The 65,669-nt window shown below is 65.2% G+C and overlaps 5 protein-coding genes and 1 long non-coding RNA gene across 17 annotated transcripts in view; 4 read left to right on the top strand and 2 right to left on the bottom strand.

The window, feature by feature from the left end:
• The window catches only part of MIB2 (MIB E3 ubiquitin protein ligase 2), a 10,308-nt gene extending 2,209 nt beyond the window's left edge, over positions 1 to 8,099 (bottom strand). The window contains exons 1-13 of one of the 11 annotated variants that reach the window (XM_070079408.1): positions 7,918 to 8,063; positions 7,740 to 7,802; positions 7,063 to 7,227; positions 2,964 to 3,231; positions 2,722 to 2,893; positions 2,156 to 2,262; positions 1,890 to 2,084; positions 1,653 to 1,795; positions 1,439 to 1,534; positions 696 to 800; positions 463 to 625; positions 257 to 390; positions 30 to 178 (exon numbers count right to left, since the gene is read on the bottom strand). In XM_070079408.1, the coding sequence (XP_069935509.1) occupies positions 30 to 178; positions 257 to 390; positions 463 to 625; positions 696 to 800; positions 1,439 to 1,534; positions 1,653 to 1,795; positions 1,890 to 2,084; positions 2,156 to 2,262; positions 2,722 to 2,893; positions 2,964 to 3,210 (1,511 nt within the window). In that variant the 5' untranslated portion in view covers positions 3,211 to 3,231; positions 7,063 to 7,227; positions 7,740 to 7,802; positions 7,918 to 8,063. The other 10 variants (XM_070079407.1, XM_070079410.1, XM_070079406.1 and 7 more) reach the window with 10 other exon arrangements.
• An 8,917-nt stretch (positions 8,100 to 17,016) lies between these two features.
• On the top strand, positions 17,017 to 19,475 carry FNDC10 (fibronectin type III domain containing 10). Its single transcript, XM_051840468.2, has one exon. The coding sequence runs from the start codon at positions 17,290 to 17,292 to the stop codon at positions 18,310 to 18,312; it is 1,023 nt and encodes a 340-aa protein (XP_051696428.1). The 5' UTR covers positions 17,017 to 17,289; the 3' UTR covers positions 18,313 to 19,475.
• A 5,113-nt stretch (positions 19,476 to 24,588) lies between these two features.
• Positions 24,589 to 49,523, top strand: SSU72 (SSU72 homolog, RNA polymerase II CTD phosphatase). Its single transcript, XM_051840477.2, has 5 exons — positions 24,589 to 24,768; positions 30,447 to 30,590; positions 48,271 to 48,410; positions 48,594 to 48,712; positions 49,244 to 49,523. The coding sequence occupies exons 1-5, from the start codon at positions 24,689 to 24,691 to the stop codon at positions 49,343 to 49,345; spliced, it is 585 nt and encodes a 194-aa protein (XP_051696437.1). The 5' UTR covers positions 24,589 to 24,688; the 3' UTR covers positions 49,346 to 49,523.
• LOC138850747 (uncharacterized) lies at positions 30,597 to 42,561 on the top strand. The gene is made up of 2 exons (XR_011390927.1): positions 30,597 to 39,042; positions 41,644 to 42,561. It is a non-coding gene; the product is annotated as an uncharacterized lncRNA (long non-coding RNA).
• A 1,395-nt stretch (positions 49,524 to 50,918) lies between the features above and the next one.
• On the top strand, positions 50,919 to 55,281 carry TMEM240 (transmembrane protein 240). The gene is made up of 4 exons (XM_051840476.2): positions 50,919 to 51,229; positions 51,448 to 51,554; positions 54,335 to 54,543; positions 54,626 to 55,281. Exons 1-4 carry the CDS (start codon positions 51,173 to 51,175, stop codon positions 54,772 to 54,774), a joined length of 522 nt encoding a protein of 173 aa, XP_051696436.1. The 5' UTR covers positions 50,919 to 51,172; the 3' UTR covers positions 54,775 to 55,281.
• Positions 55,282 to 55,351: 70 nt separating this feature from the next.
• Positions 55,352 to 65,669, bottom strand: part of LOC103347023 (ATPase family AAA domain containing 3A) — a 16,566-nt gene continuing 6,248 nt past the window's right edge. For both annotated transcript variants that reach the window (XM_070079422.1, XM_051840474.2), the window contains 12 exons: positions 65,579 to 65,648; positions 64,861 to 65,026; positions 64,390 to 64,459; positions 62,789 to 62,944; positions 62,363 to 62,419; positions 62,117 to 62,242; positions 61,858 to 61,982; positions 61,229 to 61,280; positions 60,880 to 60,950; positions 60,204 to 60,371; positions 59,181 to 59,289; positions 55,352 to 55,831 (listed from right to left, as the gene is read on the bottom strand). In XM_070079422.1, the coding sequence (XP_069935523.1) occupies positions 55,682 to 55,831; positions 59,181 to 59,289; positions 60,204 to 60,371; positions 60,880 to 60,950; positions 61,229 to 61,280; positions 61,858 to 61,982; positions 62,117 to 62,242; positions 62,363 to 62,419; positions 62,789 to 62,944; positions 64,390 to 64,459; positions 64,861 to 65,026; positions 65,579 to 65,648 (1,320 nt within the window). In that variant the 3' untranslated portion in view covers positions 55,352 to 55,681. The remainder of the gene's footprint in view (positions 55,832 to 59,180; positions 59,290 to 60,203; positions 60,372 to 60,879; positions 60,951 to 61,228; positions 61,281 to 61,857; positions 61,983 to 62,116; positions 62,243 to 62,362; positions 62,420 to 62,788; positions 62,945 to 64,389; positions 64,460 to 64,860; positions 65,027 to 65,578; positions 65,649 to 65,669) is intronic.

Consider the following 65,669-nt stretch of genomic DNA (forward strand, 5'->3'; position numbering starts at 1 on the left):
AGCAGCCCCCGGCCCCAGCCAGGCCTCACCCCAGGGCCGCGTAGTGCAGCGCGGTGCTGCCCTCGTCGTCCGGCAGGTCCAGGCCGGCCCCTGCCTGCAGCAGCAGCTGCACCAGCTCCACCTGGCCCAGGTAGGCAGCCACCTGCAGGGCAGTCCGGCCCTGGTTCTTGGTGTCCACCTGCCAGGAGGACCAGCCGTCAGCAGGGAGCTCCTGGCCCTCGGCCCCCGGCCAGGCGGCAGGGCGGGGAGGGCGCACCTGCTCTGGGTGCCTCCGCAGCAGCTCCAGCGCCCGGGCCACGTTGCCGAGGGCCACCTCCACCACCAGCCTCCCCGGGTGCTCCGGGTCACTCTTCTGGGCCCTGAGCTTATCCAGGGCCGCGCTCAGGGAGCCTGAGGGCGGGGCTGCGGTGAGTGGTGGCCGGGGGGGCCCCGCCTCCCGCTGGCCCCGGGCGGGCTCCGCACTTCTGTTCTCCCTGGCGCGCTCGGCCACGGCCAGGTTGGCGTCCTCGGCGGGACGGTGGGCCACCAGGCAGGAGGGGCTGAATGTCCACCGCTGGCCGCCGACCGCCACACGCAGGTTCCCGTCTCCAAACACCTTCACCACTTTTCCCACGCGGCCCAGGGCCTGAGGGGGAGGGCTGGGGTCACAGCGGGCCCCGGGCGCGGGAGCCGGCCGCAGGGGCGCGGGCACTCACGGGGGCCATGTCGTCCGTCCACTCGCTATGCCCGGCCTGCAGCCGCTTCACGGTGTCCAGGTCGTCGAGGACGCGTACCACATCACCCACCCAGAAGGTGTTGTGCTAGGCGACAGGGGGCCACGTCAGACTCCCAGCTGTGTGGGGCCACGCGGGGTCCAGGGGCAGAAAGGTGCCCTGCCACACACCCCAGGACATGGGCCTGAACTTGACCCCAGGCACAGCCAGAGGGTCGGGTGGATGAGGGACATAGGTGACCAAGGGAGCCGTGGCCAGAAGTGGCCAATCAGCAGCATCCAGACCAGACCAGAGCAGCTGGGGCAGGTGGGAGAGGCCCGGTGGCCCAAGCCTGGACACTGAGCGAGCCCCAGGCAGCATGGCCAGGGCCCACCCCCCACCGCAGGGCCCTCACTATGCACACCACCTGTCCTGAGACCCCCACAGCTCCCTCCAAGGCCCCTGACACCCCAGCTTCAGGTCCCCTCCTCCTGCTTGCCCCACACCTGTGCCCCCATCCCCCACCTGCCCCCCACACCACACCCACCGGGGGCATCTCACCCCACAGCCGACCCAGCCTGCTTCCACCCTCAGGACAGACGCCGCCCTGGCCTGGCCACTGCAGCCTCACCCTCCGCTGGGTCCCTTCACACCCAACGCCCTCCCCGGTCACTCCTGGGCCCGGGACTGCGCGAGGCAGGGCTGCAGAAGCGGACGCACGGGGCTCAGCCCAGCCCCCCATGCACCTTGGTGAGAGCCCCGGGGTGGAACGTCCAGCGGGTCTCGGGGCTGAACTGCACACGCACGTCCCCGCGGTCGGTGATGCGGTGCACGGTGCCCGTCTGTCCGATAAACTGTGGCGGGTCACGGAGGCTGTGGCCAGGTCGGGCTGGACTCTCGGGGGAGGAGGGCAGGGGAGGGGACCGGAGGGCACAGGGCCTCAGCAGGTGGGCGGCTCACCTCCGCCATCCTGGGGTTCCAGCCACCGTGGCCTTCCTGCATCTCCCGCAGGACGTCCGTGTCCAGCAGGCACTTGACCTTGTCCCCGTACTGGAAGGGCCGCCCGTCGGCACTCACCCTGCGCTGCAGCTCGGCAGGCTGCCCTGGGGAGGGGGGAGGGGCCAGGCGGGCCTCAGGCGGCAGCCCCTCCCCCAGCAGGGCAGGAGGGCAGCTGGTTCAGGGGGCCCAGCCCCGTACCAAGCCTCGGGAGGTGCTCCTTGTAGTAGAAGCCGCCGGCCGCCTCGCCCACACACCTAAGGTCCACCTTGCCCTTGTGGCCCACGCGGTACACATTGGTGGTGCCATCAGCCCACGTCACGCTGGCCACGCTGCGGCCCGTCTCCACGTCCCAGCCACGGATGTCCACCACGCGGCCGGGCTTCCCTTCCCCTCCTGGGGAGAGAGGGTCCCCGTCGGCCTCGGGCTGCGGCCCGGCCCGGCCCGGCCCCTCGGCCAGCACTCACCGTCCTGCGAGCCCCATTCCCAGTCTGGGCCGCGCACCACCTTCGCGCCCTGGAAGATGCCCTTCAGGGGGACGCGCAGGAGGCCCTGGCGGGGACTCAGCGAGACACTGCGGGAGAGGAGACCCTGAGCCGGGCGGAGCCCCGCCCCCAGGCCCGGGGGGTGGGCAGGTGGGAGGTGCCCCGCAGCGGGCCGGTGTGTGGGGAGACGTGAGGCGTGCAGGCTGGGAACAGCGCAGCCCACGGCCCCGCACTCGCCGCATGCGGTGCACGGTGCCTGCCTCAGCCCAATCCCACGACCACAGGACACTTCCCTGGCCACGCCCTGGCCTGGCGCCCGGCACCACGCCCCGGTCAGAGAGCTCACCGTGGGCCTGGGGCCTCCACGAGGGATGCGAGCGGCCTCATGGCCACTGCTGCCCGAGTCCCGGGGAGCGGCCCGAGCCTCCCAGGGGTGCCCGTAGCACCCGCCTCGGCAGTCCTGCTCCCCCGGGGGGCGGGACCCCGGCCCGGGCCATCCTCGGGGAGGTGCGCCCGGCAGGGATCCGGGCGGCTGGGCGGGGACTCACGGGCGCGAGTGCGCGGTCTCGTAGCGCTCGAAGGCGTGGCCCAGGTCGTGCCGGTTGTGCATGTAGCACTGCGTGCACAGGTCGTAGTCGAAGCACACGCGGCACTTCCAGCGCATGCCGCGCAGCCCGTGTTTCTTGCAGCAGTCGCAGATGATGTTGGGGTGGCGGACGCCTGGGGCGGGCAGGGCCGGGGTCAGGCGGCGGCGCGCCGGCCCCGCCCCCAGGCCCGCCCCCGCGCGCACCTATCTGGGCGTTGTCGTAGAGCAGCAGGTCGTGCGCGCCCTGGTAGCCGGCGCGGTAGTTGGTGCGGGTGCCCTGGTCCCACTGCACGACGACTGTGCGGTCGGGAGTCGAGGCGCTGCCGTGCCGGCCCAGCTCCACCACCGTGCCCACGCCGCCCTCGCCGCCGTCCTGCTGGCCCCACTTCCAGTCCACGCCGCGCACCACGCGCATGCCCACCTGCACGCCTGCCTGGGGGTCCGGGTCCATGGTGGGCGGCACTGCCGGGGCCTGCAGGCAGAGGGCGCCCTCAGGCGGGGCCAGGTGGCCACGGGCCGACCCGCCCGCTGCACCTGGCGCCTGCTCAGAGGGGGAAGCCCGGAGGAGAGTCCTGGGGGACTGCTTAGCCCCAGCCATAAAGCGGCAGTGCAAACGCTCTGGACCTGCCCAGAGGGGCCCACAGGCCGGCCCCAGGGAGGCGGAGCCGCCCCACCAGCACCTGCCCGCCTGTGGATGCTCCTCTATGGTGACGGCACACAGCGGCCAGCAACGCGCTCAAACTGATGTGGCGGTGCTGCCGCGTGGCGCAGCAGGTTAAGCGTCCACGTGGGCACCAGTTCCAATCCCGGCTGCCGCAGTGCCAACCCAGCTCCCTGCTAATGTGCCTGAGAAACCGGCAGACAGCCAAGCACCCAGCACCCCCGTGGGAGACCAAAACAGAGTCCCAGGCTCCCGGATTCCGCCTGGCCCAGCCCTGGCCAACGAGGAACAAACCAGCAGACGGAAGAGGCGTCCCCTCCCACCCGCCGCACTCGCTGTGACTCTGCCTTTCCAAAAACTTTCAAAATGAGCCTTAAAAAAAAAAAATTGGAGGTGCCCTTGAGAGGCAAGAAATACAGCTCTTGGAAGAAAACAGGCCGCTCCTGGCACAGTCGGGCTGCTGGGCGACAGGGCAGCACACGTGACCTCGGACCAGCTCTCCACCACGGACCACACGGCCACGGCTGGCGGGCACAACGCTGGCACAGGCACCCTCGGATGACCACAACAGCACCTCTGCCCACTGCTCACAGCTGGGACACCCCCACTGCAGGACCAGCTCCCGAGAGGCGTGGCCTGGCCAGGCGGGGCACGGACCCCTGGCCTCACACGGAGCACAAGGCCACCCCACTATGGACAGCAGCAGAGGGCGGCTGCTTGTTCACCCCAGAACAAGCGACACAGCGTAGCAGGGGCCAGGCAGCCGACCCCGGGGCTCCAGACCCCAACCTAGGGGCTGGCTCTGAGCTCACGGCCATCTGTGGCCTGGGCATTCTCTGTGTGAGTGAGGGGGAGGGGAGGACAGGCTCATGGCCCCAGACAGAGCAGTGATGGCCACTCCCCTCCTCACTCAAGGGCAGGGCCCGTGGCTGGGCAGGTGCCGCCCCAGAGGTGCTGCCAGGGCCAGAGCTGGCCGAGTGTGGGCGTCCTCAAGCCACACCCTACGCTTCCCAGGAGGCTGGCAGGCGCGTGGCCGTGGGTCCAGCTTCAGTTAGGCCCCAAGGGCCCTGACACCCAGGCTTGGCCAGTCTATAGGTGGGCAGCAGCCAGCCCCAGCAGTGGCGCCCGGGATAAGCCCATGTGAGGGCCCAGCCCCCCTGCAAAGCCTGCACCCAATGCGGGGACAGTGCCCCTCCAATGCGTCTCCCCAGGGGATCAGGGCACAGACCCCCTCGGCCGGCTCCACCTCCTTCCCTCTTTGCACCAGGACCGCCGGGGCTGCCACAGAAACCCACGGGGGCTCCCAAGAAGCCTCAACCACACGCCCCAGCTCTGCGTCCAGGGAGAAACCTCAGACCAGCCCAGGCCCCACTGGGACCCTGCACCAGGCGGCCTCCTGCCTTCCACAGGACACGGCCACGCCCAGACCAGCCGCTGGAGTGCCCTGTGCTGAGGATGCGACCCCAAACAAGGCAGGGGGCTCAGGGTGGCCACCGGCTCTGCCTCCCAGCACTGTACCCGCCGTACCCACACAGAGCCAGGCATGGAGCCCTCATATCCACTCACTGCCTGTGCCCCACCTGGACAGTCCCCGAGAGCACCTGACCCTCAGAGCACGTGCTGGGTTCCTGTGGCGGGCAGCAGACCCCGTGTCCTGAGGGCCCAGCCAGCCCAGGCCCGTCCCACCTACCTACTGGCTGGCCGTGTGCCAACCATACGGCAGGCTTTGGCTCCCACCAGGAATGCCCAGGACCCCTTCCTGGAAATGGCCCCGACCCCTCGGGAGACCCAGCGGGCCGAGCAGCCTCCATGTGTGATGGGAGGAGCCACAGCTGCCCCCACTCCCCAGGGGCTCGCCGTGACCAGCTCCAGACCACGCGGCCCCGGAGAGCCAAGGGCACGGCCAGGCTGAGCCCCCACCACGGCCCCCGCAGACACGGCAGAAGCAGCTGAGCGGAGACGGTGGCCGGGGGCAGAGGGGTCGCCCAGCGCTGTGGGGCCCCAGGCTGCTGGCCTCTGCCAGACCCTGACCCACAGGCTCTCTGCCCAGCCGGGAGCCAGGCCTGGTCATGGTGGGGAGAGCAGAGAGAAGGGCTCCTCCCTGCCCGACGCCCCACAGGAGCCACAGCTGAGCTGGTTCCAGGGAACTGGCCCAGAACCAAGAAGGCCTCTGGCAGGAAGACCCGAGCGCCACAGCCGGCGCTGCGGTCACTCTGCGGCCAGGGCGGCACGCCCCGGGCAGGGGCCACACCGCTTGTCTGCTGGACATTTGCCAACGAGACACGGGCGTGCCACAGCGTGACCTGTGCCCTGCGGACGGGGCTGGGGCACTCGCACAAGGTCTGCGGGCAATCAGGAAGGCAGGAGGGGGCCGCCACGGCCTCCACCCGCGGGCGCCAGCGCCGGTCCAGCCGTGGCAGCGGCCGAGGCCTGAGCCACACCTGCTGGCGCTCACTCCAGGCATTTAGCATGGCTGCTGCCTGCCCAGCCCTGGCCCCGGGCTGTCCCTCACGGGAGCCCGCGGGAGTGGGGCAGCTGAGGGGACGCAGGCAGGGTCTCCCTCCCCACCTTACCTCTCGTGCCTGGAACTGCACCCTGCGATGCCCGGGGCAGGAGGAGGGGCTCAGGGGAGCTCAGTGCACACACAGGGTGCCCAGCCCTAAGGGGCCCGGGCCCAGGATGGCCTCCCCTGGCCAGGGTCGCCGCCTCCGCCCTGCTGCCACCCGTCCCCCGTCCCCGTGGGGACAGACGGGGACACGGCTCCCGGGACATTCCAGGACCCTTTGGAGAGGGCCGGGGCTTCCCCCCACCCCCGCTCCTGAGGCCGGCATGGACAGGGTCCAGCACCCAGCCTCGGGCTCACTGTCTCATTCAGTCTCAGCAGCGAGGGGCAGGGCCAGGTGGGGAGAGGGGTCCAGTCCACTGGGCGGCCTCCGGCACAGTGCTCCGGACCACCGGGGAGGCCTGTCTGTCAAGCCTGGGGGTCTCAGAACTGAGGCTGCCGGCAGGGCATGGACCTCGGCCTCCCCGGCTGCGGCCAGCCGCGGAGCAGTCGGAGAAGTGGGCGGGGGCAGGGAGGGCGCCCCACAGACCGCAGGGGAGTCCCTGCCCAGGTGCCGCCCGTGGGGGCCCCGCCACCCTACCCCTCCCGGACAGCATGAGGCCTCCAAGTGCCCACTCCGCTACAACCCTGCGGGCCCCAGGCTCAGAGCGGCGGCACAGCTGGGCCCCCCGCGTGTCCGTGGTCGGCTCACTCTGGCCCGAGACTCCTGGGGCAAGTGCAGGTGCGCAGGCCTGACCTGGCCTGGCCAAGGCCACCCAGAGGCAGGGACCCCAGGGGCAGCCACAGCCGGGGGGGGGGGGAGGGGGCGACAGCGTTCCCCTGTGCAGGACGCCGCGAGGGCCACGGCCACCGCAGCCCCTGGCGTCCCCATGGCCCTCCTCCCGTCCCCTGACACTCAGCTGACCACGCCACCAACACAGAGCCACCAACGTCTGCCCCTCCGCAGAGACCCTGGCTCCGCCCAGGTCACAGGCCGGCCTGAAGCCCCTGGGAGGCCGCTGCTACACCTGAGGCGCCCGTGGGGGTGGGGGTGGGGGTGGGGGTGGGGGCGACAGGCGCGGGGCGGATCGGGGTCTCACCTCAGAGCGCCCGCCAGCCTCCAGCCAGCATCCCAAGCCTTCAGCCGCTGCTCCCCCGGCCGCCGCGGTCTCCTGTTGGAACGCAGCCGCAGCCGCTGACCAGGCCCCCCCGGCTGTCTCCAGGGGCCGGGGGTCGGGCGGTGGAGGAGGACCAGGCCGGGCCGTCTGCGGAGAGTCCGTGGGAAAGGCGTTAACCACAGACCCGCCTTCAGCGAGGCGCTGCAGCCCAGCGAAGGCACAGGTGACCCCGCACCCGCACTGACCCTGTCCGGCGCCAGCGACTGGCCGAACGCCGGCCGCAGCACCCCGGACCCCCGCGGAGTGGGCTGAAGCCCGGAGGCGGGGGCCAGCACCCCCGCCGCGGAAAGCCCTGGGCTGGGGGGGCCACGACCTCTGACCTCCACCGCCCAGTGGGGTCACCGCTGCCCCCTGCCCGCACCTGACCTTGGGTGGAGGCTGACATCTGGGGACCTGTTGCGCCCGCAGCAACAGGCCAGGCAAGGCCCCCCCCCGGGAAAGGCAGGGCTGCCGCGTCCCCGGGCCCAGCGGCGCCCGCCCGCCACCCTCGCGGGCTTCACGGGGGTCTCCTGCGCATCGCGCCGCCGCCCACAGGCACGCGCGCTCACGCACCCAGCAGCAGACCCCGCCATCGGGTCGCGCCCGCGTCAGCAGCTCACCAGTCTGGCGGTCCGCGCGCGCCCGGCCTCCGGCACCCGCCTCCGACCGCGGCCAGCGTCCGCCTGTGGCCGAGGGCAGAGGCCGAGACGCAGTCGGCGGCCGGTCCGGACCGCGGCCCCGGCCCCGGCGGCCGCCCCGCCCGCTGCCCGCCGCCCGGCCCCGCCGCCCTCCACTTGCCCGAAGTTTCCGCGCTGCCCGGGAGCCGGGCACGGGGCCCCGAGCAGGCGGACAGCCCGTCGGCCCGCCTGCGGTCAGGGGCGCGCGGCAGCCGCCGGCCTGGGCTGCTCAGCGGCGGCCACTGCAGGCCGCCCGCCGCCCGCAGCGCCACCGGAGAACGCCGCGCAGCAGCCCCCGCGCCCGCCCTCCCGGTCGCCGCACTGCCTGCCGGGACTCGTAGTCCACAGGCGCCCGGGAGGACGGGGGCGGGGCGGCCGCAGCTCCCAGGAGGCCGCGGGGTCGGGGCGGGACAGAGAGGGGCGGTGACGCGCGCCGGGGGCGGGGCGACGCACGCCAGGACGGGGAGAGAGGGAGGGGCGACGCAGCCAGGCGGGGGGAAAGGGAGGGGCTAAGCAAGCCAGGCGGGGGGAAAGGGAGGGGCTAAGCAAGGAGGGGGACTACGCAGCCGGGAGGGGAGGGGCTAAGCACGCCTGGGGAGGGGCTAGGCCGTCGGGGCGGGGCTAAGCACAAGGGGAGGGGGAGGAGCGGCGCACGCCGGGGCTCCGGGCGCGGGGCTTAGGACCGCACAAGATGACCGGGCCGCGGCGGCCGGGACAGCACGGGTCGGCCGGCCGCGTCTCTGCAGTGCGGGGCCACGGCGAGAGGGGGAAGTTATGCCTCTGACGGGGAAAGCACGAAGGGCTGGGGGCGCGGACGCACCGCCACCCCGAGGTGACGTCGGACCCCGACGGCGGGCGGCCAGGCTCGGCTGACTGCGACACCTCGGCCGCCCGTCCGGACGTGGCGGCGCCTGCGCCTGCGCGATGGGCATCCCCGGGACGCGTGCGTTGCCGTGGGGATGGGAGCCGCCGAGTGACAGCTCTGCTGGCGCAGTGGGCGGGGCTTCCGCGGACGGTGACAGGTCCGCGCAGGCTCGGGTTTCGATGGACGCTTGGAGACCTCGGTGCGCTGACTCCGCAGGGGTGGCCGCAGCCAGGCCGGCCCGGGAGCGGACCCGGGACTCCGGTTCAGTGTGCGTGTCCATGCGGCGACCTGGACCCGCGCCCGCGCGCGGTTTTAGCCCCGCAGAATAGACTCCAGGGCCCAAGGCCGCGGCCCCGCCCTCCTCGCGCCCCCTGCACCCCGCAGCCCTGGCAGCCACGGTGCTACCAAGGCTGCCTTTGTTAAGCCCACGGACGTTTGTGGCCTCCCGACCGGCGCGCGTGGTCGAGGTCCCTGCCTGCTGCTGGGCGGACGGCACCTGCCGTCCTGCCCCGGGAGACGCGGCCGGCGGGGCCGCTCCCTGGGGTTCATGATCAGCCCTGGGCGGGACCCAGGAGTCACCCTCGGGTGCAGACGAAGCCTCGGCGCCGGGCGCGGCCGGGGACTGACGGGCCTGGTGGGAATTCACGGTGCAGGACCCCAGCAGCGGGTTTAGATGAGACAGCCCTGGCCAAGGGGTCTCCGTGGTGCCCGGGCCTCGCCCGTGTCCGGGCGGCGAGCAGTGGAGGCAGGGGCGCTGTGCTGACCCCAGCCCTGGCGCCCCGCCTCACTGACCCGTGTGAGCCTGAGCTCCCTGCAGAACGAAGCCCGCGGTATAGCCCAGCTCTGGGCTCAGGGACACGTGACCCAGGCGGCGCCCCACACTGAGGGGACCCTGACCCCGGGCGCTGAAGTTAACGGAGGTCATTGGTTAGCAAAGGTCGCCTCCCTGCCACACCCCTGGTGTCTGCGCCCTTGGAACTCGCGGGGTCCCCACCCAGACACCTGCTGTGCGGAGCCGCCCGTGGGGGGCTGAGCCGCATGCCCTGCCCGCTCTGCCAGCCGGGACAGGCAGGGGCTCTAGATACAGCGATTAGGGCTTGGCCTGGGGGCCTGTGGACAGTGCCCTGGGCCCCTCCCCTCTTGCGCCCCATTTGTGCGCTGGCCTCCAGGAGAGCCAGAGCTTCGCGCAGGAGAAAGCTGGGGCAGGAGCGGTGCAGCACCTGTGTCCCACGCTGGCGCTCCGGCTGCTGCACGCCCCGTCCAGCTCCCTGCTGTGCACCTGTGGAGGCAGCCCGTGCTGGCCTGGGGGCCCGGGGCCCTGCGCCTGCGGGTGGAGGGCCCGGCTCCTGGCTCCGGCCTCGCCCAGGCCCAGGCGTGTGGGGACTGAACCGCTGTGGGAGTTGCTCTGCCTCTATTTCAGATCAACAAGTCACTGTCCTAGGTACACCTTTAACTTGGAGACAGGTGAGCCAGGCGCTGCTTCCGGGACTCCCACGCGGGTGCAGGGACCCAAGCACTTGCGTCATCTTCCACTGCTTTCCCAGGTGCATTAGCAGGGAGCAGGACCAGAAGTGGAGAAACCGGGACTCGAACCAGTGACTTTATGGGATGCCGGTGTTGCAGGCTGTCTTTAAAAAAATATATATATGTTATTTATTTATTTGAAAGTCAGAGTTAAATAGAGAAGGAGAGGCAGAGAGAGAGAGGTCTTCCAACCCCCTGGTTCACTCCCTAGATGGCTGCAATGGCTGGAGCTGCGCTGGTCTGAAGCCAAGAGCCAGGAGCTTCTTCCAGGTCTCCCAGGTGGGTGCAGGGGCCCAAGGATTTGGGCCATCTTCTACTGCTTTCCCAGGCTCATTAACAGGGAGCTGGATTGGAAGTGGAGCAGCTGGGACTCCAAGCAGCACCCACAGGGGATGCCGGCGCTGCAGGCGGCAGCTTTACCCGCTACACCACAGCGCCGGCCCCACAGGCTGGGTCTTTAACCTGCTGAGCATCAGCCCCAATCAATTTTCAATGTAAATTTGTTTTCATCAGTTCCACTGGTTCACTCTCCAAATGCCAGCAACAGCAAAGACCAGGCCAAGCCAAAGCCAGGAGCCGGCCCCTGAGGTAGGGCCATAACCGGCTGCCCACCAGGGCGTTGGCAGGGGGCTGCGTGGGAGTGGGAGTGTGGAACTTGGACCAGGCTCCGGTGCGGGATGTGGGCACCCTGAGCAGGAGGCTGCTGTGCCGAAGGTCTGCCCCGCCTTGTTAACAAACCTGCTGGCATAGAAACTGCACAACTGGGGCCGGCGCCAGCCTGTGGTGTGGTGTCCGCTGTGACAACAGCATCCCACATGGGCACCAGTTCAAGTCCCAGCTGCTCCACTTCCAATCCAGCTCCCTGCTACGGCCTGGGAAAGCAGGGGAGTGCTTGGGCCCTGCACCCGCCTGGGAGGCCTGGAAGAAGCTCCCGGCTTCTGGCTTCAGTGTGGCCCAGCCATGGCCATTGCAGCCACTTGGGGAGTGAACCAGCAAATGGAAGACTCTGTCTCTCCCTCTCTCTCTCTTTCTCTGTCTCTCTCTGCCTCTCTGAAACTCTATCTTTCAAATAAGTCAATCTTTTTTAAAGAAATTAAAATAGGCTGGTGCCGCGGCTCACTAGGCTAATCCTCCACCTTGCAGCGCCGGCACACCGGGTTCTAGTCCCGGTCGGGGTGCCGGATTCTGTCCCGGTTGCCCCTCTTCCAGGCCAGCTCTCTGCTGTGGCCAGGGAGTGCAGTGGAGGATGGTCCAAGTGCTTGGGCCCTGCACCCCATGGGAGACCAGGAGAAGCACCTGGCTCCTGGCTTCGGATCAGTGCGATGCGCCGGCCGCAGTGAGTCAGCCGCAGTGGCCATTGGAGGGTGAACCAACGGCAAAAAGGAAGACCTCTCTCTCTTTCTCTCTCTCTCTCTCTCACACACTATCCACTCTGCCTGTCAAAAAAATTAAAATAAAAACCTTAGAACCTGCACATAGTTAGGGGGTACTGGGTGATGCTCCCATGCACCGTACACTGTGTAATATTCGATCGGCACATACGTGTATCTCCTCAAACATTTAGCATTCTTTGTGGTAAAATCATCCAAAATCATATTTTAAAGATTTATTTATTTTGGGACCGGTGCTGTGGCATGGTAGGCTAACTAAGCCTCTGCCTGTGGCACTGACATCCATATGGGCGCCAGTTCGAGTCCTGGCTGCTCCACTTCTGATCCAGCTCCCTGCTGTGGCCTGGGAAAGCAGTGCAGGACGGCCCAAGTCCTTGGGCTCCTGCACCTGCATGGGAGACCTGGATGAAGCTCCTGGCTCCTGGCTTTGGATCAGCTCAGCTCCGGCTGTTGTTGCCATCTGGGGAGTGAACCAGCGGATGGAAGATCTTCGTGTCTCCCCTTCTCTGTGTCTGAAACTCTGCTTCTCAAATAAATAAATAAAATCTAAAAAAAATTTTTTTTGAAAGGTGGAGCAACAGAGAAAGGGAGAAACAGACGAGCAGGATCGTCCATGCACTGGTTCACTCCCCACGTGCCTGTAGCAGCTGGGGCTGGGCCGGGTCAAAGCCAGGAGCAAGGAGCTCCATCCGGGTCTCCCACATGCGTGCGGGAGCCAGGCAGTTGGCTCACCCTGTGCTGCCGTCCCGGGCCGTCAGCAGGGAGCTGGGTGGGAAGCAGAGCAGCCGGGACTGGAACAGGTGCTCCAGCTGTGTGGACAGCAGCGCCACCGGCAGCCACTAGACCTGCCAGCCCCTGACACCTGCCCCACAAGAGCGGCTGCCGAGTGCACGGGGCCTGTGCAGAGGAGCTGAGGCCACACCTTCAAGTAGAACCAAAGCCGTCAACCAGAGGAGCACAGACTCCAGCAGAGCACGGGGGGACGGTAACCCTCTCCAGTAAGCACTCAGAGCTGGCTCCTGGCCCCACAGAGGAAGAAAGAGTGGCAGGGCCGGTGGTCGCCAGTGACCAGCCCCAGCCCTGCACTGACGGTGACAGCCGTGAGCTGACAGCTGTGATGGTGACCAGTGATGCTGACAGCAGTGCCTGCCCAGCCCCAGCCCTGCACTGACGGTGACAGCCGTGAGCTGACAGCTGTGACGGTGTCCAGTGATGCTGACAGCAGTGCCTGCCCAGCCCCGTCAGATGACGCTCCATGCCCGTGACCTGCGTGTCCACCCCTGTGCTGGGCATGGCAGTGTCCCGGCTTCTGCTGCTGGCTCGGGCTCTGTGGTGCTGTCTGCCACCTCATGGGTTGGAGAGGGGGATCCGCCGGGCCTGGGAGAACAGGAGTGTCCCAGTGCCCATGGCAGCCTCACCCCTGCGGTGCCCACAGGGCTGAAGCTGTCAGCGGGACTCTGCCTTGCCCTGCCCTCCACCATTTGTGTTCGTTATTTGAAAGACACAGTTACAGGGCAGTGGGGGGTCCTCCATCCGCTGGGTCACTCCCCAAATGCAACCAAGGCTGGGCCAGGCCGAAGCCAGGAGCCGGGAGCCTCATCTGGGCCTCCCACGTGGGTGCAGGGCCCCAAGCACTGGGCCTCTTCCACTGCTCTCCCAGGTGCATTAGCAGGGAGCTGGATCGGAAGCGGAGCAGCCGAGACTCGGACAGGTGCCACATGGGATGCCGGCACTGCAGGCATTGGCTTTCCCCACTAGAGGTCCTGCCCGAGGGGCACGCTGGTCTGACGTCCTCGGCAGCATGTGCCCGGCTCTGGTGGGCCCCGTGGGGCTCTGGGGCAGCAGGAAGGGGGCGCTGAGGCCTGGGAGCCTCGGGAGCTGCTCCTGGTGGCTTGGGCCGGAGAGCAGGGCCCGTCTGCGTGCAGCTGGCCCTTCCCCGCACTCACTGAGCCTGGGCTGTCACAGCTGCCCACGCCCTGCAGCTGTGGGAGGTGCCCGCACCCTCCGGGCCACCCGTGCAGCCGCCATGTTCTCGATGCAAGAGTGGGATGCGCCCCCTGCGGTGGCTCCCATCCACGCCAGAAACAGAAAGCAAACAATCACGCAGCAGACGAACACCGATGCTGGGGACACTTTTATGGAAATGTGTTTATTAAGCTTTAAAAAATGTATTTTATTTATTTGAAAAGCAGAGACAGACAGATCTCCCACCCACTGTTCATGCCCCGAGTGCACGCGGTAGCTGGGCTGGGTCAGGAGGGAGCTGGAGCCCTCAGCCTGCCCGGTGCCCAGCAGCCCACTAACCGCCTCGCCGACGCCCACCCTGTGCCAACGCGTTTGAAAACGCCAGCAAGATGAAAAATGTTCTAAGACCTCCGAGTGGACTTGGGGTGGCCGTGGGGCGCGGCGGATGAGCTGCGAGGGGTGCCACAGCCCCTGCCCCACCCCTCGCCCCTTCAGACGGGGTCCAGCCTCTGTCGCTCTCTTCAGGGCAAGCGCAGCTGACACTGTTCGCGGTCACGATGTGCAACGCCCTTTTGTTTGTTTGCGACTTGAGAGGCAGAAACACAGGAGAGTGAGAGCTTCCACAGGTTCATTCCCAAATGCCGCAGAGGCCGAGCAGGGGCCAGAGCCCGGAGCCTGGAGCTCAGGCCAGGTCTCCCCCAGCGCGGCAGGCACGCGGCTGCTTGTGCCATCGCCGCTCCCCCGGGTGCACAGCCTCAGGGAGCTGGAGTCAGGAGAGCCTAGTACTCTTTTTAAAGATTTTGTTTGTTTATTTGAGAGGTAGAGTTACAGTGTGAAGAGGAGAGAGAAACACCTTCCATCCGCTCCTGGCTCCTGGCTTCGGATCAGCTCAGCTCCAGCCATTGCAGCCATCTGGGGAGCAAACCAGGGAATGGAAGACCTCTCTCTCTTTCCCTCTCTCTCTCTCTCTCTCTCTCTCTCTCTCACTGTACTTTTCAAGTAAGTCAATAAACCTTTGAAAAGAAAACGGTGTGGTGCGCTGGTGTCTGTGTGCAAGGGTCTGACCAGCACCGCAGACGTGGAGGCAAGCGGAGGGTCTCGAGGGGCAGTGGTGCAGGATGGGAGGCGTCTCCACCTTTCCTCGTGGCCTCGTGCCCCTCACTGCTGGCCTCTCCCTGTAGACACAGGCAGGACTGTCTGACCAGAAAAGCGTGCGTGGCCCCAGGACTGAAATCAGGGCACGGCTCGCTCCGGGTAGGCTGCATCCAAGCTCTTGAAGCAGCCGGGCCAGGCCTCTGCCTCTGGTCTTAGGAGCCGAGCAGATGGAGGCCAGCCCTGCGGGGGACGGGGGCAGCCCCTTCCCACGCCCTCCAGTGGGAGGCCAGCCCTGCGGGGGGACGGGGGCAGCCCCTTCCCACGCCCTCCAGTGGGAGGCCAGCCCTGCGGGGGGGACGGGGGCAGCCCCTTCCCACGCCCTCCAGTGGGAGGCCAGCCCTGCGGGGGGACGGGGGCAGCCCCTTCCCACGCCCTCCAGTGGGAGGCCAGCCCTGCGGGGGGACGGGGGCAGTCCCTTCCCACGCCCTCCAGTGGGAGGCCAGCCCTGCGGGGGGACGGGGGCAGTCCCTTCCCACGCCCTCCAGTGGGAGGCCAGCCCTGCGGGGGGACGGGGGCAGCCCCTTCCCACGCCCTCCAGTGGGAGGCCAGCCCTGCGGGGGGACAGGGGGCAGCCCCTTCCCACGCCCTCCAGTGGGAGGCCAGCCCTGCGGGGGACGGGAGCAGCCCCTTCCCACGCCCTCCAGTGGGAGGCCAGCCCTGTGAGGGGAGGGAGGCTAGGTCAGCCCTGGAGGGGGCGGCCACCCCTTTCCCACGCCCTCCAGTGGAGGTATCCTGTCTGAGAGCTTCCGCCTGACCAGTCCCTGGGCATGAAGGGTCAGCCTCCTTACAGCCCTCCATGGTCTGAGCTGAGAATGGTCCCTTCGGGGAAGTGGACGTGTGTGCTAGTCACGGGGAGGTCTGAGACCAGCGGCCACCAGGCCCTGTGCTGGCCTCCTGCACCTGGCTGCCCTGCCCCTTCCACCTGGCAATGCCCATGGCTACCCAGGAATCTGGCCCCGCAGGGGTGGGGGCTGCCTGTCCCAGACCCTGGCCTCCCGGGAGATCGCCTGAAGTGTGCCCATCTGGGGAGGGGCTTCAAGAGGGGAACTTGCTGGGCCGGTGCCGCGGCTTACTAGGCTAATCCTCCGCCTAGCGGCGCCGGCACACCGGGTTCTAGTCCCGGTCGGGGCGCCAGATTCTGTCCCGGTTGCCCCTCTTCCAGGCCAGCTCTCTGCTGTGGCCAGGGAGTGCAGTGGAGGATGACCCAAGTGCTTGGGCCCTGCACCCCATGGGAGACCAGGATAAGTACCTGGCTCCTGCCATTGGATCAGCGCGGTGCTCCGGCCGCAGCGCGCCGGCCGCGGCAGCCATTGGAGGGTGAACCAACGGTAAAGGAAGACCTTTCTCTCTGTCTCTCTCTCTCACTGTCCACTCTGCCTGTCAAAAAAAAAAAAAAAAAAAAAAAAAAGAGGGGAACTGGCAAGGCAGGAGGCGTGGCTGCCTAGCTCACTGCCCCCCCCAGCCAAGCCCCACCACCAGAAGGTGCCCCTGCCTCCAGGTCGGAGAGGGGATGAGGGGTGGGGCTACCGCTCCATCTCCTTTGCCCAGAAACTTTGGGTGGAAGTGGGGCTGCTTCCCCCCATCCACCTGGGCACAGCCCTCCCCCCACCCTCATCCTCTGCCTGAAAGAGGCAAGGCACTGTAGACAGGGGGTCTGGGGCGGGGGAGGGGCAGCAGAGACATCAGCACCACGCCCCTCCAGGAACTGCCCTGGCCAGGGCAGGGACAGAGGCCCCTGCAGGTCGCATCCAGTTCTGTCTGCTCCTCCTGCAGGACAGGTCCTTCCCGCCCCACTGCCCACAGCCAGGCCCTGGCCCCACCCGAGGGCTTCCCCGAGGCACTGCAGCGGGCTCTGTCCTGTGGTCTTGGGGAGTGGGGTGGGGTTGGGGGAGGGGTCTGGAGTCCCTTCAGGAAGCCAGGGCGAGTTGGAGCCCAGGGGCTGCCCAGCCACAGGGGAGGGTGGAAGGTGGGCAGGGGCAGGCAGTGCCCCCCCCAAAACCGCTCCCCACTAGGCACAGAGGCCCAGGATGCAAGGAGAGGGGGCCGCCATTGGGCCGGGTCCTGGAAGCCAGGTGTGGCGGTGCAGGCGCAGGGGGACCGGTGAGGGACCTGACCCTTGGCTTCAGGACGCCAGAGCCCCTAGAGTAGGCGCTGGCCGGGATGTTCAGCATGGCCAGGAGCTGGTGAGGCCGCGGGCAGCGGCTCCCTGGTGTGGGGGGGGCTCCCAAGAGGCAAGCGCGCCGCGAGCACCCCCGCAGCTCCCCCAGTAGGGGGCACAGGAGGGCAAGCGGCGCAGAGCTGGCCGGAGACCCCTCGGGCGCTCCCCTGCACCGAAGGACTCCAGTGGGGCAGGCAGAGCGCTGGACGCGTTGAGGGTGCAGGGTCTGGGGAGGTGGGGCACCGTCCTTCCCCTCCCCGCCGGGGCCCGGGTGAGGCGAGGCGGGGACGACTATCCAGTGCCCCTCTGGGGCGGACTCGGCCACCCCTTCCAGGGCCAAAGGTTCTGTCATCGTCCGGGCAGGCGGGACCCTTCCTTCGCCGGCGCTCAAGGCGGGCCCAGGATGGAGCATCGGGAGGCCCTGAGCCCCGGCTGATGTGGCCCGGGGCACCCACCGAGCTGCACGGCTCAGAACCACCGCCAGCCGCCCGCCTCGCGCGTCCGCACGGCGAGGAAGCCCGGCCCCCAGCCCACGCAGCGCGCCGCAGCCCAGCGAGGGTTAACGGGGGCTGGGCGGATCCGAGCGCGCGCGGGGCGCGGGGCGGGTCGGAGCGGGCGGCTGCGGAGGGCGCGGCGCGCCGGGCAGCGCGGGCAGCGCGGGCAGCGGCGGCGGCGGGCGGCGGCAGCGCGGCCCGCGTGACCCACGCTGCGCCCTGCGCGCCCGCGAGCCCGCGCCCCGCGCCCGGCCGGCCCAGCCGCAGGATGCGCGCCCCGCCGCTGCTGCTGCTGCTGGCCGCCTGCGCGCCGCCTCCCTGCGCAGCTGCCGCCCCGACGCCGCCGGGCTGGGAGCCGGCCGCCGATGCGCCCTGGTGCCCCTACAAGGTGCTGCCCGAGGGCCCGGAGGCGGGCGGTGGGCGCTTGTGCTTCCGCGGCCCCGCGCGCGGCTTCAGCTGCCAGGCGCCGGGCTGCGCGGTGCACGCCTCGGCCGGCCGCTCGCTGCGCGCCAGCGTCCTGCGCAACCGCACGGTGCTGCTGCAGTGGCGCCTGGCGCCGGCCGAGGCGCGCCGCGTGCGCGCCTTCGCTCTCAACTGCTCGTGGCGCGGCGCCTACACGCGCTTCCCGTGCGATCGCGTGCTGCTCGGCGCGTCCTGCCGCGACTACCTGCTGAACGACGTGCACGACAGCGTGCGCTACCGCCTGTGCCTGCAGCCGCTACCCCTGCGCGCCGGGCCCGCCGCCGCCGCCGCCGCCCCCGCCCCGGAGCCCGCCGAGTGCGTGGAGTTCACCGCGGAGCCGGCCGCCATGCAGGAGATCGTGGTGGCCATGACGGCGGTGGGAGGCTCCATCTGCGTCATGCTGGTGGTCATCTGCCTGCTGGTGGCCTACATCACTGAGAACCTCATGCGCCCTGCCTTCGGGCGCCCGGGCCTGCGCCCCGGCCTGCGCAGGCAGCCCTGAGGCGCGGGGCGGCCCCGGGCCCTCAGCTCGCTCTCCGCTCCCCCTCCTCATTCCCGCTGCCTCCCCCTTCAGACCCCCGCCGAGGGCCCGGCCTCCTTCCTGCGCTGGGACCTTAGCAACATCACAGGAGCTTCCCAGCCGGGCGTCTGCCTCCCGGACTCCGGGCCCGGGACTGACCACTGGGCCTGGATTGCGGTGCCAGCCGCGTCCGGGGCCCACCCCGCTCTCCAGAGGCCTTTATCGGGGCGGCCAGGACACGTGGCCCCATCCAGCAAGAGCCATCGGGCACCCCCAGATCAGCGCCCTGCCCCTCCGTCCTGCGCCAAGTCACCACTGCTTGGTCACTGTGCGTGTTGCAGGCCCAGGACCTGACCCTTGGAGCCTGACCTTCCCCGCCCCTTCCCGGTGGGCTTGGGTTAGCTTGTGCCTTAGTGTCCCAGGCCCACTGCCAGAGCTGGCCTCCATCCTGCTGCTGTCCCGGGGGTCGGTGGCCCCGGCAGCTTGTTTGTGCTTCTGGAGTTCCCCTGGGGACGCCCCTTTTAAGCTTTGCAGGTGCCCAGCGATGTCTTCCTGTGTGGGTGGGAGACAAGCACGAGTTAGGAGGTAGCTCAGCTCCTGCGTCCAGGGTGAGCGTCCTCCGCCGAGGCTGGCCGGCGGCTCCCAGGGCCAGCTCCTCGTCCGTGTGTGCTGTCTCTGACCAGGACTCTCTGTGGGAGTAGGGGCAGGGGGCTGGGGGCCAGCCTCGGAACCTGTGGGCAGAAGTATAGCTGCTAGCCTCGCCCGGGGGACCTTCCGCTGTGGCCCGAAGCCCGAGCCTCGGCCAACCCAGGAGACCTCGGTGGCCGTGGGCGGCACGACTGACTGCGTTGTCCCAACCCTCTTCACGCTCAGAGGCCGAGAATCCAGTGAGGCACCAGCGATGCGCCCCGGCCACCCTCCGCGGACTGAGGCTGGCCTTGCCCTCCTACGGGCAGACCCGAGCGGCAGCCACCTTGGTGAGGTTGGGCACCTCCTGGTCACTGTAGCCGACTCCCCTCACTGAGAGAAGCCAACGACCCTGGGCCCTGGCTGGTGCCCCCGCAGCACCCACACCCTACCTCTCCGTTTCTGCTCTGCCTGCCCTGGCGTGGCGCTGGTGTCTAAATGTCCATTGTTCTCACACCAAATACGCTGCTTTGTGTGTTTATTTGGGAGGTGGGTGGGAGGGAAGGCCGGACGCCTCCTCTCTCCCCAGCTGCTGCTCTGGCAGGGGGGAGGCGGCACCCCTGCAGTTAGGAGCCCAGTCCTGGGGGTGGCATCAGGTGACTCCCCCTGCAGGCTGGGGGCTCCAGCGGATGCAGGCTGTCCTTGAGACCCTGAGGCGAGAGCAGCGGGGGAGGAGGTGAGCTCGGCTCTGCCAGTGACTCAGCCCCAGGGGGTGGGGTGGACCAGGACGTCTAGACAGCTGTGGGAGGGACGGGAGGCGGTCTGGTTCCAGCCGCCTCCGAGAGGGCAAAGGTCACCTGAGACGTGGGACCCCCGGCAGTGCCCTGCTGATGCATCCCAGCCTCCAGCCTGCAGCTCATCAGCTGCATTCGGGTTTCAGAAAAGGGACAGGTGTCCTGTGGCCCTCGACCCACTCCGGCCTCTGTGGGCTCGGGCTCCAGTCGGCTGCAGCTGAGGGACGTCCCCGAGAGGTTTGCCGGGCTGAGCCTCGAGCGGCTCAGGGTCCAGGAGGGGGCTGCAGCTGGTGGCCAGGCCCAGGGTGAGCTTCTGAGCTCACGGTCATTCTCCAAAACCAGCCCTGCAGGCGGCCACTTTGGGGCTGGCCCCACCTTCCCAGGGCATAGGGCGCAGGACACTGGGCTCCCCTCCAGCCTGGGGCAGCTGGGAGGCCGAGTGCACCTCCCAGTCGCGTCCAGAATGTTCCCTGCCCATCTCTGCGGACCATGGGGCGCTGCTGTCCTGGTGCCCAGGTCCAGGTAGGGGTGGTGGGTGTGCTGCTGTCCTCGCAACACCTGGACGGCCTCCCTCTGCCCTGCAGTGAAGTCCAGAGGCTCTCTCTTCTCACTTCTCTCGCTGGTGCCTGGGAATCTTGAGTTTATACTTCCCGGGCAGGGGTGGGGCACAGCCATGCCCAGCCGCTCGACCTCCCATCCCGCTCCCTGCTAGTGCACCTGGGGCGGCGGCGGCGGACGGCCCCAGGGCTTTGGCCCCTGCCACCAACGTGGGAGACCAGATGGAGTTCCAGGCTCCCGGCTTTGGTCTGGCCCAGCCCAGACTGTTGAAGGATTAGGGTTGGGGGGCATCTGGGGCCCCCTCCCTCCCTCCCTCTCATTCTGCCCTTCAAGCAGGTGAAAATGGATCTCTCTGGAAGTTTCTACTCTCCTGGCAGGGAGCAGAAGTAATCCGTGCTGATTCTGAGACGCCACAGGCTTCCTGGGAGCCTCCATCTCCTCGTGTGCGAGGGGCACAGCTATGGCCCCTGCACCACAGACCCCGGCAGAGATGGGCGGATCCTGGCTGAGCCGGAAGCCTTCCGCGTGCCTCCCCGCCCTGTCCGTGCTCAGACCTGGGGCCCTTCCTGGGACTTCTGCTGCCCTCATTCAGTGTCCAGAGCAGAGCCCACCCCCTTCCTGCTCCCTGGACCCGGCCACAGCGTATGTCCTCACCGTGGAGCCGAGCCTCCAGAGACACCAGGGTGCAGGGACCCCCGAGACCCCGTGTGTGTGTGCTTAGACCAGGAGGGCCTCGTTCTGCTACAGGGTCAGGGCTCCAACAGAGCCCATGGGGAGCTCAAGGAGCCCACGGAACAGCAGGTCATCATGGGAACTCAGCGGACACATGGCTGGTGTGGCGTTCATTAAAATTTTATTTGAAAGGCGGCCGGCGCCGCAGCTCACTAGGCTAATCTTCCGCCTTGCGGCGCTGGCACACTGGGTTCTAGTCCCGGTTGGGGCGCCGGATTCTGTCCCGGTTGCCCCTCTTCCAGGCCAGCTCTCTGCTGTGGCCAGGGAGTGCAGTGGAGGATGGCCCAGGTGCTTGGGCCCTGCACCCCATGGGAGACCAGGAGAAGCACCTGGCTCCTGGCTCCTGCCATCGGATCAGCGCGGTGCGCCGGCCGCAGCGCCCCTGCCGCGGTGGCCATTGGAGGGTGAACCAACGGCAAAGGAAGACCTTTCTCTCTGTCTCTCTCTCTCACTGTCCACTCTGCCTGTCAAAAAAAAAATTTTTTTTTATTTGAAAGGCAAAGAGGGGGGAGGCAGAACTCCATCTGCTGGCTGACCACCCAAATGTCCCCCTGCAGCCAGGCTGCAGCCGGTCTCCCACACACAGGCAGATTCAGCTCCAGCCGCTGCCGCCTGGCGGGGTGTGCATCGGCAGGAAGCCGAATTCAAAGCTGAGCTGTCTCTCACCCCAGAGGCTTCCATATGTGATGTGGGCATCCAAGTGGCATTTTAACCAAACGCCCACCCTGCACTTAAATTTTTTTTTGGACAGGCAGAATTAGACAGTGAGAGAAAGAGAGAGAGAGAGAGAGAGAGAGGTCTTCCTTCCATTGGTTCACCCCCCAAATGGCCACTATGGCTGGTGTGCTGCGCCGATCCGATGGCAGGAGCCAGGTGCTTCTCCTGGTCTCCCATGGGGTGCAGGGCCCAAGCACTTGGGCCATCCTCCACTGCACTCCCGGGCCACAGCAGAGAGCTGGCCTGGAGGAGGGGCAACCGGGACAGAATCTAGTGCCGGCGCCGCAAGCAAGCGGAGGATTAGCCTAGTGAGCCGCGGCGCCGGCCTGAACCAATTTAAACAGCCACATGTGGTAAGTGGGTGCTGTGTTGAAGTGCAGTTCTATCTGCCCTTTACTGTATTAGATATTTTTATAATTAACTCGTTTTTAAATTTTCAACTACATTTTATTTGAAAGGCAGAGAGCAAGCGGGAAGCGAGTGCCATGTGTGGTTCACTCTGAGCAGCTGCATCCAGGTCTGTGACCCAGTGTCAGGGAGCCCGGTTCCGGTTCCGTGAGCCATCACCAGGAGCAGGAGGCTGCGGCCGAGCCAGGGCCGGCCGAGCCCAGGCGCCGATCCGGGTGCAGGGCCACTCACAGCGCCTCCACTTCTTTTTTTTTTTTTTTTTTTTTTTTTTTTTTAAGATTTATTTATTTATTTGAATGTCAGAGTTACACAGAGAGAGAGGAGAGGCAGAAGCAGAGAGAGAGAGAGAGAGAGAGAGAGTCTTCTATCCACCGGCTCACTTCCCAACCAGCTGCGACGGGCGGAGCTGCGTGGATCCAGAACCAGGAGCCTCTTCTGGGTCTCCCACGCGGGTGCAGGGGCCCAAGGACTTGGGCCGTCTTCCTTTGCTTTCCCAGGCCACAGCAGAGAGCTGGATCGGAAGTGGAGCAGCCGGGACTCAAACTGGCGTCCATAAGGGATGCTGGCACCACAGGCAGCGGCCTTACCCGCTACGCCACAGCGCTGGCCCCGGCAGCAGCTTCACTCCTAACAGATGGAAACAGTCCAGCTGTCCAAACAGATGGACGGCTCTGGACACAATGTCATATTGCCACACGAGGAAATGCAAATCAGCATTGAAAACGAGCCCGTCAGGGGCCGGCGCTGCGGTGCAGTGGGTCAGTGAGCAGCCGCTGGGCAGCGCTGGCGCCGGATCCGAGTGACCGCTGAATTCCAGCTGCTGCTAACGAGCCCGAGGCAGCAGAGGATGGCCCCCGCCCTGGCAGTGTGGCCATTTGGCGAGTGAACCAGCGGATGGAATCTCTGACTCTCCCTATCAGTAAGCCTGTCAAATAAACAAACCTTAAAAAAAAAAAAAAAGCCAACTACGCATACATCAGGTGAGAATCAGCACGCGGAGCGCCGGTCGCGCACACCTCCAGGTGGACCTGCAGTACAGGCGGCGGACACGCGGGGGCGCTGGGTGGCCGCGAACGCGGAGAAGCAGGACAAAGCCCCCTGGAGACTTGGGGGCTGTCTCAGGTGCACCTGCTGTGCACAGGTTCTGCGACCCCCAACGGGGAGGCCTCCAGAGACAGAGCAGTTCCAAGTCCGTGGGACAAAAGGCAGCGAAGCCGTAGTTGGTGACCCCGGTCCCCGGATAGCCTGGGGCAGGAGCAGGCACCCCCAGGGACACGTGCAGCTATGACATCCAGCAGAGGGGCCGGGGCGTGCGGGGTAAAGCCTCTGCCGCCAGCACCCACATCCCCACGGGCAACAGCTCGAGTTTCGGCTGCTCCTCTTCGGACCCAGCTCCCTGTAATGGGCCCGGGAAAGCGGCAGGCGATGACCAAGTGCTTGGACCCGTGTACACGTGGGAGACCGGGAGGGAGCTCCTGCCTCCGGATCGGCCCAGCTCCGGCCGTTGCGGCCATCTGGGGAGTGACCCAGTGGATGGGAGACTCTGCCTCTCTGTAACTCTGCCTCTCAAATAAATAACCTTAAAAGAGAACTCAGAAGCGTCAAAGGCATTGAAAGCACTTTTTTTGGTTTTAGAGCGGGGAGATTCCCCATTCGGCTACGGCTGAGCCAAGAAGCCCATCTGGGTCTTCCACGTGGGTGCGGCGCCCCTGTGGGCCGCCTCCCCCACAGGCACCCCTAATCCCAGCACCCAGACGCCTGCGTCCCTGGGAGCGGGCGGGGAGTCGCCCCCTTCGCCACCGGGACCCCAGGTCCCGCCGAGCGCGCGCTGCTTCCGCCCCGACGGCCCCGGGGGTCTCAGTCGCTGGCTCTCTGCCCTTCTCTGAAGCACTCGGCGCCAGGCCGGAGGCTCCGCAACCTCGAGCGGCTTCGCCGGGCGTTCAGACCCCGGTCGCCGCCGGCGCCCGCACACGCTGGGCAAAGACTCAGTCAGCCCGCACGCCGGCCGCAGGAGCTCCGGTGGGTCTCGGGGAACGACTCGGGCGGCAGCAGCCAGCAGCTGCGCCCGCCGGACCAACCCCCGGCGCCGCACCAAGGCCCGGTCGGCAGGACGCGCGGGGCGGGCGTACAGCGCGTCACTCAGGGCGCCCGCGGCGGGGCGTCACGGCGTGGGCGCGCCCGTGTGACGTCACGGCCGGGTGCGGCGCCGCCGGCTCCGCGGACAGCGCCTTCAGGAGGGCGCGCCTCGGTGGGGCACGCGCGGCGACAGACGCGACCTCGACCGCGCGGTCTCCTCGGCCGGCTGCGGCGCCCCGGCTGGGAACCCCACTCGGTGGCCCCGGCGGGGACGCCGCTCACTCGGGGGCGGGGCCTCGCCTCGGGGCCGCGCCGTGCGTCCGCACGCACTACGTCGCTGCCGCGCTTCCGGGTTGCCGACTTCCGGCTGCCGCCATCTTGCTCGCGGGGCGGCCGGTGGCTGGGTGCGGGTCCGGGAGCTGGGCGTCGCGGGCTGTGCGGCAGTCATGCCGTCTTCACCGCTGCGGGTGGCGGTGGTGTGCTCCAGTAACCAGAACCGGAGCATGGAGGCGCACAACATCCTCAGGTAGGGGCTGGGCCCGGCCGGGGTTCCAGGCGCGGCCTGCGGAGGAGCCGAGGCCGCGCCGCGCCGCGCGTGGGAGCCCGTTGTCCCCGTGGCGGGGTGCTTCGCGCGGCGCTTCCCTTCCGGAGCCCGCGAGGGCTCGTGGGCCTGCGGGGCGGGAGCCGTTGGGCGCCCGAGCGGGGTCGGCGTCCGCAGACGGCGTCGCCTGGCCCGCTCTCTGGAAGGCTGGGACGAGGCCGGTTCCCCGGACGCCGGCGGCGACCTGGGCCGCGGCCCCCGGGACGTCTGCGTGCGCTGATGGTCCGCGGAGTGACGGCTCCCGGGGCGAGAAGCTGCCGCGTGGGTGCGGGACAGGCTGTGCCGTGCCGAGAAGTCGGGACGGCTCCTCTGCCCGGTTACCGGCGTGAATTTTGAGGAATTTCCGTGCCCCGTCGGCCGTTGGCCCGGGTGACGTGGCCGAACGAGGGGAAGAAGCGGCCCGCGCCCGCTCGGGGTGAAGTGCGGGGGTCGCGTCCAGCGGGCACGGAGACCGAGCTTCCGTCTCCCCGCCGGTCCTTGGGACATGCTGCCGTGTCTGACGCTGGGTGTTCTAGGGTTTGGGAATACGCAGCAGGCACCGCACAGTCTGCGGGTGCAGCGCGCAGGGTCGTGGGTTCTCGGCTTGTGAAAGACGCGGGGAGGCTTGCGGGGGTGCGGGGGTGCGGGGCCGGTCGCGGCGCTGCGCGGGCCTGCAGGAGAGCTTCGGGGGAGGCGTAGGTGACCGCGTGAACAGGCGGAGGCCGAGGGCCCTCAGCTGCTGGTGACCTCCAGGTGCTCAGAGCGGTCAGGGCTGAGCCAGCCAGGACCTGGGACCCAGTCTGAGTTCCTGCGGGCGGCGGGGAGCCGCGTCCTTGGGCCGGCATGGCTGCCCCCAGGGCGCGTGTCAGGGGAGGTGGGGCGTGGGGATCCCGGCGGCGTTTCAGCCGCTTCGCGGACTTGCGCCCTGCACCCCTCCTCGGGGCTGTCTGTCCCGGCCGGCGGCACGCAGGCTCCCTGGTGAGGTCTGGAAGGGCGGGGGGCGGGGGGGCACCAGCAGGGAACTGGATCAGAAGCGGAGCAGCTGGGACTTGAACGGGCGACCTTACGGGATGCTGACGCCACAGGTGGAGGCTTAACCCGCTACATCACAGTGCCAGCCGCCTGATGGTTTCTTTAGTGGGAGATTCTTAATATTTGTTACGGCGTTTATTTGGTCCATCAAGCGAATAATTGTTTGGAAGACTAGCTTAAAAAATAGTTGGCCCATCGGACAAAGCCTGTTGATTTTCAGGAAAATTTTTGTTATTAAGTTTATTTATTGGAGAGGCAGAGTTCCAGAGAGAGCTGCATTGGAAACGGAGCAGCCGGGACTTGAACATGTACCCGCATGGGATGCTGGCATTGTAGGCGGCAGCTCAACGCGTGCCACATGCCAGCCCCAGGAATTTTTTTAAAAGATCTATTTATTTATTTGAAAGACAGAAAGGGAGGGGTCTTCCATCTGCTGGTTCACTCCCCAGATGGTTGCAATGCCCAGGAGCCTGGAGCTTCTTCCAGGTCTCCCACGAGTGCAGGGGCCCAAGCACTTGGGCCATCTTCTGTTGCTTTCCCAGGCATAGCAGAGCGCTGGATTGGAAGTGGAGCTGCCGGGACTCAGCCAGCGCCCTTATGGGATATGCTGGCGCTGCAGGGGCGGCTTCACCCCTGCGCCACAGCCTGGGCCTCCCAGGAGTGCTTTAGCATGTACTTTTTTGACCTTAGAGACAAGCTGTCATAGTATGGGGGGGCTGTTACAGTTGCATGCCCCTAGAAACCTTGCTTCTGTAGCTAATTAGCCTTTTGCCAATGAATCAGCCTTTGTGAGGGTGTGTGGGTGGAGGAAGCACGACTGAAGGTTGGGGTGGGGTGAGGAGGGCAGCAGCTGCTAGGAGTCCTTCTCCCCAGCTTCCCTGGGACCAGCCGTCTCTCTGCCTTTTTTTTTTTTTTTTTTAAGATTTATTTATTTATTTGAAAGGCAGAGTTAGAAGCAGAGGCAGAGAGCAGTCTTCCATCCGCTGGTTCACTCCCCAAATGGCCGTAGTGGCTGGATCTGAGCCGATCCAGAGCCAGGAGCTTCCACGCAGATGCAGGGGCCCAAGTACTTGGTCTGTCTTCCAGTGGGGTTGAATCAGAAGTGGAGCAGCCGGGACTCGAACTGGCGCCCATATGGGATGCTGGTGCTGCAGGCAGAGGCTTTAACCCGCTGACCACAGCGCCGGTCCCAGCAGCCAGATCTTGACCCAGCACCCGTGTTCTGCCTCAGTGGGCTGCACGTCGTGTGCCCTGTCGGGCCTGTCCAGTCTCACCAGCAGGTGCCTCTGTTGCCCTCTAGCTGCGGCTGAACGTTGGACCTTGTTTTTTGTGTCCTCCGGCCTTTTTTTTTTTTTTTTTTTTTTTTTGATAGGCTGAGTGGACAGTGAGAGAGAGAGAAAGAGAAAGGTCTTCCTTCCGCTGGTTCACCCCCCAAATGGCTGCTATGGCCGGCGCTGCGCCGATCCGAAGCCAGGAGCCAGGTGCTTCTGGTCTCCCATGGGGTGCAGGGCCCAAGCACTTGGGCCATCCTCCACTGCACTCCCGGGCCACAGCAGAGAGCTGGCCTGGAGGAGGGGCAACCGGGACAGAATCCGGGGTGCTGGCGCCTCAGGCGGAGGGTTAACCTAGTGTGCCGCGGCGCCAGCCCTCAGGCCTATTTTTAAGGCTGTGTGTGGCGTGAGTTTTTCAGTGGTGAACGTTATTGTTAGTCTCTGCTCCTTACTGCATGGGACGTTCCAGGAGGCTGGGGCACGCAGGGCCTGACACGGCCGCCGTCTCCTCAGTGGGCTCTGGGCGGTTGTGTGTGCCACAGGGGGAGAGGCGGCGGCAGGAGTGTTCCTCAGGCCCCGGCTCTGCTCTGTGGAGGGACGTTTAGGGTGTGCCATCTCTTGTCACAACAGCCTGCAGTGAGTGTAGACGTGTGCTTGTGTCCCCAAGGGTGGCTTCCTGGTGGCTGTGTCTGAGGTGAAGCTGGTGGTTGGTGGCTTCCACTCACCACATGTGGCCTTGTTACCAACATGGAGGCTTCCTGGTTCCACGCCCAGAAGCACTGTGGGATGTCCCTTGTCCTCACTCTGCTCATCACGTCATTCAGCGGGGGTGGGTGTGTTCCTGCCGCTTGCCCGCGTTTTGAGCTGGGGTAGGACTGAACGGTGGGCCGTATGCATCCCCTCAGAGCTGGACTGCAGTGAGAGCTCACCCTGAACAAGCCTTTGACCTTTCTCTCCGGTGGGTGAGAGGTGGCAGAAGCTGGAATTGGAAGCGGAGGAACTGGACCTTGAACCAGACACAGCACGGGATGCGGGATCCCAGGGGGCGTCTAAACCAAGTCAGTTGTCCCTCGCCACGGCCCTTCTGAGGGCTGCTCGTCATCTTACTTTTATTTATTTATTTATTTTTTATTTTTTTGACAGGCAGAGTGGACAGTGAGAGAGAGAGACAGAGAGAAAGGTCTTCCTTTTGCCGTTGGTTCACCCTCCAATGGCCGCCGCGGCTGGCGCACCGCACTGATCCGATGGCAGGAGCCAGGAGCCAGGTGCTTTTCCTGGTCTCCCATGGGGTGCAGGGCCCAAGCACCTGGGCCATCCTCCACTGCACTCCCTGGCCACAGCAGAGAGCTGGCCTGGAAGAGGGGCAACCGGGACAGAATCCGGCGCCCCAACCGGGACTAGAACCAGGTGTGCCGGCGCCGCTAGGCGGAGGATTAGCCTAGTGAGCCTCGGCGCCGGCCCGTCATCTTACTTTTAGATGAGCTCTTAGACTCCCCAGGGTTTCCCAGCCTGGGCAGTGTTGACGTTTGGCCGGCGTGGTTCTGGGTGCTGTGGCTGTGCTGTGCCTCTGAGGCCGGTGGTGCCAGTCAAAGAAAATGTTTCCGGAGTTGTCAAATACTCCAGCTCTCTCTTCAAGTCGCCAGCTGGTTCTTTGAATATTGATTGTGCCTGTGAGAAACGGAGTCCCCTTGGGTGCAGGAAAGTGATTGTAAGTAGAAAGCTAGGACGAGGTGTCACACACTTTTACCAAGGGTGAGCGAGTTCTGGCCAAGACTGATGTTTGCGGTGTGCCTGCCAGACCGCACCGTGTGGCGTCACTGTGTCTGAGGCGCGTTCCCTTCTCCTGCGTCTGCAGCTCACAGGGCTCAGGCCGTTTCCCCCGGTTCCTGACACTCCTGGGTCGGGTTCCTTGTCTGTGCTGCGACCCTGTAGCTCTAGCAGGAGCTGTCACGCCATGCTCAGCCCCCAGTGTCCTCGCTGGCTGCCCGTTACCACTTCCCATGGCTGTGGTGCCACAGGGACATCAGAAAACCGCGGGGACAGTTTAGCTGGTGGTCAGCCTCAGGAAGGTATGGATACGGCGGCCACGTCTTTGCAGTCCAGCAGGAAGAGCAGGACGGCAGTCAGGCGGCCAGAACGTAAAGAGGACCCCCCTGCGTGTCTTGTCAGCCTCTGTGTTGGGGTTCAGAGGGAACAGCCTTTAGACAACTGAAGTGTTCATGTGGATCCCCTAGTTTTTCTGTAACGTGCTTTTGAAACAATATTTCAAACATAAAATTGTTAGATTCCAATATTGAAAACACGTCCTCCTTCCGGGTGCTGCCTGGGACGCCTGCGCCCTCTAATCACTGCCTGAGTGTGGAGTCTCACCTCTACTTTTTTTTTAATTTACTATTTTTGTTTGTTTTAAGATTGATTTATTTGATTTTTTTTTTCTAATTTCACAGATAGAGTTAGAGAGAGAGAGACAGAGAGAAAGGTCTTACTTTACCGTTGGTTCACCCCCCAAATGGCCACCACAGGCGGCACTGAGCCGATCTGAAGCCAGGAGCCAGGTGTTTCTTCCTGGTCTCCCATGCGGGTGCAGAGCCCAAGCACTTGGGCCATCCTCCACTGCACTCCCAGGCCACAGCAGAGAGCTGGCCTGGAAGAGGAGCAGCCGGGACAGAGTCTGGCGCCCATATGGGAAGCTGGCGCTGGTCCCTGATTTCCAGAGAGAGGGTTTCCATCTGCTGATTCACTTCCCAGGTGGCCAGAGCAGCAGAGCTGGTCCGGTCTGGAGCCAGGAGCTTCTTCGGGTCTCCCACGTGGGTGCAGGGTCCTAAGCACTCGGACCAGGCCATTAGCAGGGAGCTGGATTGAAGTGGAGCAGCTGGGACTTGAACAGATGCCCATATGGGATGCTGGCGCTGCAGGCCGTGGGTTTACACACTGTGCCATGATGCCGGCCCCTCCCCTCTGCTTCTGATCTGTATTCTTCCTGATGACACCTGGGAAGCACCAGAGATGGCTCAAGTGGATTTTAAAGCTTTCTGCTCCAGGTTTTTTGTACCAAAATACAAACTTTTCTTTCCACTGGCATTCGTGAGGGAGATCTGAGTTGAGTCTGGACTTCTGGTTTCAGGCTGGCCGGCCCTGGCTACTGCGGGCATTTAGAGCGGAACCAGTGGGCGGAAGACTTTCTCCACCTCTTCCTTTCAAGTAAATGAAGATACATGAAAGCAAATTACTCGATTCGTGTGTTTTCCGTGTCATGGCCCTTATCTCTGGTACTTTGTGTCTGAATCCAGCTGTTCTTCTCTTCTCCTTTGTGTCTTTCAGCAAACGAGGATTTAGCGTCCGATCCTTTGGAACGGGAACTCATGTGAAGCTTCCAGGACCAGCACCCGACAAGCCAAATGTTTACGATTTTAAAACCACATACGATCAGATGTACAATGACCTTCTTAGAAAAGACAAAGAACTGTATCCCCCAGCAGGGTGCCCTCTGGAAGGCTCCGTGGCCGTCCCTGGCAGGTGTCATTTGTGTGGTGTGCCTCTCGCCGACTCCACCCTGCAGGCCGGCGGTCTTGCGAGGCAGGCACAGGAGCGGTGCTGTGCCAGTGTACGCGATGCAACCGCTCTTTTGAGTTCAGAGAACTTTTTTTTTTTTTTTTTAAGATTGATTTATTTATTTGAAAGAGTTACAGCAGAGAAGGAGAGAGATTTTGCATCCTCTGGTTCACTTCCCAGATGGCCACCATGGCCACGGCTGGGCCTGTGCAGAGCCAGGAGCTTCTTCCAGGTCTCTCAGGTGGGCGGCAGGGGCCCAGACACTTGGGTCATCTTCCGCTGCTTTTCCCAGGCCATTAGCAGGGAGCTGGATCGGAAGTGGAGCAGCTGGGCCTGGAACCAGTGCCCATATGGGATGCCACCATCGCAGGTGGAGGCCTAGCCTACTGCCCCGCAGCCCCGGCCCCAGGAGAACCTGGTTCTGTTCCTGGTGCTCAGTGGACAGTGCAAGGGCTTGATCCTGGACACGGTGGAGCAGACGGCTCTGATGCGGTGTTGGCCAGGGAAGCTCCGGTGAGGGGAGTGGAGAACAGAGTTCACCGCCGCTTGTGCAGTAGGCGTGTGCTGTACACCTGTGTGCCTGCCTGACACACACGTGGTTCCTGGAGGGCCAAGTTTGCTGCAGAACAAAGTATGTGAGATAATGTGAGAGAACTTTATTTCAGGAAGAACTTTGCAGGCTGGATCTGCTATTTCACATTCGTGTGAGGAGAGATTTTCCAACTAGGTTTGTGACTGTGACCCCAAGTCCTGATGCTGGTGATAGTGCTCCGGGGTTTTCTTTTTGTTTTATTAAAATATGTGTTTATTTAATTGAAAGGTAGAGTGAGAGAGACACTTCATCCGCTGGTTCATTTGCCAGATGGCCGCAATGGCTGGGGCTGGGCTGGGCTGGGCCAAAGCCAGGAGCTTCCTCTGGGTCTCCCACGCAGTTGGGACACCCTCTGTGTTCTCCCAGGCACACTAGCAGGCAGCTGATGGAAAGTGGAGCAGCCAGGACGTTCCTGGCGCCCATGTGGGATGCAGGCATTGCAGGTGTTGGCTCGACCCGCAGAGCCCCAGCGCCCTCCCTGCCCCAGGGTGGAACACAGCGTTTCAGTCACCCTCGGTGCCCACTGAGAATTTCTGGTCCTCCTCCTGTTGTCATGAGTGCTTTGTAGTTCGCAGAGGAGAGTACACATGTGTTTTCACGTGCAGAGGACCACAGGCATCCAGTGGAAGCATTTGTCTGCGTGGGCTGCATAGGGTCCCCGAGGTCACCCTAGCAAGAGGGGAAGCTGGGTGCTGCTGGGCACCCGGGCAGAAGCAGGAGTCTTCGCGTGGCCTGTGCTAGGTGGGCCTGCGCACAGGCTCGCGGGCGCTCCATTCCTAGGGTCCTCGAGCACCTCTGTCCTCTCAGTGCGGGAGCCCAGGAACCTGCATGTGGGAAACCCTCAGGCTTTCATGAGCTTGGGGCTGTGCGCTCCATCTTCTCTCTGCTGGGCACAGCAGAGTGTGCTCTGCTCCTGTCCTTGGCCAAGGAGGACAGGGCAGTGACTTGGGCCCCATCCTGGCCTCAGAGCAGCCTACCTACACAGTCCCTCTCTGAGATTCTCATCTTGGGGCTGGATTCTGTTCTTAGCCCTGAACACTGGATTTTCGTTGTTGCTTTTTAAATTTTATTTTGTTTTTAGATTTATTTATTTGAAAGAGTTATAGAGAGACAGTGGGGAGAGAGAGAGACGTCTTCCACCCTCTGGCTCACTCCCCAAATGGCCACAACAACTGGAGCTGGGCCAGTCCAAAGTCAGGAGCCAGGAGCTTCTTCTGGATCTCCCACACTGGTGCAGGGGCCCAAGCACTTGGGGCATCTTTTACTACTTTCTCAGGCCATAGCAGAGAGTTGGATCAGAAGTGGAGCAGCAGGGACTCGAACCAGTGCCCATATAGGATGCCAGCACTGCAGGCAGCTGCTTTACCCGCTGTGCCACAGCGCTGGCCCCTGCACGCTTTGTGTGTGTATGTGTGTGTGTGTGTGTTCCATTATTCATTCTAGCAGTTTTTTTTTTTTTTTTGAGATTTATTTATTAGTTTATTAGTTTAAAACTACAGAGAGGTAGAGAGAGGTCTTCCATCCGCTGATTTACACCCCAGTTGGCCACAATGGCTGGAGCTGCACTGATCCGAAGAAAGGAGCCTCCTCAGGGTCTTCCCATGCGGATGCAGGGACCCAAGCCCTTGGCCCTGCCCCATCTTCCACTGCTTTCCCAGGCCACAGTAGAGACCTGGGTCAGAAGTGGAGAAGCCAGGACTTGAAGCGGCACCCATATGGGATACTGGCCCTGCAGGTGGTGGCTTTACCTGTTGTCCCACAGTGCCTGCCCCTGCATTCATTCTTTTTTTTTTTTATTTATTTTTTTGACAGGCAGAGTGGCCAGTGAGAGAGAGAGAGAGACAGAGAGAAAGGTCTTCCTTTTGCTCTTGGTTCACCCTCCAATGGCCGCTGCGGCCGGTGCACCGTGCTGATCTGATGGCAGGAGCCAGGTGCTTGTCCTGGTCTCCCATGGGGTGCAGGGCCCAAGCACCTGGGCCATCCTCCACTGCACTCCCGGGCCACAGCAGAGAGCTAGCCTGGAAGAGGGGCAACTGGGACAGAATCCGGCGCCCCAACCGGGACTAGAACCCAGTGTGCTGGTGCAGCTGGGCGGAGGATTAGCCTAGTGAGCCGCGTCGCCGGCCTTGCATTCATTCTTAAAGCTTTTCTGCTCAGTGCGAAAGAGAAACAGGTGCCGGTGCACACGTTCATATCCTAAGCCCAGCTCTGGTAGCAGAGGGAGCTTGGTCACCGATGCTTCACACACCTCCGAGGGTGGCGGCAGCTTCAGCAGTTCTGGGGCCGTGCCGTCTCGTTTACCCAGGCCGCGATCACAGCACTGAGTGTGTGTGTGCGTGTGCTCTCCATTCCTCAGGGGCATCAGGTTTGGTGAATGGGTGGTGCTTGGGGCCATTTAGGTGGCTCGGTGACACTGTCACTGGCAGTACTTGCTCCTTGGGGACCGAGTTGCGGAAAAGTCACCTTTTGATCACCCGTGGGAGGGTTGGGAGTAGGGACACTTGGTCTCATCTCCTTGAGTGAGATCTGTTGTCTTCCACACTGGGGTAGGGTGGAGGCACCGCAGCTAGCTTGGTGCGTAGCCGGGAGAGGGGCCGTGGGCTCAGAGCCACAGGGGTGCCAGTCTTCCACGCGGCGGGATGAGGGCCTGGGCAGGTGCTCGGCCTGGGCTGCCTGCGAACATTACTGCTGAGTGATGTCAAGAGGAGCTGGGGGTACAGAGGAGCTTGCATTCTGTGGAAACGCGTTAGAGTTTTCTGCTCACGGCTGGGTACCGAAGCATAGACTCGTCTTTACTCCACTTCCACAGAGCTCGATGTACTTGCAGACAAGAGCCAAAAACCCTGCAGTAGAGTCGTCTGTGTGTGCAGAAGTGATGGTTTTGTGGTAGAAGGATTTTGCACGGCATTCAGTAAAGGACTGGCGTGTGCAGGGACAGGTGGTTAGGTGCAGAGTGAAGGCCCGGGGTGACGCAGTGGCACGGGGTGCGGGGCTCTGGGCACTGCCTTCTGTCACTGCGTGGCAGTAAATCAGAATGTGCAGATGCTGAGCGTGGGCCTGCTGTGTTTTTTACATCCTTGATACATTTTGTGCATTAGTCCTGCTTGTATCAACGTGTGGTGCTCCGGTAGCGCTGGGTTCTGTCCATCCACCTGCGCCGGTCTGAGCACACCCAGCCCGCTCCTCCCGGCTCAGCAGCACAGCAGTGACGATCCTGTGATCACCGGGCTGGCTGTGGGGAGGGGCGGGGACCACGTGCTGAGAGCCCAGGGTGAGACCCGAGTTCAGGACTGGGGAGTGGGAGTCGCCTGCACCAAGGTGCGAAGTCCGCATCCTGAACGGCGGGGCAGGGCTGCTGAGATCCGCTCTGAGCTCCTGAGGGCGTGGCCGTGAGTCGGCGATTTGGGCTTGGTTTTCTCTCCAGAAGCAGAAGTGACCGTTGAGGACAGTCATGCCTGCCACCACTGTGGAACCTGCCATAGTTTTCAGAGGTTTTTTGTTGTTGTTGTTGTTGTTTTTTAACGATCTATTTGAAAGGGACAGTTACAGAGAGGCAGAGGCAGAGAGGTCTTCCATCCACTGGGTCATTCCCCAGATGGCTGCAGTGGCCGGAGCTGGGGCGATCTGAAGCCAGGAGCTTCTTCCGGTCTCCCACGAGGGTGCAGGGGCCCTTTGCCAGGCCATAGCAGACAGCTGGGTCGGAAGTGGAGTAGCTGGGACTTGAGCTGGCACCCATGTGGGATTCCTGCGCTGCAGGTGGTGGCTTTACCCACTATGTCACAGCACTGGCCTCTTTAAAGATTCATTTATTTGAAAGAGTTACAGAAAGAGAAGGAGAGACGGAGATCTTCCATTCACTGGGTCACTCCCTAAATGGCCACGATGGCAGTGATGGGCAGGCCAGATCCAGGAGCTTCCTCTGGGTCTCCGGTTGGGCAGCGCGGGCCCATGCATGTGGCCATCTTCACTGCTTTCCCCAGTCTTGCAGGGAGCTGCACTGGAGGTTGAGCAGCTGGGACAGGAAGCACCGTCCGGCCTTGGGCGCTGTGCCGCAATGCTGGGCCTGCCAAGGGTTCTGGGGCAGGTGGGGCTGGTTTAGCTGTTTCCCCTGCTTCTTGCTGACGAAGCTACACTGGTTGGTTCATAGTTTCACCATTTCGCCTTGCGAAACTTGGGAACTGTCTGCTGATGGAGTTAAGGACTCTGAATTTGCCTGGCCTCCATAGGCAGAAGTATCCTGGGGGCAGGGATGTGGTGTAGCGGGTAAAGCCGCCACCTGCTATGCCAGCATCCCATATGGACAAAAGTTTGAGTCCCAGCTGCTCCACTTCAACCAGCTCCCTGCTAATGCTTCTGGGAAAAATGGCCCAAGTGTTGGGGTCTTTGCACACACGTCAGAAAACCTGGAGGCCGGCGCCACAGCTCACTAGGCTAATCCTCTGCCTGCAGCGCCGGCACCCCGGGTTCTAGTCCTGGTTGGGGCACCAGTTCTGTACCGGCTGCTCCTCTTCCATTCCAGCTCTCTGCTGTGGCCTGGGAGGGCAGTGGAGGATGGCCCAGGTGCTTGGGCCCTGCACCCGCATGGGAGACCAGGAGAAAGCACCTGGCTCCTGGCTTCGGGTAGGCACGGTGCGCCAGCTGTAGCGGCCATTTGGGGGGTGAACCAACGCAAGGAAGACCTTTCTCTCTCTCTCTCTCTCTCTCTCTCACTCTCTCTCACTGTCCAACTCTGCCTGTCAAAAAGAAAACCTGGAAGAAGCTCCTGGCTTCAGATTGACCCACCTCCCGCCATTGCAGCCACCTGGGGAGTAAACCAGTGAATGGGAGACCTCTGTCTCTAACTCTGACTTGGCAAATAAATAAATCTTAAAAAAAAAAAAATGCTTAGAGTCTTAGTGAAGGGAAGACGCTGAGAGTGTATGAGAGTTGTCCAGCGTCACCGTAATCCCACAGAACTTGATCACCCCACAAAAGCTGTCGCTCCCTGTGCCCCTGATCTCTGACTCACTCCAGGACTTGCTGGTTAAAGACAAGGAGTCATGCAATATGAGGCCTTTGTGGCTGGGGTTTTTCAATCTAGATGTTTTCACGGTTTGTCTGCCAGAGCCTATGTTGCACTGACCACTCCAAGTGTAAACATTTTTCTCCTGACATTGTGTGTTTTTGTTTTTTTTAAGATTTTATTTATTGGAGAGGTAGAGTTACAGACAGTGAGAGGGAGAGAGAGAAAGATCTTCCTTCTGTTGGTTCACTCCCCAAATGGCTGCAACAGCTGGAGCTCCACTGATCAGGAGTCAGGAGCTGCTTCTGGTCTCCCACGCAGGTGCAGGGCCCAAGGACTCAGGCCATCCTCCACTGCCCTCCCGGACCACAGCAGAGAGCTGGACTGGAAGAGAAGCAGCCGGGACTAGAACCCGCGCCCCTTTGGGATGCCAGGTGGAGATTTAACATATGGCGCCAGGCCACCCCCCCACCCCCCTTTTTTTTGGAAGAGTGGACAGAGAGAGATAAAGGTCTTACTTTACCGTTGGTTCACCCTCCAATGGCCGCTGCTGCCGGCACACCACACTGATCCGAAGACAGGAGCCAGGTGCTTCTCCTGGTCTCCCATGGGGTGGAGGGCCCAAGCACCTGGGCCATCCTCCACTGCACTCCCTGGCCATAGCAGAGAGCTGGCCTGGAAGAGGGGCAACCGGGACAGAATCCGGCGCCCCAACTGGGATTAGAACCTGGTGTGCCGGTGCCGCAAGGTGGAGGACTAGCCTTTTGAGCCATTGCACCAGCCAACCATATTTTTGTTTTTTTGTGGGAGGCGTCCCTTCTTGCGTGGGACTTGGGCTGTGGGTCCACTCACCTAGTGGACTGTGGCCTCCTTGCAGCTTCCAAGTGCATGATTGCTGGCCTCTGCTTTTGCAAAGCCAGTGTCCAAGCTACACCTCCTCCAGGGGTTTTTCGTTAAAAGGCTGGTCAAGTGGCCCTGAGCTACTGGAGATACTTCTGTAGGAAAGTGAGTTGGTGCTCAAAAGACTAAGAATGGGGGCGGGCACCGTGGCTCACTTGGCTAGTCCTCCGCCTGTGTTGCCGGCATCCCATATGGGTGCCAGGTTCTAGTTCCGGTTGCTCCTCTTCCAGTCCAGCTCTCTACTGTGGTCCGGGAAGGCAGTGGAGGATGGCCTGAGTGCTTGGGCCCTGCACCCCATGGGAGACCAGGAGGAAGCTCCTGGCTCCTGGCTTCAGACCGGTGTAGCGCCAGCCATAGCGGCCATTTGGGGGGTGAACCAGCGGATGGAGGACCTTTTTCTCTGTCTCTTTCTACTGTCTATAACTACCTGTCAAAAAAAAAATGGCCAGGTGGGGCCGGCATTGGAGTGTGGCAGGTCAACTACCACTTAGGGCACCGGCACCCTGGTTCAACTCCAGCTGCTCTGCTGCTGAGCCAGCCTCCTTGTAATGATGCTGGGGAGGCAGCAGGCGCCTGGGCCCCTGCCCCCATGTGGGAGGTCTGGATGCAGTGCCTGGCTCCTGCTTTGGCCTGGCCCAGCCCTGGCTGTTGCGAGTCTGCCTGAAGAGAAGTCGCTAGTACCCGATGATCGTTCCCGGGGAGGGAATCAACAACAGCCCCTGGCTGGGAGGTGCAGGAGAGGGGTGTGTCTGCCTCCCTGAGCTGCCCTCTGTCACCCAGGTGTTAGAGAGGCAGATGAGCTCACAGCCTCCTGGGTCTGGTGTGCAGAGCAGGCCAGGCCTGTAACTGGCCGCATTCTCCTGTGTCTTTTTTTTTTTTTTAATTTTTTAATTTTTATTTATTTTTTGACAGAGTGGACAGTGAGAGAGAGAGAGAAAGGTCTTCCTTTTGCCGTTGGTTCACCCTCCAATGGCCGCCGCGGCTGGCGCGCTGCTGTCGGCACACCGCACTGATCCGATGGCAGGAGCCAGGTGCTTCTCCTGGTCTCCCATAGGGTGCAGGGCCCAAGCACCTGGGCCATCCTCCACTGCACTCCCTGGCCACAGCAGAGAGCTGGCCTGGAAGAGGGGCAACCGGGACTAGAACCCGGTGTGCAGGCACCGCAAGGCGGAGGATTAGCCTAGTGAGCCGCGGCGCCGGCTCCTCCTGTGTCTTGTAGTCACATTGAGGTGGGTCTGCATTGGCAGGCAGCGGGGGCTGGGAGCTGGAGCTCCAGTGTGGGCACAGCAGGTGGCATCCTCAATCCATTTCCCTTTACTGCTTCTTGACTTTTGGGGAAAGGGAAAAGAAAAGATGTTTCCACTGCTCCCCAGTCAGAGCCTGCCTTCCACCCTGCGGACAGGAGCCCGGCCGAGCCCCGCCCTCCATCAGTCTCCTGTCAGCTGACGCACGTCTCTGGTCTCTGCTGCCCGTGTGCCCTGGCGCCTGGGGGCTTGTCCTCGTCTGCCACCAGCCGTTGACGTGCGCTTTGTGGAAATGCTGCTTCCCGCCCCCTAAGCCAGGTGGAGGCTCTGACTGACTGGTGTGTGTTTCTGTTTTAGAGCTTCGGCAAAGTGCTCAGGCCCGAGATAGGCAGTGTGGCCTCGGGTGTCCAGGGAAGACTGCTCTGTCAGACCCTTGCCCAGCCTGGCGTCTGATGAGGGCTCAGGCATGGGACAGAGCTGGCTGGGCGCCTGCGCGCGTGGCCTCTGGCGTGCAGAGCACGATGGTGTCGGCAGCTGCAGGCTTGCTCCTGAGGGTTCACCTTGAAGACCCCGCCAGAGCTCCCGGCTGCTGAGCCTCCTGCCGCCTCTGCTGTGGGGCTGCTACAGGTGGGTGCTGCTGGCTCCGGGGGCTGGTCTTGGGCTGCTCTCAGCAGCTTGTCAGTCCTGTTCGTGTCTGTGTTGTGCAGGCAGTGCCTGCCGGAGTGTGTTGATTCCTCGCTGTCAACGTGGCAGCCTAGAAGAAGCCGCCTAAGCCTTGGGTGTGGTGAGTGCCAGGTGCAGTAGGCGCCCAGGTGGTCTCCCGGCCTCTGCCGCCCCTCTGGGGCCTCTGCATGTTCGCTGTGGATGGGAAGGGCGCCCCTCCCCAGTGCCAGCCGCTGCTCCGCCGGCCGTGCCCGCTCGGGGCTCTCCTGCCCGGCCCATCCCTGCTCATGCAGTCACTGTTCCCGCTCTGCCGTGGGTACTTGAGCAAGCTGGTTTCTTTTTGTTTTTTAAAGATTTATTTACTTGAGAGTTACAGAGGGAAAGAGAGAGGGAGAGGTCTTCATCTGCTGGTTCACTCCCCGATTGGCCACAACAGCCGGTGCTCGCCGATCTGAAGCCAGCAGCCAGCAGCTTGTTCCGGGTCTCCCATGGGTGCAGAGGCACAAGGACTTGGGCCATCTGCTGCTGCTTTCCCAGGCCACAGCAGAGAGCACTCTGGAATTCCCACACGTGGTCACTCGCCCAGTCTCCCAGCTAGTGTGGCCCCCAGGATTCAGCAGGCCTTCCCCGGGGAGCATGTGGGGGTGGGGGAGCGGGGGCCACACTCCATTGCTTTTGTATTTTGTGAGGCATTGCGTGTGTCCTGACACATGGTGGCTGAAGCGTGTAGGTGGAGCTGGGTGACCGTGGCTCTCCAGGCACAGTGGGACGGGACTTGAAGGGATGCAGCTGTGCCCAGGGCAGGGAGCACCTTGGTGGAGAGTGGGGAGAGTGTCAGCATTAGGAGCTGGGGCAGAGTGGAGGGCGGAGGCATGGGGTGGGAAGACGACTCAAGATGAGGCCGACTGAGCCGCTGCTGGATGTCCCAGTACTGATGGGCTCAGCTGCCCCTTGGGGGCCACTTTTCCGTACGCCTTGGGCAGTGGCCCAGGCCCTCTCTCTGCGTTCCCGGGCCACCTGACTGTGCCTCTCTCCCCAAGAGCCCCATCCTGCACATAGCTGCTAGGGGAGGGGCTCACGGTGCTCCGTGACCTCTGCACCCTTCATAGGCTGTCCTCTCAAATGAGGGGGCCTCCCAGGGACCCCTGGAAGTATAGCTCTGCACCTTCAGGAAGACAGGGGTTAGTCTGTGAGCTCTGGGCCTCTGCCCGGCTGTGTTGCAGGTGCAGGCAGCCGCTCCCTCCTAGGCCATCACAGCACTGCAGGCTGAGCAAGCGCAGGGAAACTGAGCCGTGTCTGGGCCCTTCCCTGGGAGGTTTATCCTGAGAGCAGCCTCGTGGTCTGGGCCCACGCCAGCCTCAAGAGAGCTTTTAGTTATTAGACCTTCTGTCTGCTGGTTCACTCCCCAGATGGCCTCAGTGTCAGGGTGGGGCTGGGCCAGGCTGAAGGCAGGGGCCTGAAGCTCTATGCGGGTCTCCCACGTGGGTGGCAGGGACCCGGATACCTGGGTCATCTTCCAGTGTTTTCCCAGGCTCATTGGCAGAGTTGTATTGGAAGTGGAGCAGCTGGGGCTTGAACCAGCACCCATATGGGATGCCAGCATTGCTGGCAGCAGCTTAACCTGCTACGCTCCAGCACTGGCCCCAATTTAAATCAATACAAGGTTTGTTTGAAAGGCAGGTAGAGGGAAAGAGCTTCCATCCAGGAGTTTACTCCCCAAATGTCTGCAACAGCCAGGGCTCGGCCAGCTGAAGCCCAGGGTCAGGCACCCCATCCTGGTCTCCCAGATGGATAGGAGGCACCCAGATACGTGAGCCGTCCCCTGCTGCCTTCCTCAGTGTTAGGTAGCAACTGGCTTGGAGGCCGAGTAGCCTGGACTGGAGCCAGCACTGCAGTGTCGGCGCAGGCGCTGCAGGCCACGGCTTCATGCTCCGAGCCACAGTGTCGCCCCCTAATCCCTGTGCCTGCATTTAAAGAGCAGGTTTTTTGTTTTTTTTTTTTTTTTTGTAATATGTGTTATTTAAAAAGAGCTTCCATCTGTTCCCTCTCCAAGCACCTCCCACAAACGGGCCGGGCCTTGTGAAGCCAGCAGCGGGAGCTCTGTCTCGGCCTCCCAGTGGGGTGCAGGCCCCGTGTCCACGCCACTGCTGCTGCCCCGGGCACGTCAGCAGGAAGCTGGGTCTGACCCGGAGCCGCTGGGACTTGAACTGCTGCTCTGGTGCGGATGCTGGCATCGTGGGCGGTGGTGGCTGAACCTGCCGCACCGCCCGCGCTATATTGCTGAGTGCACAATTCAATCTCTCAGAAGCTCGTGAGTGCCGTGGCTTAGTGCTTGCATCAGAGAAGTGCGGGGGCCATGTGAGTCCTGTCCACTCATGTCCTGTAAATTTTTATGATTGAAAACTAGATTTGATTTTTTTAAGATTGTATTCACATGACAGACGCAGGCTGGAGCTGTGGCGCAGCGGGTAGAGCCTTCGCCTGCAGGACCAGCAGCATCCTGTATGGGTGCTGGTGTGAGGCCCGGCTGCTCCACTTCTGACCCAGCTCTCTGCTATGGCCTAGGAAAGCGGTGGACAGTGGCCCACGTCCTTGGCCCCTGCAGCTGCGTGGGAGACCCAGAAGAAGCTCCTGGCTCCTGGCTTCAGGTCAGCCCAGCTCCGGCCATTTACACCCCACTGGGGAGTGAACCATTGGATGGAAGACCTCTCTATCTCTCTGCCTCTGTCTCTGTATTTCTGCCTTTCAAATAAATAAATATTTTAAAAAACATCTTCCATTCACTGGTTTACTGTTCAAATGATTGCAGTGGCCAATGCTGGGCCAGGCCAGGAGCTCCCTCTGCGTCTTCTAGGTGGGTGCCGGAGCCCAAGCACTTGAGCCGTGGTCAGGGACGTTGGGTTGGGATTGGAGCAGGCTGGAGCGGCCTGGCACTCCAACAGCACGGGCTCTTCACGTGCGGTGGCGGCTTGGCCCACGGCACACTTGACTTCTTGGCAGCACCGCTGTTCTCCGTAAACCACAAATCACCCGAGTCTCCCAGGGTTAAGCAGCCCCTCTGCCCACTGCTCTGGAGCCCAAGGGGCCTGCAGTGGCCAGCCGCGGCCTCGTGGCCGATGCCTGTGTCCTGGGCAGTGCCTGGCCTGGTGTGTGCAGTGGGACTTGGGGTCTGAGCCAGCGCTGGAGACTAATTCGTGAGATACTGAGAGCAGGGAGCTGGCGTGCACGGCAGGCCTGACCTCCCCGCCCACTCCTGATCCAGCTCCCTGCTGGTGGCCTGGGAACGCAGTAGAGGTGGTCCAGAGGCTTGCCCGCGTGCTCCTGGCTGTGGCCTGTCGGGGAGTGAACCCCTGGTGGAAGGTGTCTGACGCTGCCTTCCGACTCCGCTGCCTTCCATGCGCCTGTTTTTACAGCACTGAGCCCAAAGACAGCCAGTGTGAAAGGGAACTATTCGAAATAAAATGCAAGATGCTTGCGTATGTATCTTTTTTCAAAAAAAGTCAGCTAATTTATTTATTAAGGGTTAATTTTTCCCCTGAACTTAGTTCAGGTTTGACCATGGACAGGTGGCAGCCACGTTATTGCTGAACAGTTTCCTGGTGGTTACCCTCGGCAGGTGGTGCCTGCCCCAGGGGACTGCACCCTGTGGCTCGCATAGTGGCCGAGGCACACGCCTTCCCCCACTCTGAGGTGCTGGTCAGCTCCTCCAGGTCCCTCAGGAGATGCCAGGGCACTGGGCTGGACAGAAATGCCTCCCGCAGGAGAGCTTTTGGGAACAAATGAGTCAGCTTGGTTCTCACTGGCTTCTGCAGGGCTCCCTGAGGGTTTTCACACATTCTGCACAGAGATTTAGGGGCCGCTGCTGTTCCCACCACGGTCAAGGTGAGGGGTGGGCTGTCCACACTGGGGAGCATCTGTCACTGTCGGAGTGTCCTCCCATGAGCTAAGGGGGTCTCTATTGTGCTGTGGGCTTCCGCGGACGGTCTCCAGGTCCCGCCCACGCATGGTTGAGTGGCACGTAAAGTGGGGGCACCTTTGCAGAATTGGGCCTGTGGTGTGGCCTGCTTGTATAGACAGGTGCCACAGAGCCTGGGCAAGTTCAGGGAAACTGGGTACACGTGGTCCGCGCATGTGAACATTGACCGCAAGGAAGCGTCATTTTCTGCCTTGTGGTTCGCTCTGCTGATTTTAGTCCAGCAACGTGGAGAGCAGGCGGCGGCTCCCTGCTGTGGTTAGTGCCCTCCCTTAGGCTACCTGTGGGATCCTCTGCTCCTGCGGGCGGCTCACGGCCACTGTGCCACTGAGAGGGTTAGAGCGGTCTCCCATCCCTGGGTCATCTCCAGGTGATGGTGAGGGCTGGGCCGCATTGAGGCCAGGAACCAGGAGCTTCATTACTGTCTCCACGTGGGTGCAGGGGCCCGAGCACATTAGCAGGGAGCTGGATTGGAAGTGGAGCAGCCGGAATGTGAACCCATGCCCATGTGGGATGCCAGCGTCACAGGCTGTGGTTCAACCCACGTCCCCACAGCGCTGGCCCCCAGAGGGCTCTCTGATTTCTCTCGGAGTGATGCTGCTTCCTGGAGAGGGGGCTGACTTAGACCTCCTGCAGTCCCTGGCAGGTGACACGGGGACCCTGGCGCACCGTGGCCTGGCCGCTTAGCTTGGGGTCCTCTTCAGTGTCCTTGTGAGCTTCAGGCTGGGGCCAGGAGGGAGGCCTGGCAGGCCTGGCGCTCGGGCACCGCGCTGCCCCCAGGGGGGCGGGAGGCTCGTGCTGAGCCCTGGGGGTTTTGTTAAGAGAGTCTCACATTTTAAAGGCAGTTTTAATGAATCTCTCACAAGTCTTGAGGTGGCTGCTTTAAATTCCTCTTCCCTGTGAATGTCATTCTGTCATCTTTGAGGCCAAAAGCTACGTGCCCTCTGGGAAAGTTTCTTTGATTGAAAAAATGTTATTTTGTAAAAGTTTTTCAAGTAAAAGTTTTATGAAAAAAGCATTATCTCTGGCTTCAGTAGCCAGGCCACAGGGCTGGGCCCCCAGCTGTCTGATAGCGTGCTGCCGCAGTCCCGGCGGGCTGCCCAGCGTGTGGGCAGGTCCCTCCCTGCTCCCAGCAGGTGTGGCGACTGTGATGTCCCCTGCACACTCGGCTTATTCCCAGGAGATGGGGCACGGCAGCTGCAGGGTGCGGGGCCCCAGCTGACGAGCAATCGTCCACCAGGTGGCCCGTGGGTGCGCTGTGGCTCTGCCCCCGAGGGCAGTGTCCGTGGAGCTGAATGAGAAGGGCTGGGCTGGGGCCCCCGCGTGTGGCGCAGGTCTGTAGACTGGGGGGGGGGGGGGGCTGTTCTGGGCATCCTGGGTGTCAGCCTGGTGAGGCGACAGTGCCGGCTGCCTGGCGCTGCGTGGCTGCCTGTGGTGGCTCCTGGTGACCCCGCCGCAGGAGAGGGGAGGGGAGGCCAGCAGGACCCGGGAGCGTCGCGCGCCACTCCCTCTGGGAGGACACTGGGCTCCCTCTCCAGAATCTGCACCTTGTGTTCACTGGTCGGACCTGAAGCAGCAGTGAAATCGCGGAGTGCAGAGCGACCCGCAGAGCCCGTGTCCAGCGGTGGGGCTCCGGCTGGTGATGCCCGTGTCCGGCGGTGGGGCTCCGGCTGGTGACGGCCGTGTCCGGGGGTGGGGCTCCGGCTGGTGATGCCCGTGTCCGGTGGTGGGGCTCCGGCTGGTGACGTCCATGTCCCTTGCCAGAGGCCTGAGGTTTGACCTGCAGCGTTAGCTCTGGGAGGCAGCAGTGCTGGGTTCCTGCCCCACCCCGTGTGGGGTGCCCGGATGGAGGTTCCGTCCTGGGTCTGAGCGTTTGGGGAGCGAGCCAGTGAGTCCTGTGCCTGCAGGCACGCCACGCTCACCGCTGGCCGCTGGGAGTTCTGCCTGATAGCGGGGCCCACCCTCAGCCCTGGGCCGCACACTATTGGGCTTCATAACCAGCAAAGGGAGCCGTAGCCAGGTGGGGGCATCTGCTGGGGGCGGAGGAGATGGCACCCTGTCATTCAGCCAACCCAGAGCCCACTGCTCTCCCAGCCGCTGCCCCCTGCTGCCTCCTGCATGGGGTAGCGGATGGGGCACAGAGTCAGTTCTTCCCTGTGACGGTGCGGATGGGGGACCTGGCTCCCCTGCCCCTTCTCAGGGGCACCATGGGGGCTGCTGGCCCTGGACCACCCCATACCAGCTGGCCAGGCTGGGGGTGGCTGCCCCCTGCTGTGTGGGCTCTCTGAGGCTTGGCCGTGCCCAGGCAGCCCAGGTCTGACTGGAGCCCAGTTGGCGCTGTTGGTGAGGAGGGTGGCTCGGCCGCACTCCCCCTGCAGGCCTGGGGCAGCCCCTTCTGCAGCAGGGAGGTGAGGATAGTGCTGTCCAGCTGGGGTGGGGGCCTGGGTGAGCGTCTGCTGTGGCTTAAACCTCTTCCTCCCCGTGATGTGTGGCAAGTGAGAGCCCGGCCACACTGCTGAGCCCCAGAGCAGATGCCTCTCCCTCCACACAGCTGTCCCTGGCCTGCTGCGATGTGGGTGGCCTTTGAGTGGTGGGGATGGTGGGTACCAGGAGCTGCACGCGCTGGCGAGGGCCCGTGGACTCCGTTTGCGGCAACTTGCCCAAGAGGTGGCAGGAGCTGCGGCTTCCCTGAGGGAATCACGAGGTCCAGCAAGCCCCCTTGGGGTAGGGCGGAGTGAGCGTGCTGCCCACTCAGATGCAGGGAGTCGGGGACGGGCCCGGGCCCCACGTGTGCACCCATCTGGTATCTTTCCCGCTCGCTCTCTCTCTAAGGGACGTCTGAGCCTGTCAGTCACGGCTCTGTGCCCTGGGGTTCTAAGGGACACTGCTCTGCGTTGACAGGAACGTAACCGTTTTTCTGAGCGCAAGGAGGCAGTGTCCTGCAGCTCTGAAGCCCGAGTCCGGACCTCCTGACACACACAGACACAAGAGGCAGGGGTCTGCGTGGGGCGGGAGCAACACCAGAGGGGAGGTGGGCTCCATCACGCCTGCCGCCTTGTGCGGGTGCGCGGCAGGAAGTGGGTCATGGCTGCTCCCCACTGACCAGTAAGGGGCTGGTGGCCCTGGCACGGCCACACGGGGCAGCCAGACGGTGTCCTCGTCCCCTGGGCTTTGTGCGGCCATGAAGGGTGCTCACCCCACCGGGCCACCTTTCCTTTCTCACCGGGGCCGTGGACCCGGCCATCTGGTGTCTGGCGTCCCACTGAGCCAGATGGCGGGGTTGTTTCTCCCAGTGTGTTGGCTGGGGTGAGGCTGCAGCTCACTTGGCATCTCCTGGCCTTTGGCGGCCGGCCCTTGGCTGTCCAGGGTCATTGGACTGCAGAGGCTTGTGCAGCTGGGCGAGGGGACAGAGGGTTCTAGGTTGGTGCCAGGGCCCTCCCGTGGCTGCTGCTGTGTGCGCGTCGGGACCCCAGTGGTGGGCAGAGTGTGGGCTCTCAGCCTGGCACCGGCCCTGGCTTCTGGACTGGACTCTGTGGTCAGAGCTGGAGTGCGGAGGTGGGCACCCTGTGCAGTGGGGGCAGGGAGGCCCTGGGCTCCTGGGGGCTGCACATTCTGACGATGGACATCTTCCGTCCCCGCTCTGGGAGGCAGGCCTGGCCTCGGGTCTCCACTGTCAAAAGTCGTGGCCTCAGCTTGGTCCTAACAGACCTGGGCTGTGCGACTGCTCGTCCTGCCTGGCTCTGTTGCCTGATGTGCAGACCTGCACTCCCCAAGCCCTGGTGGGGTGAAGGGGTTCGGCTGGACCCCTGTGGTGCTGGTCCTGTCCTGGGCCGGCCCTGCCTGGCGTAGCCTTGCCCGGAGACAGCTGCCTCTCTGTTAAACCAGTGAGACTCAGGCCTCTCTGTCCCCGACCACGTTTTCTGTGGTCGTGTGAACAATTGAGGATTAGGCAGAGGAGACAGACGCGGCAGGCCGCAGTGGACGCACTGGGGGCACTGGCCAGTGGCGTCCACCCCCAAGCCCGAGTGCCCACGCCTGGCCTGATGTCGCCCCTCCGAGGGCCTGGGCTCGAGCTCTGGCTGAGGCTGTCCCAGCCCAGGCTCGGGTGGGCGAGCTCCGTGCCGGCTGGACACGGCCCTAGACGCCTGCGTCCTGAGCCCCCCCCTTTCTCTCCAAAGGTGGTTTTATTTATTTGAAGGGCCGAGCGCGTCCATCCGCTGGCTCACTGCCGGGTCTGGAAAGGCCAGAGCCGGGAGCTCCGTGTGGGTCTCCCGTGTGGGTGGCAGAGGTCCGAGCACTTGGGCCACCCTTGCTGCCTACCAGGCGCATAGCTGGAAGCTGGGCTCCAAGTGGAGCTGCCAGGGTGCCAGCATCGCCCGGTGCCTTCCGCCACGCGACAGTGCCAGCGCTGCCGCAGTGGGGGTGCGTGGCCTGGCCGAGGGAGGTCTCAGACGGACCACTCACAGGTACCGCGGAGACAGGAGTCCTCAGTGTGTTTGCAAAACCCAAGTAACAGATGGCTGTCCCCAACCCTCTGGGATGGCCACAGCCTTGTCACGGGGACACCGGCTGGGGGGGGGCAGCCCGTTCCCCTGAGGTCCTTGGGGGCTGTGGACACTGCCAGCCTGTCCACTGTGGGGGCCCCGGGATCCTGACCCGCCGTCCCTGCCCGGCACCTCCACGCCTGTGGACGCGTCCGTCGCGTGTGCAGTTGCTGTTCTCGCGAGAGAGCAATACGTCCACTCAACACGTCCACTCCAAACGCTTGCGACAGCCTGGGTCGGGCCCAGCCCCGGCCTCCCCCACAAGCAGAGCCGTCAGCACTGCCCCAGGGTCCGCGTTAGCAGGAAGCTGGGGTCCCGGCCCTCCGGGTGTGGGCTCCGGGACCGGTGATGGACTGGCGGCCGGGCGGCTGCGCCCACTGGGCTGGGTTTGAAGTTTGACTTTATTGAAGGACTTGGGCCTCAGGGGGCGCCGGGGCGTCCAGCAGTGCTGGGAACAGTGAGCAGGGGTCAGGGCTCCACAGAGGCAGCCTCCGGGCTGAGACGGGCAGGCTTGGGCCTTCCTGTCTTCACTGTGGTCCAGGCCTGTGGCGCGGCCCCTCCCAGAGCTGCCCAGGTGCTGCGACGGCGAGGCCCGCGCCCCCTGGGCAGCGGTGGGGGGGCACCACGGCGGCGGTGGCAGACGCGTCCGTTGCAGCTCCTTAGCCCCAGACTCAGCTACACCCAGAACGGCATCTTGCACATGCTGGACAGAAACAAGCGGATCAAGCCCCGGCCAGAGAGGTTCCAGAACTGCAGAGACCTGTTTGACCTGATCCTCACCTGCGAGGAGCGCGTCTACGACCAGGTGGTGGAGGGTACGGACCGGGCCTGCCTCGCCTGCGGGCCGCGAGCTGGGCCCACGTGGTCCTCACGCCGGTGTGCGGGGGGGGGGGGGGGGGGGCACAGGGCGCAGCTTGCTCCGGGCTCCTCCTCTGCTGCTCGCTGCCTGTGCCCCAGCCACGGGGCTGACCTCTGACCTCTGACCCTGTCCCCGTCAGACCTGAATTCCCGGGAGCAGGAGACCTGCCAGCCGGTGCACGTGGTCAACGTGGACATCCAGGACAACCACGAGGAGGCCACCCTGGGGGCCTTCCTCATCTGCGAGCTCTGCCAGTGTGTGAGTGCCGGCGGGGCGGGCGGGGCTCCCACCCGAGGGGCAGCGCAGGCGCACGCGCAGGCCCCCACGAGTGGGACGCGGTGTGGAGCCGTGACGGCGCCCCCGGGGCTCCTCCCACAGGAAGGGCCCTGCTGCGAGGCTTCCTTCCCCTCCCAGCAGGCGACTGTGCCAGCCCCCGGGGAGAGGCCAGGTCGTGGGTGGCTCACGCTGACCAGAGCCGGCCGAGGCCCGGGCCGGGGCAGGTGCTTGGGGCACCCGGCGGTGTCTGGGCAGCTCCGTGGTCCCGGGACCGGGCGCTGTCCGTGTCCGGGGTGCAGACAGGTTCCGCTCTCTGGCCCCTGCACCCTGTGGGCTTCCCACCGAGAACCGAGGCTGAGCCCTCGCCAGGGACTCGGGGCCGCTGCCCTCTCTCCCCACGTGCTCAGAGGGCACGCGATGTCCTGGGAGGGGCCCCTCCCCGTCCACACCAGGCTCCGCCCGGGGGGGGCCTCGCCCAGGACTGGCGGTCAGCAGCAGCCGGCCTCCCTGCAGATCCAGCACACGGAGGACATGGAGAACGAGATCGAGGAGCTGCTGCAGGAGTTCGAGGAGAAGAGCGGCCGGGCCTTCCTGCACACCGTGTGCTTCTACTGAGCGGCCGCGCCCCCTGCTGGCGGGCCTTCCTGCGCACCGCGTGCTCCTCCCGAGCGGCCGCGCCCCCTGCTGGCCGGGCCTTCCTGCGCACCGCGTGCTGCTCCCGAGCGGCCGCGCCCCCTGCTGGCGGCTTCCCTCCCGACGCCTGCTTGTACCCAAATAAACTACCCGAAACCGAGCAGGTGCATGGAGTGCTGTGCGGTCACGTCCCCGCGCGTGTGCGAGTGCTGTGCGGGTCACGGTCCACGCGCGTGTGCCCGTGCGGTCACGGTCCACGCGCGTGTGCGAGTGCTGTGCGGGTCACGGTCCAGCTGTGCGGGTCACGGTCCCCACATGCGTGAGTGCTGTGCGGTCACGGTCCCCACACGTGTGAGTGCTGTGCGGGTCACGGTCCACGCGCGTGTGCGAGTGCTGTGCGGGTCACGGTCCCCACATGCGTGAGTGCTGTGCGGTCACGGTCCCCACACGTGTGAGTGCTGTGCGGGTCACGGTCCACGCGCGTGTGCGAGTGCTGTGCGGGTCACGGTCCCCACATGCGTGAGTGCTGTGCGGGTCACGGTCCCCACACGTGTGAGTGCTGTGCGGGTCACGGTCCCCACATGTGTGCCCGTGCATGTGAGTGCTGTGCGGTCACGTCCCCGCGCGTGTGCGAGTGCTGTGCGGGTCATGGGTCCCCACACGTGTGCCCGTGCGTGTGAGTACTGTGCGGGTCACGGCGCGTCCCCACACGTGTGCATGTGTGAGTGCTGTGCGGGTCACGGCGCGTCCCCACGTGTGCCGCTGCCCTGGCATCCCTGGCCCTGCCCGCCCTCAGGAAGGAGCCCCCCCCCCCCCCAGGCCGCAGGCAGGGGTGGGCCTCCAGCCTCGGACTGCCCTGGGGGAGGGGTCTTGGCCCGGCCACAGCCTGCAGCCCGGAGCAGGTCCCACCGCGGGAACAGGCGGACGGAGCCCTGGCGTCGGAGCTGGCCCCTCGGGCTTCCTCGGGTCCTACTGAGCAGGGTGGGGTCTGGGGGTTCCCGTGACGTCAGCGGTGGTGCACGTGGGGCGCGGAGTGGGGGCCTGGCTTTGGCGCCCAGCCCCCAGCGTGGGGCAGCCAGACTCCTGGACTCAGAGCCCACCTGCCTGGGGCTGACCCAGCCTGGCAGTGACCAGTGACCTGGCGGCCGCTGCCCCCGCCCCCTCCACGGCTGCGGCCCTCCCGCCTCTGGCCCTGTGACCTTGCGGGCCCCTCCGTCCCGTCCCACAGCCGGCGCGAGCTGTCCGGCCCGCCCCGCACCCCTCACCTGGCGCCCTGGGGGACCGAGCGGGGCAGGACGGACTGCCGGACCCGGACCGAGGCGGTTCCAGGGGCGCGGGGCACAGGTGACGGCGGCCGGGCCCGAGCGGATGGGGGCGGGACGAGGCTCCCAGGGTCCCGGGGCGGGGTCCCTGCCGCCGCGGTGCGGGGAGGACCTGGGAGCTGCCGCCCGGTCCCCTCGCCGAGCTGGCGCAGGTCCCTCCCGGGAGGCGGAGGCCGGCGGCGCGGAGGGCGGAGGGACGCGCGGAGGAGGCGGGAGGAGGGCGCCGCGCCGCGCCGCGCGCAGGGCGGACCGGAGGGCGGAGCGCAGCGCGCGGGCCGGCCCGGGCCCAGCGACCCCGCAGCGGCCCCTGGCTCCTCTGGGCGCCCCCGCCCGCGTCCCTTCCTCGGCCGAAGGGGTTGCCGCGGCTCGGCGGCGCTTCCCGGGAGGCGCTGACCTCTGCGGAGGCGGCGGGGGCTCAGCATCGGGCCGGGGCCGGGGGGGCGCCGGGGCCGGGGGGCGGCGCTCCGGCCCGGCCCGGCCCCGCCCGATGCCCATGAGCGCGAACACCATGATCTTCATGATTCTGGGGGCGTCGATCGTGATGGTGAGCCGGGGCGGGGGGGGGGCTTCCCGCACGCCCCCTGCGCCGCCGCTTGCGCGCGCCGCCCCCCCACACGCCCGCGCCTTGTTTACCGGCGCGCGGCCTGCGCTCCCCTGCGCGCCTGCCCCGCGCCCCCTCCCCAGCCTGGGCGCCCCTCCGCACCCCCGCCCCCACCTCCGCCCGGGCCGCTTCTCCCGCTGACCCGTCATGGGCTCTTCCAGGCCATCGCTTGCTTGATGGACATGAACGCGCTGCTGGACCGGTTCCACAACTACATCCTCCCGCACCTGCGGGGCGAAGACCGCGTCTGTCACTGCAACTGCGGCCGGTGAGTCCGCGAGGCCGGGCAGACACGCGTGAGCGCACGTGCGGCGGGGCCCCTCGGAGCGGGAGTCCCACGCAGGCTGGGCCAGAGACGCGCAAGACCCGAAGGGCCCCCCTCCCCGGCCAGCCGGGCGCGCGGGGGGAGGGGAGTCGGACCTGAACCCCAGGGAGCCCGCCGCTGGGGATGCACAGGTGAGCGCGCTAGGACCCCCGCCCCCGCCCCCGCCTCAGGGGCCCCGGCAGCCGGCGGGTGGCCCAGCGGGTCCTGGGGCCTCCTGGCCGGCGGCCTGAGCAGCAGGCTGGTCTTTGTCCACCCCGTGGAGGGCCGGCCCTGCCTCCCGGGCGCAGGCCTTGGGCGGGGAGGCTGTGCTACCCAGCGCCGACCCGGGGCGAGCAGGCAGGTGCACAGGGTCAGGTGGGCAGGGCCCCCCGGGGGTCCTGGGCGTCCGCTGGCTGTGGAGAGGGGAGCGAGGCAGGGGCTGGGCTGGGCTTGCTCAAGGTCACTCGGAGCCGGGCAGAGCCCAGGCCTGCGGCACCTGTGGGTGTGTGACGTCCTGTGCACGCGGCGTGGTGGCGCCGTCCTGACCGTGCATGTCTGTACGTCAGTGTATGAAATAAACATGTTCTCATGAGACGCGCATGTGTGTACATCTGTGCATATTCACGTGTGCGCACACGCAGGCTCGCATGCTCCTCCCGCGGGACCCCCGGCGTCCTGCTGGACACACACGTGGAGGTGCTGGCGGCAGCTGCCCGCAGACGCGCCCAAGGTCGCCCACGCCGCCGCCCTCACCCCTGCCGAGTCTGCGCCCGTGGGTGTCCAGGGCGGGGGTGAGGGCAGCCACGTGTCTCCCAGAGCGTGTTCCGTGGCTGTGGGCTTGGACACGTGTGCATTAGAGCGGCTGGGGGTGTGAACACGCCCTTCCCTCGTGCCGGGCGTGGAGGGGCAGAGGTTGCTGGGGGCCAAGGAGGGGCACAAAGGGAGCTCCACCCCCGGGTCCTGAGACCCTCCCGAGGCGGGGACACGCATGTCACGTGCCGTGGCAGCACGCAGGGCTGGGCGCTGCAGTTTGCACACGGACGCACCACACATGGAGCGTTTCTGCACGTGCGCGTCTACACGTACATGCTCTGTACACATCTACATACAAGGCACTTTGTGTGTTGACATGTGTGTCCACAGGTACATGTGTGATACAGCACACGGCAGTGTCTCCACGTGCGTGTGTGAGCATGTGTGCAGGTTCCGCGCTGCCACATGAGGGGTCCGTGTGTGACCCGTGGACACACTGCCGCAGTGGCTTCTACCATGTGTGCATGTGTGTGCAGAACCTGTGCACACATGCGAATGCCTTGGCCATGCCTGTGCGTGGACTGTACATGGAATACATGTGTGCAGGTGAATGTTCCAGATCACGCATGTCGGCCAGCAGCATCCGTGTGCGCACCTCAGTGTTCCACCGAGGATGCGTGTGCCGAGCCACGTGCATGCGTGCGCCCCACTCCTGCTGGCTGTGCAGCTTACAGGGCCGCGGCCACTGTATACTCGCCGTGTCCTGTGCATGTGGCCGGCGTGCATACATGACGTGCCCACATGGAGCATGTGTGTCGCAGGCAGGACGCGTGGATGTACACGTCAGACATGCGTGTGCAGTTAGCACATCTTGTTCTGCTTCATCTGGGAGACTATCCCCCCCCCCGTACCCACCCTGGGGCGGGGGGGGCTGGTCATGACCTTTGACCCCTGGAGATCCGGAGCCCCAGGGGTCTGGGGCCCTGCCCGGCCGTCCCTACAGGGCAGAGGGGGCCGTTCCCTCATGCCCCACGCTGGCCCGCCCAGTGGCTGGGAGGTGCCGGTGTCAGCTCCTGCCGCTGCTCACCGCGGGGCCGTTTCCTGTCCCCAACGGCTGCATCTGTGGCCCGAGCCCAACTCCAAGGAGGGCACCAGGGTGTGGCCGCAGGGGGCAGCGAGAGGCCGGGTCCTTCAGGGAGGGTCCCCAGGGGGAGGTGTGGAACCTGGGACGGGGGGGGGGGGGTGCCGCGGCTCCTGGGGGAGGCGGGAGCTGCAGCCTTGCAGAGCGCTGCAGAGCCCCGTGGAGCCACACCTGCAACTGTGCTGGGCGTGGGCGTGTGGGGCGTGGGCACAGGAGAGGCAGCCACGGGCGGGCACAGCCTGATGCCGCTGGCCGGAGAGCACGCGGCAGGGAGGGCGGCTCCCTGTCCGGTTGTCCAGGCTGCCATTGCCCTCTGCAGGGCCCCCTCACCTGGGGTCAGAGGGCCAAGGGGGCCTCTGGAGGAGGAAGCCTGCCCAGCCTCGGAGGGAGCCGTCGGGGAGGGGATGAGGGCTGGACGCTTTCGAGGCCTGAGCCTGGGCCCAGGTCCAGAAGACGGGCCGTGGTGGGCGGCGGGACATGTAGCGGGGAGGGGCTGCACGGCTGGGTGCTGTCCATTCCAGGGCCAGTTGAGTGGGCAGCAGGCACGTTGCCTGGCAGAGCAGGGAGAGGCCGGGAACAGGGGAAGCCTGGGGTGAGGCGGGGGCCCGAAGCCCAGGGCAAGGCTGACCACGGGCGGCGGCCCCTGGGGCGGGGCCAAGGGGCCTGGGGAGCCGCTGGTGTCTGGGCTTGGCGACCGGGCCAGCGTGCTGGGGCCCTGCAGCGGCTCCTGCGAGCTGGCCCGGCTGCTCAGGCCACTGCTGCCCTCCTGGGGGTCCGAGTCCCCTCTCAGCGCCTCCAGCGAGGGCCCGGGGCCGGCAGGACAGGTGCCAGCCCGCCCTGCCGCCCGCAGGCACCACGTCCACTACGTGATCCCGTACGACGGGGACCAGTCGGTGGTGGACGCCGCGGAGAACTACTTTGTGACGGACAGTGTGACCAAGCAGGAGATCGACCTCATGCTGGGGCTGCTGCTGGGCTTCTGCATCAGCTGGTTCCTGGTGTGGGTGGACGGCGTGCTGCACTGCGCGGTGCGCGCCTGGAGGGCCGGCCGGCGCTACGGTGAGTGCCCGCGCCACCGCGCCACCGCGCCGGCACGCCCGCGGCGCGCGCCGGCCGCCTCACCCGCCCTGTCCCCCTGCAGATGGCTCGTGGACCTGGCTGCCCAAGCTGTGCAGCCTGCGGGAGCTGGGGCGGCGGCCGCACAGGCCCTTCGAGGAGGCGGCCGGGAACATGGTGCACGTGAAGCAGAAACTCTACCACAACGGCCACCCCAGCCCGCGGCACCTGTGAGCCGCGCACAGGACTCGCCGGGGCCCCAGGGCCGCCGGCCACCGAGACGTCAAAGGGACCTCGTGGGCGCCCGGGCCGGTGGGACTGGACGGCAGCCTTGGGCCCAGGGCGCCTGGGGCCGTGCCCGGCGTAGCCGCCCACCAGGCAAGTCCAGCGGAAGGTGCTGTCTCTCCTTTTTATACAGGGGGTAGGGGCGGGGACCGGGGTGGGGGAGGCTGCCGGGCCTCAGGGGGGCAGGGCCCCAGCCGGGCAGGGCACAGCGGCCTCACCGGCCTGCGGCCACGTCCAGCTGAAAGCCGCTGTGTGTGTTTCCTGTGAGCTGTGTCCATCTGTCCATCCGTGTCGTCTGGAGGGGAGGGAGGCGCCGAGGGCCAGCGCCCGGCACACGGGAGCATGTGCGTGCGGCGTGCGCGACCGCGAGGCGGGGGCGGAGGTCGGGGTCCTCGGCCACGGCGCCCCCCTGTGATGCCCACCCCGCCTGGTCAGTAAACTCTCCAGAAAGCTCCAGCCTCTGCCTCGTCCGTCACCCCTGACCCTAGAGCCACAGTGCAGCCGGACAAACACGACCAGCCAGCGCTCAGCTCAGACGGCTTTATTCAGTTCTGATAGAAAGACCCCAGCTCCACCCTGGGGGAGCAGCAGGCCCCGGCACAGCCACCAGGCCCCTCATGCCGGGGAAGGGCCCAGGCCACCCGCTGGTGTCCCGGTGGGTCCTGCCCCCGGCCTAGCCCACAGCAGACCCCGATCCTGTGGCCCCCTGGGGGTTTAGCTAGCACCTGCTGTGCCTGGGGGGCCCAGGTGGGTGGGGCCTGGGGACGCCTCTCCCCAGGGGCAGGAAGGAGGCCCCCGGAAGGAAAGGGCGGCTGCTGCAAAGGCTGGGGTCCAAGCCCCGCCCAGCCCCGTGGGCTCAGGGGTTGGGGTGGGGGCTGCCCCCCGGCAGCGACCCCTCGGCCTTCAGCCACTCTGTCTTCTGCTGGTGCTGCCGGATGGCGTCCTGCACGCGGGCGTCCACCATGGCCTCGGTGAGGACCCCGTCCTCAGAGGCGTACGCCATGGCCTGGCAGGGAAGAGGACACAGCTCTGCTTCGGGCAGGGCCCCGGACCCGCTCCCCCCGCCTGGTTCTCAGTGACTAAAACCAGGAACCTGGCCGAGCGCCCCCACTGCAGACCTGCAGGGGCACAGGACCTGGGACGCTGCGGGGGATGGGGCCTTCCCCTCCGACGGCTGAGCAGAGACCCTCACCCCACATCCCGGGGCTGCAGGGTGCTGCAGAGGCCTCCCACGGCACCACCGGGCAGGCCACGGCCATGTGGGCGCAGGCAGAGAGGCTGCTGAAAGCCGTCCACCCACAGCCGTGTAACGAGTCCCAGGCGCAGCGTTAGCGGAGCTCCAGAAACCTGCCCCAGGAGGGAACTCAGCACCCCAGAGCAGCCACAGGCCGCGCGCCCTCTCGGCTGCCTGGGCCTGGCCACTCCCCTGCAATCCAGCTCCCTGTCAAGGTGCCTGGCAGGCAGCAGGTGACGGCCCCAGTGCTGGGGACACTGCACTGTGAAGAGACCCAGGTGGAATTGCTAGCTTCCGCCTGGCCCAGCCCGGCTCTTACAGGCATTTGGGGAAGAGAACCGGAGGGAAGACCTCCCTCCCTCCCTGCCTTTGGTGCTTTTAAAAATTCCAGTGCCAGTTCTTCCCAGAACTAGAAAATCTCGCCCTAAAATTCCCATGGGGTCTCAAGGGCTCCTGACTAGCCAGAGGCCCGCCCGCAGCGCCGGCACCCCGTGGGCACCACTTCCAGCCCCAGCTGCTTCACTGCCTGTCCAGCTCCCTGCCAATGGCCAGGGAAAGCAGAAGACGGCCAGCGGGAGGCCCGGAAGAGGCTCCTGGCTCCTGATCGGCTCAGCTCCAGCCACTGCAGCCATCTGGGGAGTGAACCAGCGACGGAAGCTCCCCCACAAAACTGCCTTTCTAATGACTAAAGAAATGTTTTTGAAAAATTTTTTAAATTAAAAAAAAAAATTGACAAGCAGCCTCCCACGACCGGCACCCCCAGAGGCACCGGCTGGAGGCTCAGCTGCTCCGCTTCCGACCCGGCTCCTGTTACGGAGGGCAGAGGGGCTGAGTCCCTGGGCCTCCGCCCACCACGTGGGAGACCCAGCGGGAGCGCCTGGCTCCAGCCTGGCCCGGCGCTGGCCACTGTGGCCACCTGGGGAGCGAACCAGCCAATGGAAGAATGGGAGAGCTCTTTCTCTCTGTAACTTTTTTTTTTTTGGACAGGCAGAGTGGACAGTGAGAGAGAGAGAGAGAAAGGTCTTCCTTTGCCGTTGGTTCACCCTCCAATGGCCACCATGGCCGGCGCGCTGCAGCCGGCACACCGCACTGATCCGATGGCAGGAGCCAGGTGCTTGTCCTGGTCTCCCATGGGGTGCAGGGCCCAAGCACTTGGTCCATCCTCCACTGCACTCCCTGGCCACAGCAGAGAGCTGGCCTGGAAGAGGGGCAACCGGGACAGAATCCGGCGCCCCGACCGGGACTAGAACCTGGTGTGCCGGCGCCGCAGGCGGAGGATTAGCCTAGTGAGCCGCGGCGCCGGCCTGTAACTCTTTTTTTTAAAAAAAGATTTATTTATTTATTTCAAAGTCAGTTAGAGAGAAGGAAAAGGAGAAGGAGAGAAGGAGAGAGGGAGAGAGGGAGAGACAGTCTTCCATCTGCTGGTTCACTCCCCCAAATGGTGACAATGGTCAGAGCTGTGCTGATCCAAAGCCAGGAGCCAGGAGCCTCATTCGGGTCTCCCACGTGGGTGCAGGGCCCAAGCACTCGGGCCATCTTCCACTGCCTTCCTAGGCCACAGGAGAGAGCCAGATCAGAAGTGGAGCAGCCGGGACTCGAACCGGCGCACATACGGGATGTCGGCACTCAGGCGGCAGCTGTACCTGCTGTGCTACAGTGCCAGCCCGCTGACTTCCAGTGAATAAATAAGTGACTGCAAGCGGGGCCAGTGTGGAGGCGCGGGCTGAGCCCAGCCCTGGATGCCCACATTCCGTGTCCTCCAGACCTGACCCAGCGCCCGGGGGAGCAGGGCCCCTGCACCCGCGTGAGACCCAGCTGGAGCTCCCGGCTCCTGGCGCAGCCTGGCCCAGGCCCAGCTCTTGCTGCCACTGAGAATGAACCAGTGAAGAGAGCGCCACCTCTCGACCAAAATGAAAATGCAATCACACTCCAAGAGACCAATGATCAGGAAGTGCCAAAGCCACACCCCAGGATGAGAGGCTGGGGCCTCTGCACCGCGGGCGGGGGGGGGGGGGGGGGGCAAGGGGGCGAGAGTTAAACAGAGACCAGCGTGTGGTCCGGCCCCTGCTGCGGCCAGGGCTCAGGACAGACGCCTGCACGTGTCCCCAGCAGCCGGTGGAGCCCGCCCCAGCCCAGGCCCACAGTAGGACCCTGGCAGCCTGAACAGGAAGGAGACCCCGACACCTGCCCCCACTCCGTGCTCAGGGACAGTGCACACCCTCCGCCCCGCCACGGAGGTGAGCGACAGACCTCACACCAATGTGGCTGCTCTGGCCGGCACCAACACACCCAGGAGCAGCCACTCCGCTCAAGCCAAGGAGGCACTGTCCTGCCCAACCAGGTGGGAAGCGAGGTGCCCCTCCCCCAGGACACTGCCGCCCCCACCCCAACCTTGGCGAGGACAGTACGCGACAGCGCCCCAGGCTCTCCCAACTGCCGGCCGGGCACGGGGTGGCGTCACCTGCTCTGGTCCATGGTGCGAGGGGCGCCAAGCCAGGGGGGGCTGTCGTTCCTCACGCTGCCTCCAGAGAGGCCGTGCTTGGAGACCGCGAGGACAGCCAGGCACCGTCTGCACCAGGGCCCAAGAGGACGGCCTCCCCGCCTGGGACTGCCGGGGCCCGGCCTCACGCCCTCCCCTTCCAGTCGGCGGTGGCGACAGCCCTGGACCCCAAGCACCCACTGCGAGCCGGGCTGCTGGGGGGCAGCCGCCGCCCGCCGGCTCTTCTCTCCTGGCACCCAGAGCTTGGGACGGCACCACCCGGGACACTGGCTCCTCGGCCCGGGCAGCTGCGGACCTGCTGTTGGAACCTTCCTGGGGCGACAGAGAGGGCCATGCGTGCCTGGCCCCCGGCCTGGTCTGGGAAGTGGGGACGCCGTGAGGACGCACAGGGCGGCAGGCCGGCAGGAGGCACCGACAGCACGGGCCCGCTGCGGCCTGGCTCTGACATCATGGGAAGCCACCTCGCGCTTCTGCCCGCGGCTGGGGAGCCGTGTTGGGCCTCATCTGATCTGTGTGAAGCCACCAGCCCCCCTCGCCGTCCTCAGCACGGGGCCCCTGTACCAGGGGCGGATGACTGAGGGCCTGACCCCATGGCACCCGTGGGCCACGTCCCCCACTCACCTGCCAGGCCACAGCCAGCTGGGCGATCTCTCGGCCCGACATGCCCTCTGTCAGCCGGGCCACCTCGGAGCACTTCCTCCCGTAGTCAAACTGGGCCAGCTTCAGCCGCCTGCAGGAGGGGGCCCGGGGGTGCGAGGGCTGAGGCCCACGGGCGAGGCCACAGCCCTACGGCCACGGGCTCCCGCGGGCACAGGAGCAGGAGGGAGGCTGCAAACCTGCCCCACGCTTGCCCAAGTCTGTGCCCGAGACCCCGTGAGCCCAACTCTGCTCCCCTTCCTGCGGGAGCTGGGGCGGCCCTCACGGGAGAGGGCCCAGGTCTTCAGCTGTTGTGGGGGCAGCCTTGCCCTCTGCACACCCAGCACAGCTGCCCGCACACAGGCACACGGGCACAGGCAGGCCAGACCCGAGGACAGCACACAAATGCCTATGGCGTCCGGCTGAAGGACTGAGGAAAATGCAGGGAAAGAGGTCACAGAAATCAGGCCATGGTGCTCGGGCTGCGACAGCCACTGGGAGCAGGAGTCTGCCAGCCAGGGACAGGGACAGGGCGAAGGACAGGCCCAGGTAAGTGGGTTCCAGGGGACCTGAGTTCTTCTAGAACAGAAATGGTGCCGGGGGGGGTTTAGGTCATGTGTGCAAAACCCAGTCCCCTGGAGATGGCCCCCGAGCAGCCTCTGCTCACGGGGGCACCCCAGCCCTCACCACCACGGCAGTCAACTGCCCGGCACAGGGGCCCCGGCCGCAGGCAGCCTGTGCCACAGCCCCTTGGAGCAGCTCTTGGAGCAGCAGGCGCCTGTGTCCTGGGACAGTAGGGGCTGGGCTGCTGGCTCAGCGGTGGACAACAGTGACCAACCCGCCCCCCCCCCCCCGGGGCAGCACACAGGTGCAGCCGCTCAGGCCTTGACCAGGGAGGGAAGGGGCCGATGATGCGGCCCTCACAGTCCCCAGGACTCGGGCCCGAGGCCCGGCCTGCCCAGTCCGGCAGGGGGCGGCCGCGGGCCGCGGGCGCGGGCGGACACTCACTGCTTTCCCTCCGTCGCCGGCTGGAGGATGTGCTTGTCAAAGTACATCCGCACCAGGCGCTCCCGCTCCTCCTGCCGCGGCAGCTCGAAGCTGACCAGCTCGTCGATGCGGTCATTGACGGCCCAGTCGAACTGCTCCGGCTGGTTGCTGGCCAGGACCAGCATGAACCTACGGCGGCAGACAGCAGCGGCTGAGCGGCCGCGGACCACCCCCAGGGGCACCTGAACCCAGAAAAACGCTGGAAGACCCACCCCACAGGCCCGACCACTCTTCTGTGCCCCGAACCCTGGGGCACAGAACTTCTGTGCGTCCAAGGCCTGGCCCCCACCCCCACTGCACTTCCTTAACCGACCCCTTGGCACTCGTGGGCTTAACTGGAAAGAGCGCAGAGGGTCCCTGGGGTCTGGAAAGAGCAGGGGCCTGCGGTCCAGGGTGCAGCTGGGCAGAGCCCTCACCCTGGCCTGCACAGGGAGCGGCCACACACCGGCCCTGGCCAGTGCAGGCCTGCAGAGGCCCCGCCAGGGCAGAGCAGCAAGGCCAAGGCCCTGGGGCTGCGCCGCTCAGCAGCCCCCCAGCTCGCGGTCCGACTGCCCAGCAGTGGGGGTGGCCCCCGGCCGTGCTGCACCGAGCGCACCTCAGGCGGGACCGGGGCCCTGCCCAGCGAGGCCGCCCTTACTTGCTGCTGTGCTGGCCCGTCCTGTGCAGGAACGCGTTCAGGGTGGCCCTGAGGTCCTCGCTTATCTTCTCCTGTGGAGAGAATGTTCCGTGTGGGCGGCCAGCAGCAGGTACACCTGGGCACAGGACGGAGCAGCTGGGCGGAGCCACAGGGAGGGGCGGGGCCGCCACCACAGTGCGCGAGCCGGAGCTGGGAGGCTGCAGCCTGACTGCAAGCCGATTTGAACACGCAAGAGCAGCCGACAAAACAGAGCCCACAGCCTTCCACAGGGACGCCCAGCACGGGAGCACGGGAGCCCCCGGCCCTGCCAACAGCCCCGGCCAGACGGGGGCCTCCACGGAGTACTCACGGTCGCCCGCTTCCTCAGAAAGGCGTCTGCCTCGTCCACGAAGAGCAGGAGGCTGTGAACCAGAGTGTCCCGGCGAGGGACTGGCTGAGCCGCAGCACCCGGGAGCACCAGGAGCACCAGGAGCACCGGGAGCACCGGGAGCAGGGCCGCGGCTGGGGCAGGCCCCGGGGAGGAGCCACTCCATGCACAGGCTCCGCCTGTTGGGCGGCTCCAACCGTGACCCCCACCCCTCCTGGACTCCACAGTGCGGCCCTGCTCCCAGCCACCCGTGGGAACCGTGGAGGTCTCCTTCCTGGAAGGCCCCACCCAACCCTCCCCAGGCCAGGGCAGGTTGGGGGCTGCTGAAGCCGACACCAGGGCAAGGCTCAGCCAGAACAGAAGGCAAAGGCCAGGGCAGAGGCAGCAAGGCGGGCCGGCCATGCAGGGCATGGGGGCGCCATGGCGTCTGTCCGCCTGTCCCTGGGTGTGCAGCAGCCGCATGCTCACAGCCATGCCGCCGGCTGCACTCCGGCAATGGGCACTCGCCAGGGAGGGCTCAGAACCAGCAGCCGCCCTCCCTCACGGCCAGTCTGGTGGAAGCCCCACCAAACGACCCGCCCCAGCGTGAGTGTGGGGGCGCGGCATCTCACCCTCGCCGGCTGGTGTTGGCCCAGTCGAAGACCTTGTGCATGGCAGTCACGCCTTCCCGCCCCATGGGGGCCACGTCCCCGCCCGTCATGATGGCGTAGTCCATGCCGGAGTGCAGGGCCAGTTTCTGGGCAGAGTGGGGAGATGGCAGCTGTGACCCTGCCCGGCGTGCACACGGCCCCAGCTCCCGCCCAGGACAACAGGGGCTGGGCCAGGCCCCCTCCCCAGCCACCCCCCACCCGCACAGCTGAGAGCTCTCACCTTGGCAAACAGTGTCTTGCCAGTCCCTGGCGGCCCATACATCAGAATGTTCCGGTACAGGCTCTTATTCTTCTTGGTGTTCCTCGTTGCTATGGCGATGTCCCGCACCCGTGCCTCCAGGCTGGGCTGTCCAGAGAAGACCACAGTGATGGGGGAAGCTCCGCCCCCTGACAGCCTGGGGGAGTGGCACTGCAGAAGCTCCTCCCACACCCTTCCTGGGGCACCCGTGACCCAGTGGCCACTTACGCTGAGCACAACACCTTCCAGGGCATCCTGGGGTCTGCTGAGGAGCCGCCGGCTGACCTGCGGGACAGCAGCATGGGGCTGGCAGCACAGGCCGCGGCATGGCCACTGATCTCGGTGGGGGCTGGGCAGCCACAGCGGCCACACAGTGGCGGGCAGGCCCCCGCCCCGGAGTCACTGGCCGACCTGGCTGCCTGCTGTGGGTCTGGGCCATTTCTGACCAGGGGAGACCAGATGGAGACCCTGTGGCCTACTCCGGCTGCCTAAGGGAGCCGCCCAGCACTGCCTGAGTGCACCCAGGGGCCGGCCAGGTGGGGGTCCCCGCACAGCCGTGACAGGACTGTGGCCAGCAGCAGGCAGAGAACAAACTGACCAAGGTGCAGGCGTGAGCCCCTGGGGGAGGGTGGGGGTCCCAGAGTGCCGCATCACCTGCACAGGGTGCCTCAGGGCCTCCAGCACTGTGATACGAGACGTCTCGCGCACCAGGGACGGCTTCCCCAGCCGGGCCTCCAGGTACCGGCCTGCGACAGCCGTGGCGTTCTTGGCAGAATACACTCCGACCGCCAGCAACGTCAGCCCAGCCACCTGGAGCAAAGACAGCAGGGACGTGTCACCACTCCTCGAGGGGCCGCAGGAGCCGGGCCGCCACGCCGACCGAGCTCGGCCCAAGCCCGCAGCCCGCAGCGCTCAACCATCTGCAGGCGCGACCTCAGATCCTGGCCCTGCACCGGGGGAGGCCTGGACGGAGTTCCTGGCTCCTGGCTGCAGCCCGGCCCAGCCCCCGCAGCGGGCAGGCATCCGGGGAGTGGTCCAGGGCTGGAAGCGCTCTCCCACCCCTTCTGCCGTCCGAGTCCATCTTTAGGAAGCAACTGAACCGAACACCAGCGTCTGAGTGACTTTCTCTGCAGCTCGAGAGGGAGGCGCTCTGCGGCCGAGAGCCACTGGCAGCACAGCCGACCAACAACCACGAGGCACTCCGTGAGAACTGGGCAGCGGCCCAGCGGCTCCCCCGCACATGCACGGTGAGGGGGCGTGTGCAGGGCTCTCCCCTCACCGGCCAGGTGCAGCCTAGCCAGGGAGCCACACCCACTGCACAGAACACCTACTGCACGCTGGGCACCCTGCCAGCGCGGGGAGCCACAGAACCCTGGTTCCCAGAGGGTGTCTGGTCCCCAAGGCCCAGGGGTCAGAGGCCACCTCCTGCCCCCACCTCTGGCAACACCTACCCACCTCCTCTCTCCCAAGCACAGAACCTCACAAGGAAGGCGGTCTGAGCAGCAGCAGCGCCCCCTGCTGGAAACTGAGCCCATTACACACTGGCCATGGTGAGAACTGGTCTCCAGCCCAAGGGCGGGGTGGGGGGGGTTGTCCCAGGAGGTTAGGACGCGCTGGTGTGCTGTGACTGGCTCAGGGGGGCAGGGTGTGACCAGCAAGGCCACTCCAAGCCAGGGTGCCAGCTTTGGAAAGCAGCGAGGTTAACTGTTCCAGGAACAGGGCCCCTTTCTTTGGAACTCATCTAGGAGGCGGATCCCATTCACTGGTTCACTCCCAGTGCTCACAGCACCCGGGAGCCAAGAACTCAATGCAGGCCTCCCACGTGGGTGACAGGAACCCACAGCTCGAGCCTGCACGGAGGCCTCAGGGTCTGCGACAGGACACCGGGGGCTAGGGGCCGGGGGATTTAACCACTCAGCTCCCTGCTGGGCCCCTCTGTGTGCAGCCAGGGGCACTGGCCAGGACACGGTGCCCCTCACGGCATAAGGCTGACATCACAAGCTGTCCAGCCTCAGCGCTGTTACACAAACAGGAGACGGACAAGCTAACACGGAGAGGTCCAAAATGCCCCCGGCCCAGAGGCTGGGTCCCATCTGGCTGCGTGCGCCTCCCCCCGCTGAGGAACCACGGCCGCGTGGGTCAGGCAGAGCAGGCCGTGCCCCACCAGCATCCAGTGTGCCTGCACCTGGAGCCTTGCGTGGGCCCTGGAGACGGGACTGGCCCACGGGGGCTCCCATGCAGACCGTGGCGCTCACCGTGGCTGTCACCTTGTCCCAGTCTGTCACAAAGGCACGGAAGCCTTCACCGAAGAGGGCGCCAGCTGTTCTGCAGAGCAAAGCAGTCAGGTGACTGGGGGGACTCGGGGACCCCAGCAGGGGCTGCTGGACCAGACCAAGACCCTGCCACAGCCTCCCACGCTGAGGTCAGCAGGAGGCCAGCACAGGACAGCCCTGCTGAGACAGCGGCAGCAGAAGGGGTCTGAAGGCCCCCCAGGACGGCCGCTTCACACTGGCGAGGCTACACCTGCCAACCTCGGGCACGGGGAGGCGGGGGGCCGGGCCCGGCTCGCCCACCTGATGGACTCCAGGCATGGGGAGGCGGGGGGCCGGGCCCGGCTCGCCCACCTGATGGACTCCAGGCACGGGGAGGCGGGGGGCCGGGCCCGGCTCGCCCACCTGATGGACTCCAGGCACGGGGAGGCGGGGGGCCGGGCCCGGCTCGCCCACCTGATGGACTCCAGGATGGTCTGGCGGTGCTCGGCGGCCTTCAGCCGGATCTGCTCCCGGATGATGTCTGCGTTCTCCCGCTCGGCCTTGGCCCTGGCCCTGGCTTCCGCCTCCACCCGCAGCATCTCGTTCTTATGGCGCAGCTCCATCTCCCGCTCCACGGTGGCTGTCCGGGAGAAGGCAGAGCGGTGCTTGGCCGAGGGCCACAGCTGCTTCCGCTCACGCTGCAGGTGTGCACACAGGCCCTCGGACAGGCTCAGGGCCACGGCAGCAGGCCACGTCCCTGGCCAGCCCTTCAGCAGTCACAGCGGTCCTGACACCAGGCCCCGGACCCAAGCAACCCTCCTCGGGACAATGGGTTTGAAGACAGAAAACAACGTGGGAAACTACAAACGGGATCCACGCATATTGAAATGTAGCCTTCAAAACAGCAGAAAACGCACGCGGCACGACATCCGTGTCCTCCCCATGGCGCTGACGTCATGGAAACTGAGCCACAGGACTCTAAACACACATGACCACTCCCACCCATGCTCAGCAGCCCCAGGACTCCCTGCAGAGACCCGGGGGGCCAGGCCCAGAGAAAGGCCGAGTGGCCGCAGACTGAGACGCCGGATGCAGAACACCAGGCCCTCGGGTGCTGCTTCCATGTTTCCTGGGGACGGAGGTGCCCAAAGCAGCCCCGCCCCACCGGCAGGCCCCGCGCCCCGTGCCCCACCTCGCCGCATGGCCTCCTGCTTCTGCACGGACTCCTCCTGTTTCCGTAAATTCTCCTCATTAAGAAGTTGCTGCGAGGAAGCCAGAGAAAG

The sequence above is a fragment of the Oryctolagus cuniculus genome, chromosome 7 (assembly GCF_964237555.1).
Source record: "Oryctolagus cuniculus chromosome 7, mOryCun1.1, whole genome shotgun sequence".
In the NCBI taxonomy this organism is placed as follows: domain Eukaryota; kingdom Metazoa; phylum Chordata; class Mammalia; order Lagomorpha; family Leporidae; genus Oryctolagus; species Oryctolagus cuniculus.

What these genes read in the sequence shown, in the direction of transcription:
- FNDC10 (XM_051840468.2), top strand. Translation starts at nt 17,290, where the DNA reads ATGTGGCCCGGGGCACCCACCGAGCTGCACGGCTCAGAACCACCGCCA.
- TMEM240 (XM_051840476.2), top strand. Translation starts at nt 51,173, where the DNA reads ATGCCCATGAGCGCGAACACCATGATCTTCATGATTCTGGGGGCGTCG. An exon ending in TGGGGGCGTCGATCGTGATG is followed by an intron (nt 51,230 to 51,447) that starts GTGAGCCGGGGC and finishes GGGCTCTTCCAG; the next exon opens with GCCATCGCTTGCTTGATGGA. An exon ending in TGTCACTGCAACTGCGGCCG is followed by an intron (nt 51,555 to 54,334) that starts GTGAGTCCGCGA and finishes TGCCGCCCGCAG; the next exon opens with GCACCACGTCCACTACGTGA.
- SSU72 (XM_051840477.2), top strand. Translation starts at nt 24,689, where the DNA reads ATGCCGTCTTCACCGCTGCGGGTGGCGGTGGTGTGCTCCAGTAACCAG. An exon ending in CTACGACCAGGTGGTGGAGG is followed by an intron (nt 48,411 to 48,593) that starts GTACGGACCGGG and finishes TGTCCCCGTCAG; the next exon opens with ACCTGAATTCCCGGGAGCAG. An exon ending in TCTGCGAGCTCTGCCAGTGT is followed by an intron (nt 48,713 to 49,243) that starts GTGAGTGCCGGC and finishes GCCTCCCTGCAG; the next exon opens with ATCCAGCACACGGAGGACAT.